The 69,499-nt window shown below is 53.2% G+C and overlaps 3 protein-coding genes across 4 annotated transcripts; 1 reads left to right on the top strand and 2 right to left on the bottom strand.

Moving 5' to 3' along the window:
* Positions 1–7,218: 7,218 nt before the first annotated feature.
* LOC121271593 (tubby protein homolog) lies at positions 7,219–32,381 on the bottom strand. Its single transcript, XM_041177627.1, has 14 exons — positions 32,334–32,381; positions 31,297–31,447; positions 29,949–30,092; positions 28,583–28,729; positions 27,384–27,500; positions 24,816–24,920; positions 18,965–19,114; positions 17,215–17,363; positions 15,563–15,739; positions 11,579–11,691; positions 10,698–10,812; positions 8,977–9,075; positions 7,760–7,931; positions 7,219–7,352 (listed from the first exon to the last, which is right to left on the bottom strand). Exons 1-14 carry the CDS (start codon positions 32,379–32,381, stop codon positions 7,219–7,221), a joined length of 1,821 nt encoding a protein of 606 aa, XP_041033561.1.
* Positions 32,382–37,560: 5,179 nt separating this feature from the next.
* LOC121271698 (nucleobindin-2-like) lies at positions 37,561–59,523 on the top strand. Of its 2 annotated transcripts, XM_041177861.1 has the most exons (13): positions 37,561–37,641; positions 39,686–39,813; positions 43,311–43,418; positions 43,705–43,837; positions 44,099–44,202; positions 44,960–45,145; positions 45,844–45,934; positions 46,510–46,568; positions 47,244–47,336; positions 47,882–47,971; positions 48,318–48,488; positions 50,441–50,543; positions 58,687–59,523. In XM_041177861.1, exons 2-13 carry the CDS (start codon positions 39,706–39,708, stop codon positions 58,839–58,841), a joined length of 1,401 nt encoding a protein of 466 aa, XP_041033795.1. In that variant the 5' UTR covers positions 37,561–37,641; positions 39,686–39,705; the 3' UTR covers positions 58,842–59,523. The 2 variants fall into 2 exon arrangements, with proteins under 2 accessions (XP_041033795.1, XP_041033796.1); XM_041177862.1 differs by lacking the exon at positions 47,882–47,971.
* A 189-nt stretch (positions 59,524–59,712) lies between these two features.
* On the bottom strand, positions 59,713–62,325 carry LOC121271699 (protein phosphatase 1 regulatory subunit 15B-like). The gene is made up of 3 exons (XM_041177863.1): positions 62,054–62,325; positions 60,923–61,903; positions 59,713–60,238 (listed from the first exon to the last, which is right to left on the bottom strand). Exons 2-3 carry the CDS (start codon positions 61,838–61,840, stop codon positions 59,981–59,983), a joined length of 1,176 nt encoding a protein of 391 aa, XP_041033797.1. The 5' UTR covers positions 61,841–61,903; positions 62,054–62,325; the 3' UTR covers positions 59,713–59,980.
* Positions 62,326–69,499: the final 7,174 nt, after the last annotated feature.

Raw genomic sequence — 69,499 nt, 5'->3', positions numbered from 1 at the left:
CAACTCCATCCCCCACCCCCATCCCCATCCCCATCCCCCCACAGCCCCAACTCCATCCCCCACCCCCATCCCCATCTCCCCACAGCCCTAACTCCATCCCCCATCCCCATTCCCCACAGCCCCAACTCCATCCCCCACCCCCATTCCCATCCCCATCTCCCCACAGCCCTAACTCCATCCCCCATCCCCATTCCCCACAGCCCCAACTCCATCCCCCACCCCCATTCCCATCTCCCCACAGCCCTAACTCCATCCCCCATCCCCATTCCCCACAACCCCAACTCCATCCCTCACCCCCATCCCCATCCCCATCCCCCCACAGCCCCAACTCCATCCCCCACCCCCATCCCCATCTCCCCACAGCCCTAACTCCATCCCCCATCCCCATTTCCCACAGCCCCAACTCCATCCCCCACCCCCATCCCCATCCCCATCTCCCCACAGCCCCAACTCCATCCCCCACCCCCATCCCCATCCCCATCTCCCCACAGCCCCAACTCCATCCCCCACCCCCATCCCCATCCCCATCTCCTCACAGCCCTAACTCCATCCCCCACCCCCATCCCCATCTCCCCACAGCCCTAACTCCATCCCCCATCCCCATCCCCCCATAGCCCTAACTCCATCCCCCATCCCCATCCCCATCCCCACAGCCCCAACTCTATCCCCCACCCCCATTCCCCACAGCCCCATTCCCCACAGCCCCAACTCCATCCCCCATCCCCATCCCCATCTCCCCACAGCCCTAACTCCATCCCCCATCCCCATCCCCATCTCCCCACAGCCCCAACTCCATCCCCCATCCCCATTTCCCACAGCCCCTACAATGGTTTAAACACAACACAAGTTCATTGTCTCTTCATAATAACTTGATTATTATTCTCAAATGCATTGATTAAAAGTGACATGTGCCCATGAACAACAGCTTATTGCTGCCTTTATGATGTCAAATCAAAAAACTAAATGGCAACAATCCAGGGAAAAGCAATTAAAATCCTGCAACACCATCCCTCTCTCCCTCTCCCCCCATTACCTCTCCCTCTCCCCCCTACCCCTCACCCCATTCCCCCTCTCACCCCCTTCCCCCTCTCACCCCTCACCCCCTTCCCCCTCTCACCCTCTCACCCCCTTCCCCCTCTCACCCCCTTCCCCCTCTCACCCTCTCACCCCCTTCCCCCTCTCACCCTCTCACCCCTTCCCCCTATCACCCTCTCACCCCCTTCCCCCTCTCACCCTCTCACCCCCTTCCCCCTATCACCCTCTCACCCCCTTCCCCCTCTCACCCCCTTCCCCCTCTCACCCTCTCACCCCCTTCCCCCTCTCACCCCCTTCCCCCTCTCACCCCCTCACCCCCCACCCCCTTCCCCCTCTCACCCCACACCCCCTTCCCCCCCTCACCCTTCACCCTCTCACCCCCTTCCTGCTCTCACCCCTCACCCCCTTCCCATGCAGCCCCTTCCCCCGCACCCACTTCCCCATCTCACCCCTCACCCCCTTCCTCCTCACCCCCTTGCCCATCTCCCCACCCCCACCCTCCTCCCTCTTCTCCTCCCCTCTTCTCTCACTCCCCTCACCCCTCCCACCCCCTCACTCTCTCCCTCCTCATGCCCTCCCTCCCCTTTACCCCCTACTGCCTCTCCCCTATCCCCTTCTCCCCACTCTCCCACCTCTCCCCTACATGGTCCTCCCTCTCCCCTCTCCCTTAGCCCCTCCTCCCTCACCCCCCTTTCCCCTACCCCCTCCACTCTCTCCCCTACCCCCTCCTCCCTCTCCCCTACCCCCTCCTCCCTCTCCCCCCATCCCCTACCCCCTCCTCCCTCTCCCCCCATCCCCCTACCCCTCCTCCCTCTCCCCCCTTCCCTCTCCCCCTCTGCCACCTTCCCTCTCCCCCCAACCCTCTCCCCCTTTCCCCTCTCCTCCTCTCCCCCTTTCCCCCTGTCCCCTTCCCTCTCCTCCTCTCCCCCTGTCCCCTTCCCTCTCCTCCTCTCCCCCTGTCTGCCTTCCCTCTCCCCCCCTTCCCTCTCCCCCCTTCCCCTCTCCCCCTTCCCCTCTCCCCCTTTCCCCTCTCCCCCCTTCCCCCTCTCCCCTCTTCCTTCTCCCCCTTTCCCCTCTCCCCTCTCCCCCTCTCCACCCCTCTCCCCCCTTCCCCTCTCCCCCTTTCCCCTCTCCCCCCTTCCCCCTCTCCCCTCTTCCTTCTCCCCCTTTCCCCTCTCCCCTCTCCCCTCTTCCTTCTCCCCCTTTCCCCTCTCCCCCCTTCCCCTCTCCCCCTTTCCCCTCTCCCCCCTTCCCCCTCTCCCCTCTTCCTTCTCCCCCTTTCCCCTCTCCCCCTTTCCCCTCTCCCCTCTCCCCCCTTCCGTCTCCCCCTTCCCCCTCTCCCCTCTTCCTTCTCCCCCTTCCCCTCTCCCCTCTCCCCCCTTCCCCCTCTCCCCCTTTCCCCTCTCCCCTCTTCCTTCTCCCCCTTCCCCTCTCCCCCTTTCCCCTCTCCCCCTCTCCCCTCTCCCCCCTTCCCTCTCCCCCTCTCCCACCTTCCCTCTCCCCCCCTTCCCCCTCTCCCCCTTTCCCCTCTCCCCTCTTCCTTCTCCCCCTTCCCCTCTCCCCCTTCCCCCTCTCCACCCCTCCCCCCCTTCCCCCTCTCCCCCTTTCCCCTCTCCCCTCTTCCTTCTCCCCCTTCCCCTCTCCCCCTTTCCCCTCTCCCCCCCTTCCCCCTCTCCCCCTTCCCCTCTCCCCCTCTTCCTTCTCCCCCTTCCCCTCTCCCCCTTTCCCCTCTCCCCCCCTTCCCCCTCTCCCCCTTTCCCCTCTCCCCTCTTCCTTCTCCCCCTTCCCCTCTCCCCCCTTCCCCCTCTCCCCTCTTCCTTCTCCCCCTTCCCCTCTCCCCCTTTCCCCTCTCCCCTCTCCCCCCTTCCCTCTCCCTCTCCCCCCCTTCCCCCTCTCCCCCTTTCCCCTCTCCCCTCTCCCCCCTTCCCTCTCCCCCTCTCCCACCTTCCCTCTCCCCTCTCCCCTCTCCCCCCTTCCCCCTCTCCCCTCTTCCCCCCTTCCCCCTCTCCCCCTTTCCCCTCTCCCCTCTTCCTTCTCCCCCTTCCCCTCTCCCCTCTCCCCCCCTTCCCCCTCTCCCCCTTTCCCCTCTCCCCTCTTCCTTCCCCCCCTTCCCCTCTCCCCCTTTCCCCTCTCCCCCTCTCCCCCTTTCCCCTCTCCCCCTCTCCCCTCTCCCCCCTTCCCTCTCCCCCTCTCCCACCTTCCCTCTCCCCCCCTTCCCCCTCTCCCCCTTTCCCCTCTCCCCTCTTCCTTCTCCCCCTTCCCCTCTCCCCCTTTCCCCCCTCCCCCCCTTCCCCCTCTCCCCCTTTCCCCTCTCCCCTCTTCCTTCTCCCCCTTCCCCTCTCCCCCTTTCCCCTCTCCCCTCTCCCCCCTTCCCTCTCCCCCTCTCCCACCTTCCCTCTCCCCTCTCCCCTCTCCCCCCTTCCCCCTCTCCCCTCTTCCCCCTCTCCCCTCTTCCTTCTCCCCCTTCCCCTCTCCCCTCTCCCCCCCTTCCCCCTCTCCCCCTTTCCCCTCTCCCCTCTTCCTTCTCCCCCTTCCCCTCTCCCCCTTTCCCCTCTCCCCCTTTCCCCTCTCCCCCCTTCCCTCTCCCCTTCTCCCACCTTCCCTCTCCCCCCCTTCCCCCTCTCCCCCTTTCCCCTCTCCCCTCTTCCTTCTCCCCCTTCCCCTCTCCCCCTTCCCCCTCTCCCCCCTTCCCCCCCTTCCCCCTCTCCCCCTTTCCCCTCTCCCCTCTTCCTTCTCCCCCTTCCCCTCTCCCCCTTCCCCCTCTCCCCCCTTCCCCTCTCCCCTCTCTCCTCTCCCCCCTTCCCTCTCCCCCCTTCCCTCTCCCCCCTTCCCCCTCTCCCCTCTTCCTTCTCCCCCTTTCCCCTCTCCCCTCTCCCCTCTCCCCCCTTCCCCCTCTCCCCTCTTCCTTCTCCCCCCTTCCCCTCTCCCCTCTTCCCCCCTTCCCCCCTTCCCCCTCTCCCCTCTTCCTTCTCCCCCTTTCCCCTCTCCCCTCTCCCCCCTTCCCTCTCCCCCCTTCCCCCTCTCCCCTCTCCACCCTTCCCTCTCCCCCTCTCCCACCTTCCCTCTCCCCCTCTCCCCCCTTCCCCCTCTCCCCTCTTCCTTCTCCCCCTTCCCCTCTCCCCCTCTCCCCTCTCCCCTCTCCCCCCTTCCCCCTCTCCCCCCTTCCCCCTCTCCCCTCTTCCCCCTCTCCCCTCTTCCCCCTCTCCCCTCTTCCTTCTCCCCCTTCCCCTCTCCCCCTTCCCCCTCTCCCCCTTTCCCCTCTCCCCCTTTCCCCTCTCCCCTCTTCCCCCTCTCCCCTCTTCCTTCTCCCCCTTCCCCTCTCCCCCTTCCCCCTCTCCCCCTTTCCCCTCTCCCCTCTCCCCTCTCCCCCCCTTCCCTCTCCCCCTCTCCCACCTTCCCTCTCCCCCTCCCCTCTCCCCTCTCCCCCTTCCCCTCTCCCCCTTTCCCCTCTCCCCTCTCCCCTCTCCCCCCTTCCCTCTCCCCCTCCCCCCCTCTTCTCCCCTCTCCCCCTCACTCCCTTCCTTCCTCCCTCCCTCTCTTCCCGCCTCCCTCCCTCCCTCTCCCTCCTCCTCCCTCTCCCTTTCCCCCCTCCCTCACTCTCCCTTCCCACCTCCCTTCCCCCCCCACCCTCTCTCTCCCTTCCCAGCTCTTCCTTCCCCCTTCCCCCCTTTCACTTCCCCCTCTCTCCCTCTCCCTTCCTCCCTCTCTCTCTCCCTCCTCCCTCCCTCCTCCCTCTTCCTCCCTCCTTCATCCTCCCTCCCTCCTCCCTCCCTCCTCCTCTCTCCCTCCTCCCTTCCTTTCTCCCTCCCTCTCTCCCTCCCGTCCTCTCTCCCTCCTCCCTTCCTTTCTCCCTCCCTCTCTCCCTCCCTCCCTCCTCTCTCCCTCCTCCTCCCTTCCTCTCTCCCTCCCTTCCTCTCTCCCTCCTTCCCACCATCCCTCCCCCCTTCCCCGTCCCTTCCTCTCTCCCTCCTTCCCACCCTCCCTCCCCCCTTCCCCGTCCCCTCCTCTCTCCCTCCCTCCTCTCTCCCTCCCTTCCTCCTCCTTCCCTCCCTCTCCTCCTCCTTCCCTCCCTCTCCTTCCCTCCTCCCTCCCTCTCCTCCTTCCCTCCCTCTCCTTCCCTCCTCCCTCCCTCTCCTCCTTCCCTCCTCCCTCTCCTTCCCTCCTCCCTCCCTCTCCTCCTTCCCTCCTCCCTCCCTCTCCTCCTCCTTCCCTCCTCCCTCCCTCTCCTCCTTCCCTGCTCCCTCCCTCTCCTCCTCCCTCCCTCTCCTCCTCCTCCTCCCTCCCTCCCTCCTCCTCTCTCCCTCCCTCCTCCCTTCCTTTCTCCCTCCCTCTCTCCCTCCCTCCTCTCTCCCTCCTCCTCCCTTCCTCTCTCCCTCCCCCCTTCCCCGTCCCTTCGTCTCTCCCTCCTTCCCACCCTCCCTCCCCCTTCCCCCTCCCTTCCTCTCTCCCTCCCTCCTCTCTCCCTCCCTTCCACTCTCCCTCCTCCTCCCTCTCTCTCTCCTCCACCCTCCTCCTCCTCCCTTGCTCTCTCCCTCCCTCTCTCCTCCATGCCTCCGTCCCTTCCTCTCTCCCTCACTCCTCCTTCCTCTCTCCCTCCCTTCCTCCTTCTTCCCTCCTCCCTCCCTCTTCCCTCCCTCCTCCCTCTCTCATCCTTTCCTCCTCCCTCCTTCTTCCCTCCCTTCCTCCTCCCTTCCCCCTCCCTCCCTTCCTCTCTCCCTCCCTTCCCTCCTCCCCTCCCTTCCTCTCTCCCTCCCTTCCCTCCCTTCCTCTCTCCCTCCCTTCCCTTCTCCCTCCCTCCCCCTCTCTCCCTCCCTCCTCCTTCCTCCCTCCTCCTTCCTCCCTCCCTCCCTCCACCATCCCTCCTTCCCTCCCTCCACTGTCCCTCCTCCTTCCTCCTCCCTCCTTTCCCCCTCTCTCCTCCTTCCTCCCTCCCTCCTCCTTCCTCCCTCCCTCCCTCCTCCTTCCTTCCTCCCTCTCCCTCCTTCCTTCCTCCCTCTCCCTCCTTCTTCCTTCCTCCCTCCCTCTCCCTCCTTCCTCCCTCCTTCTTCCTTCCTCCCTCCCTCTCCCTCCTTCCTCCTCCCTCCCTCTCCCCCTTCCTCCCTCCTTTCCCCCTCCTCCCTCCTTCCTCCTTTCCCCCCTCCTCCCTCCTTCCTCCCTCCCTCCTCCTTCCTCTCTACCTCCCTTCCTCTCTCCTCCTTCCTCCCTCCTTACTCCCTCCCCCTCCTCCCTCCCTCTCCTCCTTTCCCCCCTCCCTCCTTCCTCCTCCCTCCTTTCCCCCCTCCTCCCTCCTTTCCCCCCTCCTCCCTCCTTTCCCCCTCCTCTATCCTTCCTCCTTCCCCCTCTCCTCCTCCCTCCCTCTCCTCCTCCCTCCCTCCTTCCTCCCTTCCCCCTCCCTCCTTCTCCCTCCTCCTCCCTCCCTCCTTCCTTCCTTCTCCCTCCCCCTCCTCCCTTCTCCCTTCCCCCTCCCCCTCCTCCCTTCCTTCCTCCTCCCTCCTCCCTCCCCCTCCTCCCTTCTCCCTCCCCCTCCTCCCTTCCTTCCTCCTCCCTCCCCTCCTCCCTTCCTTCCTCCCTCCCCCCTCCCCCCTCCTCCTTCCTTCCTTCCTCCCCCCTCCCCCCTCCTCCTTCCTTCCTTCCTCCCCCCTCCCCCCTCCTCCTCCCTCCTCCCTCCTTCCCCCTCCCTCCTTCCCCCTCCCTCCTTCCCCCTCCCTCCCTTCCTCCTCCCTCCTCCCTCCTCCCTCCTCCCTCCTCCCTCCTCCCTCCTTCCTCCTTCCTCCTTCCTCCTCCCTCCTCCCTTCCTCCCTCCTTCCTCCCCTCCATCCCATTTTGACCCTATCATTTTGTAAATCCAAGGATTTACAATCTTTCAGTTGTGCTGTGTGGTAGAAAATCCGAGTGATACTAGATCATGAGCAAATGGATAATGCCATAGACAAGATACACAGGCTTTTTCTGTACAAGCTTTTAACATGAAACATTCATTAAATTTTCCCCTATTTCTGACACGTTCTTCAAAAACATTGTTTCAAGTTTAAGATCAGATATCCTGATAAATCTTGCAGAGTATTCCTGGATTTCTCTATTAAATAGCTGTTGTTGCTTGTATCTTCTCCCACTTTGCTGGGCTTATGAAAATTTGAGGATTGACTTTGTTCTGCCCCTGTCCTCTGGCAGTACATCGAGGTTCTATTCGCAGGCCAGCTTGCTGGCAAAACTGGACAGTGAGACTGCGAAGGCCTGAATGGGGCATATGGGGTAATTATAATCCATTGTGAAGACATCATCAGCAACACGGCCAAACTGCATGATGATGTAATTGGCTGGAAGACAGAGAGAGAAGAGTTATTGGGTTCAATGATCACAGACTGATCCAGAAGTTCTCACCACATTCTATTCAAACTGTTTCTCACCATCTGAACCCTCCTCTCCCAAACTCCCACCCCCATCTCCAACTCCAACTCTAACTGATTCTCTGTGGGATCAGAGCCCCATCAAACTGCTTTCCCTCCCTTCCATCTTTCAGCAATTGACACCAAGTTTGGTGGAAGCGAACTACCTTCTCCAAAATAAATCTTTTTGGCCTCAGAGTTGCCCTGATCCAGAGCCTTGACCCTTCACTGGGGCTTCACTGTTAAAGAAAAATGTTACAGGAAGTCCAGCCTGGTGTGAGGTAATGCCACATTGCTGACCCTTGAACCCAGCCTTGACCCTTGAGCCCTTTACTTACGGTCATTGGAATGGATGATTTGGAAATTCTTCACTGAGGCCTGGGTCACACGTCCATGAAAGTTCAGGACATAGGACTGAGTGTCTTCATTCCAGACTGGAGCCTTGTTATGCAGTTCGATGATATTCTCCATGTTTTTATTCTGCCATCGTGTCAGCAATGTCTCGTGTTCCTGGTGCCATAAACATACTCATCATACATCCTGTCAATAGCTCAGGTAACAATTCTGCTCCTGTGTGTAAGGCACATGGGCCTCCAACAGGACCAGCCGAGTGTGTAGGGAGTTAACTGCTCCTGAACACCTCCGGCAGCTCGGGGGCAAGGTCCTGACAGGAACACAGTGAAGACAGGACTGGGCTCAGCTGTGACAGGCACATGAGGAACTGATGTTTGTGAGACGATTGCGGTGCTTCGACTCAGGGGAAGAAATCTGTCCGGGCACGAGTGGAGAGAATCAACATGAATTCAATAATGGGACATGTTGAAAAGCGAAGACAAGCATAAGCTGTTTTTTGTGAAGTTGATTAAGGGAGAAATTAGTCAGGACACTGGGGAGAACTCCTCTGCTCTTCTTTGAATAATACCGTTGGAATTCTTTTACATTTATCTGAGGGGGCAGATGGGCCTTGTTTTAACGTCTCGTCTGACAGAAGCCATCTCATGCAGCGCAGTGCTCACTCAGTACTGCACTGGAGTGTCAGCCTGGATTCCTGAGGGACCTGGAGTTTGAAATCTGTGAATTCAAGGTGATGTTACTACCCACTGAACTGCAGCTGGCACATATCGGGTATAATTTTCAACAACTTCACCTCCCTCTGCACCCAATCCTCCCTTTCTGTTTACTCACTCAGGCATAGACTGCAGTTCAGTACTTGAAACAAACGCATGTGGCTTTAATGAAGTGGGAGGTTTGAAACTTTCCACAGGCTAGTCCCTCTCACTATCCATCGGAAACCAACAGGCAGTGCCCTAAAAGTCCTTGTCCCTGGCACAACCCTTGCTTTATTCCTCTTTATATTATCCGAAGGACTGGAATCTGAGTCATTACAAACCAGGTTAGTGATGAAAATGCACAGAAGGCTCCAAATTCCCAAGTGGGAGAATGGAATATGGGAGCAGGAGAGGGCCATTCAGCCCATCAAATGACTTCCCTTGGTGCACTGAGTTTATGAGAGGTTCGGATACTGTCCCACCCCACCTGAAGGGACTGGACTCACATTCTTGGGTCGAATGCAAACTCTCTCACCGTCCAGATTCATTCCTGGGATGATCACTGTCATTTTCCGTGGTCCCTTAAATCCAAGAATGTTGGTTTCCTAAAATGAAAGCAACAAGAAAAGAAAAATACATGGTTTGTTGAAGTTTTGTTCATGCTCCACATCTTTCTCTTCCAATCCCAATTATTTCTGCATCTGTGTCTGGAAATAAGAAATTTTGACTATTTAAGAAATGATTATTTACAATTACAATTCTCAAGCAGCCAAGAGTCCAGTCTTTGACCTTCATTCACCGTAACATTTCCAGTTTGCTTATCCCTCTCCAGTTCAAAACCACTTGGCCCTAGTAAAACCTTTACACTCCCCCACCTCGGTCCCTCCCTCGCCTTTACACTCCCCCACCTCGGTCCCTCCCTCGCGTTTACACTCCCCCACCTCGGTCCCTCCCTCGCGTTTACACTCCCCCACCTCGGTCCCTCCCTCGCCTTTACACTGCCCCACCTCGGTCCCTCCCTCGCGTTTACACTCCCCCACCTCGGTCCCTCCCTCGCCTTTACACTCCCCCACCTCGGTCCCTCCCTCGCCTTTACACTGCCCCACCTCGGTCCCTCCCTCGCCTTTACACTGCCCCACCTCGGTCCCTCCCTCGCATTTACACTCCCCCACCTCGGTCCCTCCCTCGCCTTTACACTCCCCCACCTCGGTCCCTCCCTCGCATTTACACTCCCCCACCTCGGTCCCTCCCTCGCCTTTACACTCCCCCACCTCGGTCCCTCCCTCCTTTACTCAAGTACAAAGGACACAGACCTGAACAAATCCACACTCCAAACGTTTGTGTTGCTAATGAATGTAACGCAGTGAATAATCTGAGTCACAAGATTCCAGGTTCAAATCCCACTCCAGGATGTGAGTACAAAAACCAAGGCTGACTCTCCACTGCAGCACTGAGGGAAGTGAGGAACTGTCAGAGGAACTGTCTTTCAAATTGCGGTGTTGTTTGGCCTCTCCGGTAGATAAATATAAGAGATCGCATAACATTCTTTCAAAGCTGAGCAGGGAGGAGTTCTCCCCAGTGTTCTGGGGCCAATATTTATCCCTCAACCAAGATCACATCATTATCACATTGCTGTTCGTGGGAGCTTGCTGTGCACAAATTGGCTGCTGTGTTTCCTACATTACAACAGTGGCTACACTTCAAAAGTACTTCATTGGCTGTGAATCGCTTTGGGATGTCTGATGGTCTCTTTTTTTGGGGGTTTCTTATACCCAAGTCCAGGTCATTTGTACCTATTGAGAAGAGCACTGATCCCAAAATTCTCTCTGCAGACACCACTGTTTACCTATCTCCACCCCAAAAACACCCATTCCACCTGTTCTGTACTTTCTGTCCAACCTCATAACCGGGTTTCCACATGCCATGTACACCAACATGTACCACACGTCCTTCAACAAAACACTGCTGTAGCTTCAAATAGACACAACTTAGCTTTTACAAATATGTGCTGTGTATTAATTTGCTTCTGTATTAAGCTTTCAGACTCCCGATATTAGGCTGAGTGAGCTGCACTAATCTGGTTTACTCTCTCTTTATGTACAAAATGTTACTTTGACAGCTCTCCAGTCTCTAGTACAACTTCCATAAGGATCTTTGAATGGTTGTGTTCTGAATCTCTCCTCTCTTATTCTCGACGCAGTCACATCAAACACAATGAATTACTTACATAATATACAGCAACTATCTCTTCCCGGAGAGTCATGCACTCTGGCACCATGGGTATTTTGTCTGGATTCACTCCATTATCAAATACAGTGAACTTGGTTCCAAGGACATTAGACCTGGCGTGAGGAATCGGAGACATTAGAGTTCTATCAGAGTTAGGGGCTGCTCGGTTTGGGATTAGGGTCCAATCTGTGGGATTTAAGGAAATGCATTCCAAGAGTCTTTGTTTGTACAGTATAATATGAAGCAATAAAAGGAAACATTTCAATCCAATAAATCCAAACAAACTAACAGCTGCACCAGATGTTGAGAAGCTGGTTTTCCACAGATTGCACCAGAGTCAGAGAGTCAGGGACTTGCTGCTCAGATTTTGTATTATTCTAGTGCAGCCGGGCACCGGGTACAGGGTACAGCCGGGCACCGGGTACAGGGTACAGCCGGGCACTGAGTACAGGGTACAGCCGGGCACCAATGTAAGGAGTCATTTCTTTAAGCAGTGAACTGTATGGAGGATCACTGTCATTCCCAATGAAGGGAGGTGGCTCCAAGGAAGATTCCCGAAACCCTCCCCTGCTCCTCACTGTACGAGAGTTTACAGCTCCCTGTCTGGGGGCGATCACTGCATCCAGAGCAGTTTCTTCTGCTTAAAATTGGCCTGAGACAAACAAACACATTTCAGATGGGATCATAATGAGAGAGAAGGCCTCAGCCTCTGGAGTGAAAGAATGGAGGATCTGAGTGATCCCAGCAGTTAATAACTGAAATGTGACCAATGACCTTCCTGGTGGGCTTTAGGGGAAGGGGAGCCCTGTCCAAAATTTCCCATCTCCACAAACTCAACCCATCTTCAGGCTTTGCAACTGAACAAAATGTCAAACTCACCTCAACTTCCCAATGAAGCTCTCTCCACCACGGGACAGGTTAGTTGGGTCAGTGGAGATCAGATAATTTGATGTTTTGCTCTTTTTGCGTTTGCGACCAGCCATCAAGAATATCTAAAAGTCATCACACAATTCAGACGTTTTACTATTTGCAGCTCCCACTTTGCATGGACTAAAAAATCAACTCTCCCCCTTACCCTCTACACCAACCCTCAACCTCCCCCTCACCCTCTACACCAACCCTCACCCTCCCCCTCACCCTCTACACCCACTCTACCCCCACCCTCTGTACCCACCCTCACCCTCTACAACCACCTTCACCCTCCCCCTCACCCTCCCCCTCGCCCTCTGCACCCGCCCTCACCCTCCCCCTCCTCCTCGCCCTCTGCACCCGCCCTCAACCTCCGCCTCCCCCTCGCCCTCTGCACCCGCCCTCAACCTCCCCCTCCCCCTCGCCCTCTGCACCTGCCCTCACCCTCCCCCTCCTCCTCGCCCTCTGCACCCGCCCTCACCCTCCCCTTCCTCCTCGCCCTCTCCACCCGCCCGCACCCTCCCCCTCCTCCTCGCCCTCTCCACCCGCCCTCAACCTCACCCTCCCCCTCGCCCTCTGCACCCGCCCTCACCCTCCCCCTCTGCACCCGCCCTCCACCTCCCCCTCCTCCTCTGCACCCGCCCTCCCCCTCACCCTCTGCACCCGCCCTCCCCCTCGCCCTCTGCACCCGCCCTCCCCCTCGCCCTCTGCACCCACCCTCCACCTCGCCCTCTGCACCCACCCTCCCCCTCGCCCTCTGCACCCACCCTCCCCCTCGCCCTCTGCACCCACCCTCCCCCTCGCCCTCTGCACCCACCCTCCCCCTCGCCCTCTGCACCCACCCTCCCCCTCGCCCTCTGCACCCACCCTCCCCCTCGCCCTCTGCACCCACCCTCCCCCTCTCCCTCTGCACCCACCCTCCCCCTACCCCTCTGCACCCACCCTCCACCTCCCCCTCGCCCTCTGCACCCACCCTCCCCCTCCCCCTCACCCTCTGCACCCACCCTCCCCCTCCCCCTCTGCACCCACCCTCCCCCTCGCCCTCTGCACCCACCCTCCACCTCCCCCTCGCCTTCTGCACCCACCCTCCCCCTCGCCCTCTGCACCCGCCCTCCCCCTCCCCCTCGCCCTCTGCACCCACCCTCCCCCTCACCCTCGCCCTCTGCACCCACCCTCCCCCTCCCCCTCGCCCTCTGCACCCACCCTCCCCCTTCCCCTCGCCCTCTGCACCCACTCTCCCCCTCGCCCTCTGCACCCACCCTCCCCCTTCCCCTCGCCCTCTGCACCCACTCGCCCCCTCGCCCTCTGCACCCACTCTCCCCCTCCCCCTCTGCACCCACTCTCCCCCTCGCCCTCTGCACCCACCCTCCCCCTCTGCACCCACCCTCCCCCTCCCCCTCGCCCTCTGCACCCACCCTCCCCCTTCCCCTCGCCCTCTGCACCCGCCCTCCCCCTCGCCCTCTGCATCCACCCGCCCCCTCCCCCTCGACGTCTGCACCCACCCTCCCCCTCCCCCTCTGCACCCACCCTCCCCCTCCCCCTCGCCCTCTGCACCCACCCTCCACCTCCCCCTCGCCCTCTGCACCCGCCCTCCCCCTCCCCCTCCCCCTCTGCACCCGCCCTCCCCCTCCCCCTCGCCCTCTGCACCCGCCCTCCCCCTCCCCCTCCCCCTCTGCACCCACCCTCCCCCTCCCCCTCGCCCTCTGCACCCGCCCTCCCCCTCCCCCTCGCCCTCTGCACCCGCCCTCCCCCTCCCCCTCGCCCTCTGCACCCGCCCTCCCCCTCCCCCTCGCCCTCTGCACCCGCCCTCCCCCTCCCCCTCGCCCTCTGCACCCGCCCTCCCCCTCACCCTCGCCCTCTGCACCCACCCTCCCCCTCGCCCTCGCCCTCTGCACCCGCCCTCCCCCTCGCCCTCTGCACCCACCCTCCCCCTCCCCCTCTGCACCCACCCTCCCCCTCCCCCTCTGCACCCACCCTCCCCCTCCCCCTCTGCACCCACCCTCGCCCTCCCCCTCTGCACCCACCCTCGCCCTCTGCACACGGCCTCACCCTCCCCCTCTGCACCCACCCTCCCCCTCGCCCTCTGCACCCACCCTCCCCCTCCCCCTCCCCCTCTGCACCCACCCTCCCTCTCGCCCTCAGCACCCGCCCTCCCCCCTCCCCCTCTGCGCCCACCCTCCCCCTCCCCCTCTGCACCCACCCTCCCCCTCGCCCTCCCCCTCTGCACCCACCCTCCCCCTCCCCCTCGCCCTCTGCACCCACCCTCCCCCTCCCCCTCGCCCTCTGCACCCACCCTCCCCCTCCCCCTCCGCACCCACCCTCCCCCTCCCCCTCCCCCTCGGCACCCACCCTCCCACCCCTCCCCCTCTGCACCCACCCTCCCCCTCCCCCTCCCCCTCGGCACCCACCCTCCCACCCCTCCCCCTCTGCACCCACCCTCCCCCTCCCCCTCCCCCTCTGCACCCACCCTCCCCCTCCCCCTCCCCCTCGGCACCCACCCTCCCACCCCTCCCCCTCTGCACCCACCCTCCCCCTCCCCCTCCCCCTCGGCACCCACCCTCCCACCCCTCCCCCTCTGCACCCACCCTCCCCCTCGCCCTCTGCACCCACCCTCCCCCTCCCCCTCGGCACCCACCCTCCCCCTCCCCCTCTGCACCCACCCTCCCCCTCGCCCTCTGCACCCACCCTCCCCCTCCCCCTCGGCACCCACCCTCCCACCCCTCCCCCTCTGCACCCACCCTCCCCCTTGCCCCCTGCACCCACCCTCCCCCTCGCCCTCTGCACCCCCCCTCCCCCTCGCCCTCTGCACCCACCCTCCCCCTCGCCCTCGCCCTCTGCACCCACCCTCCCCCTCCCCCTCGCCCTCTGCACCCACCCTCCCCCTCCCCCTCGCCCTCTGCACCCACCCTCCCCCTCCCCCTCCCCCTCTGCACCCACCCTCCCCCTCCCCCTCCCCCTCTGCACCCACCCTCCCCCTCCCCCTCTGCACCCACCCTCCCCCTCCCCCTCTGCACCCACCCTCCCCCTCCCCCTCTGCACCCACCCTCCCCCTCCCCCTCTGCACCCACCCTCCCCCTCCCCCTCTGCACCCACCCTCCCCCTCCCCCTCTGCACCCACCCTCCCCCTCCCCCTCTGCACCCACCCTCCCCCTCCCCCTCTGCACCCAGCCTCACCCTCGCCCTCTGCACCCAGCCTCACCCTCGCCCTCGCCCTCTGCACCCACCCTCAGCCTCTGCACCCACCCTCAGCCTCTGCACCCACCCTCCTCCCCATACCCACCCATCCTCTGCCCCCACCCTCACCCTCCTCCCCTCCCTCTTCCCCTCCCCCACGGACAGCAGGGAGGCATTCCATAAGGATATTCCTCCAATTTTCGCCTCACTGGGTGACTGGAGTCAGGAACTCACCCAGCAGGATTTGGAAGCACAAATCGGAGTCAGAGTCCCTTTAGAGGTGGATTTGGCTGGGCTGGGAAAGGGTGTTAGACCTCCCTCGCCTTCCCGCCCACCACCCACCACCTAGTCAGCCTATCACACCCAGGCTGTACAGGACTCCTGCCTGTCACAGTGAAGTCAGGGTTTAAAAGTCACTTCAGGCAAGACACAGACACCCCAGCAGCCAAACTGTGACACCCCTGGACAAGTCGCCTGTCTGATCTTTCAAGGGTTTGAGTGGGAGGCACAGGGACAGATACAACACCTAAAGGGAATTTGAAATAAAAATCAAAAGTTGGCCACAATTTAGCTAAGTAAAGAAAATTGCTTTATAGAACCAACAAAACCTTTAGCCATGGGGTTGAATGATGTTGGAGTTTGGGGAACTCACTCTGCTGGGAACCTTCTCCTGGACCCCAGGTAAAGTCCAGTCTGGTGTTCCTCACGAGAGGATCTGGACAGATGTTGATTCATCAGAACCTCCTGCCTGAACATCTGGATCTAAAATCTAACAGGTACCTTTTTCCCATCGTCTCTCTCCATGTGTAGGTAGTAAGTCGGAAACATTCCCTTATCCATTCCCTTCTTGTCCCTGGTAATCCGACACTTAACAACTGTCCCTTGTGGTGCAGGTTTGAAGGCAAATTCCTCAAGTTTACCCACTTTAACCGAGACACTCTCACATCTGGGACTTTCCTAAATAACAAAGGATGAGATGACATCAGCCGATCAGGAACGTGGAATGTCCGAGTAAAATTAATGAAGAATTTGCCCTAAAGCATCACATTAATAAAGTGTCAAATAAACTGCGAGTCTGTTCATGGATTTAAAAAATTCACATTTCGCAAATCTTCCATTGGAGCCTCCCCCCCCACACTTGCCTCCCACCCCCCACACTCCCCTCCCCAACACCCACACCCTCCCCCACCCCCTCCCCTCCCCCCCACACTCCACCCGCCCCCCACATCCCCCCCGTCCCACACTCCCCCCCACCCCACACTCCCCCCGTCCCATACTCCCCCCAAACCCCGTCCCACACTACCCCCCTCACACTCCACCCCCCATCCCACACTACCCCCCTCCACACTTGCCTCCTGCCCCCCACACTCCCCTCCCCAACACCCACACCCTCCCCCACCCACTCCCCTCCCCCCACCCACACTCCCCCCACCCCCCACACACTCCACCCCCCCCCCCCCACATCCCCCCCGCCCCACACTCCCCCCGTCCCATACTCCCCCCAAACCCGGTCCCACACTACCCCCCTCACACTCCACCCCCCATCCCACACTTCCCCCCCCATCCCTCCGTCCCACACTACCCCCCAACACTCCCCTCATACCCCCCACCTCCCCAATTCTGGTCCCCCAATTCCCCTCCCAAACTTCCCCATTCCCATCCCCCAATTCCCCCCAACACTCCCCCATTCCCGTCCCCCACTCCCCCTACCCACCCCCACTGCCCCCCTCCCCAGCCCCACTCCCCCACTCCCCCCCCTCCCCAACTCCCCCCACTCCCATCCACCACCCACCTCCGCCCCCACCACCCCCACACCCCCATCCCCCAATTCCCCCCCACACTCCCCCCGTCCCCCAATTCCCACCCCCACACTCCGCGCTTGTCCCACACTCCCCCCGACTCCCCCCCCCACTCCCTCCCACTACCCCCCAACTCCCCCCCCTACTCCCTCCCACTACCCCCCAACTCCCCCATCCCCCAATTCCCCCCCACACTTCCCCCCGCCTCGTCCCACACTCCCCCATCCCCACTCCCCATACCCCCACCCCTCATCCCACACCCTCCCCACTCCCCCCCACCCCATTTCCCACATTTCTCCACCTCCACCCCGCTCCCAGACTCCTCCCCGCCCGTCCCACTCTCCCCCCACCCTCCCACCACCACCCCCCACGTCCCACCCCCCAACGTCCCACACTCCCCCCACTCCCTACCTCCCCCACGTCCCACCCTTCTCCCCCTCCACCCCTCCACCCCGGTCCCAGACTCCTCCCCCCCATCCCACACTCCCCAACCCCCCACATTATCCCCCCCTCTCCATTTGCTCCTTGCCCCCACTCCAGTTTATGCATCGTGTTTGTCACCCGAGTTACAGATGATTCCAAAAAAGAAGCAGAACAAAGAGTTGAAAGAGGGCAGGTGATTGGCTCACTCACATTAGGGGATGTTTTGCCAGAAGCTGAGTCCAGCTCTTCACAGCTGTGGATCTGCTGACAGATGTTTTCCTCCTCCTCTGTCTCTTTCTCCTCATCTCCCAGATCCTGTTCATCCTCAGTCTCATCCTCAATGAGCTTCTGTGAATGAGCTGAACAGGGAGTCAAACTAACAACTGACATTTATTCAATTCCAATATTCACAAACACGAGCAACATTTTTATTGCTCCAGTATTGGCGACTGTGCCTCTCGCTGCCTGAGCCCTAAGCTCTGGAATTCCCTCCCTAAACCTCGGCATCTCTCTATCTCACTCTCTCTATCCTCCCATTGGATGCTCCTTAAAACATTTCACATTGACCAAGCTAACATTTCCTTTATGTGACTGGGTATCAAAGTTGGCTTCATAAACCTCCAGTGAAGCACCTCGGGATGATTTATTGCATTTAATGGCGCTGTATAAATCCATGCTGTTAAAACCTCTGACTCACGTTTGTTGAGCAGAAGCTGGGTAAATTTCTGCTGAGAGTTTCTGACAGCCGGTTGGGCAGTTCCAAGTAAACCTTGGAGCAACTTTGAAAAGATAAATCGAACAATAAAAATGTTCGTATTAAATTGAAATTGCCTAGACTCAGGGGCCTGTTCCTGTTCTGTCTTGGTAGGGTGCTGGTGCTCATGAGAATTAGCATTGAATCTGAGACATGCACAGGACAAGATCAGGCCAGGGTGCAGTTCCCTTCTGATTCTACAACCACTGCGATGCAGGTTAATGAGACAGGCCACCAATATGTGACTAAAACAGCTGCATGATTCAATCAGATTATATTCTCACCGCAAACCTCACTCAGTCAGTATTATCCAATTTGCTCCTTGTTGTAACAGCATCATGATGGGCTGAGACCAACTTCCCCAAATCGGGGAGCTGGGGGTCTCAGGCTGTTGAAGAATCCTCTCACTTCCCCCTCCCAGTGTACAGAAACCATCCCCCCACCACCACCAATCCCCGACCACAATCATTTTTACCGCATTGTTATGTTCTTTGTGGGGCACAGGTTTCAGTGTCACAGACACCCCCACCCCTCCCTCACCCATTGGCCGACATGAGTTGTTCAACTGTGGGGGCTGCACAGCCAGTGTTCAGCTGATGCTCCTGCACTGAGAATAATGCTGCTGAGGTCAGGGTGAGACAGAGACCATGCTGCAGTAACATAGTAAATCTGTGCAAAATCCACTCGGACAGATTGCAAAACACACACCAAAATCAGGGGACCGATGAACTGTATCCCAAACACCAGATTGAACCACTGAGGATTCAACAGCCTCAGGACCAGCACAGAAGGTGTCAGGCTGAATGACTGGCGCTCGAGCAGCAGGATCCCACATGACCAACTGCTCAAGGTGAAAACAGAGTTAGAATCCTAGCCATACAGTCTCACATAGTAACCCCCTCTGTGAAGCTGGTAGGGTGAGCGGAGGGACACCCTTTACAGGGGGTGGGGTGGGGGGGTGGTGGTGGGTGAAGAATCATCACCCTGGAGGGGGTGGGGGTGGATGAATGTTCGTGATGATTGGCTTGAAATTATCCAGAACAGTTTTGACATCAAGATCTTTGGAAGAGTTCCGTGTCCAGGCAGGGTTTGGCGGAAGCCTGGGTGCTGAAGACAGGTTTGATTTGGATAGGGGTGGGAGTGGGGGTATCGCGGGGTGGGGGAGTGGGGAATGTCACTGCTGTACATGGACAGAAACCTCTGCACCTTTTATCTTCATTCCCCTGTTCCTTTTGGCCACGACTGTCACAGTACTGACTTCCTCCTCCTGTTCCTCACTCGATTCCTCCACTGTGAAGACCTCAACCTTTTCCTCAATTTCCTGCAGCTGCTCCTGGATGGCACCATCATTGCCTCCTGGAATTAGACAAGGCAACGGTTAACTCCAATTCCACCACAAGACAAGCCAAACCCCAAGTGTCCTGGTGTTCACAATCCCACTCTGTCCTGACATCGCACCAATTGATTCACAAGAAGAGATGGTCAGAGATAGAGAAAACTGACCATCAATCGCTGAGGATTTTATCCGACTTCACTCAAAACTCATACAAACATACGAATTAGGAGCAGGAGTAGGCCACTCAGCCCCTCGAACCTGCTCTGCCATTCAATAAGACCATGGCTGATCGGGATGTAACCTCAACCCACAATCCCGCCTACCCCCGATAACCTTTCACCCCCTTAACCCCGAATCTATCCACCCCTGCCTTAAAAATATTCAAAGATTCTGCTTCTACTGCCTTTTCAGGAAGAGAGTTCCAAAGACTGACAACCATCTGAGAGAAAGGGATTCTCCTCATCTCTGTTTTAAATGGGTGACCCCTTATTTTTAAACAGTGACCCCTAGTCTAGATTGTTCCATGAGAGGAAACACCGTCTCCACATCCATCCTGTCAAGACCCCTCAGGATCTTATATGTTTCAATCAAGTTGCCTTTTACTCTTCTAAACTCCAGTGGATACAAGCCTAGTCTGTCCAATCTTTCCTTATAAGACAACCCGTCCATTCCAGGTATTAGTCTGATAAACCTTCTCTGAACTGCTTCCAACGCGTTTACATCCTTCCTTAAATAAGGAGACCAAGGGTGGAATTGTCCCAGATTTGCGCCAAGGGCTGTCACAGGTGGGTCCTGCCTCATTAATAATCCACCCACGGGAAACACTCTGGCGAGCGGGCGAGCAAATAAACTCGGATTTTCCCACTGTGACCTCAGTGCTTCCTCGCTCCGGGCACCATATTTAAATCACTCCAGAGCACAGCCGACTTCATGTCTACAGACCAGGACTGCTTCAGGTGACAGATGGTCCCAAACACAAAGACAGCAGCCCCAAGTTTGGTGAGGTCTCTCTGGAGCGCCTGCTGGACACAGTGGAAGCCGTCACAATGTCCTCGACCCCCACTCTGGCCGCAGGAGGTCTACCAGAGTCACCAATCCAGCCTGGGAGGTGGTGGTCACCCAGAGGAGATCAGCCACCCAGTGCCGGAAGAAGGTGAATGGTCTCATCCGTTCCACCAGGTAAGTCAACTACCTCATCCCTCCCAACCCACACACACTCACAAGCCCATCACACATCCACAGGGATCTCACACATCAAGGGACAACACCACTAACTCTCACACACACCCTCACATCCCCATCAGGCTCATACCCTCTGGAGCTCACGTCCCCATCCCGTCCATGGCTCCGCTCACCACACAAGCATTCCCCTCAGTGCCATGTGTCTTGCTCACACTCTCTCCATCTGTTTTCATGCAGGAGAAGCTGACTCACAACAGCAGGGAGAGGTCCCAGACCTGGGGGTGGAGTGGCCCACATTAGGCCCCTCACTCACTTTGAGGAGTGAGACATCACGCTGACTGGTGAGGGCGTGGACCCTGCCTGCGGTGAGGGGAGGTCAGCGGTGAACACCCACCTGAGGATCCTGCACCACATCATCCCTCTCTCAATACAAATGTGAGTGCTGTCTCTACTGCTTGGAGGCTTGGTTTACTGGGAGCTCTGCCAAGTGACTGACACCCTCAGCCAGCCAGTCCTTCAGCTCCATCCACCTTCTCACCTCCAGCCATTGAAGAGCTGGAAATAAGCAGCCTGGAAGACCCATCACAGCACTTACCCACACCCTCCACCAGCGCAGAGACACACACCTCGGTGGGACCTAGATCTAGAGCAGGCTCGGGTTCACAATCTGGTGGTCACCGCACGGACACGTGTCCGCAGCAGGAGGAGGCAGGTTCAGCCGAGCTCCCCGGCACTTGGACGGCTGCTAGGGAAGAGGCATCTGTGAGGTCCGAGTCAGATAACAAGCCTCTGGATTCAACCTTCCAACTCATCCTGAAGAGTCAGCAGAAGGTGGGGGAACATCACACAGAGCTGTTGGGAGCCCTCAACAGAGTGGCATGCGAGTGGGAGGGGTGCGTCCGCTTGCTCTTTGATACAGTGGTGCCCACATGTGCACACGTGGCAGTCTCCACGGGGAGGATGGTGGACGCCATGGAGACCCTGGTCCAGCAGAATGTGGAGATGTGAGCAGACCTGCACTCCATCGCGGGAGCCATGGGTGAGTTCCTGCAGGGCTGACGTGAGAGGGAAGCAGGGCACCTCAAGGTGCTCCTTCCCCTCAAGGAGTCAGGCCAGGGCCTTCAGGCACCCAAAGAGAGGAGGAGCAGCAGCTGGACAGACCAGGGGCATCCACTCAGGAATCTCAGCAGCTGCCCTCTCCCTCAGAGTTCCCTTTTCCTTTGATCCCCTCAACCTCATCCTCTGTCACCATAGAGGGAGCAGCCGGCCCACAGGAGGACTGCCAAAGCAAGCTGGGGACCTTAAGGCATTGGCTCTCCAGAAGACCCACTCCGAAGTTATCAGAGGGAACAGGGCCAACCATTGCACAGGCTGTCTCCACCCCTGCTGCAGATGTCGGGGTAACACCTACAAGTGTTAGGCCTAGAAAAGTTAAGAATTTCTGATCACAAGTGGTTGTACGAGTGATCACATTTTGTCACTTTATAATCTGAAAATATATTCTCTTTCACTGAACAATACATAATGGTGTCTTTCAGCTTCAGTTACAGGCTTTGCAAGTCCTCCCACTGCATCCCCACCCCCACTAGTAGTTCAGCTGCACACAGCCGTCCCCACGAGTGATTCTGGAAGGAGGTATATGTGTGTATGGCAGGGCCTTTCAGAGCTTCATGCAAGCACTCGCCCATGCACACATGGGTCCTTCCTCCATCAGACTCATCTCAATACCCAGAGCATTTTCAATGCTGCCTACTGGGGTTCCCTTTCAGTTGTCCATCTGAGCTGACCTGCATCTCCGCTCACCCGCTGAGCACACTCCCATGCAGCACCTGTTCCCACCCACCACGAGTCTCCTTTCACCTTCGGATTTAGAAGCACAGTGCACGTAACATTCTCCTTTAGTTCCCCCGTCCTTTCCCCTCCCTCAGTCACTCATGTCCTTTCCCCCATCATTGTCAACATCCCTGAAAACCACCTTCCACCTCCGCACCATCACCTACCAGCTACAGCCCTTACCCCTTGGGGATGTCCAGGTGAACGTGCACGTTCCCTACCTTCCCGAAAATTCCACCCTCATCCACCTTAACCTCCGTGACCTCCTCCTTGCCACCCCCAGGGTCTGTGTCTGCCTCTGAGTCCCCATCAACCATCCCTCGCCGTCCCTCCCGCTGCTACCGACACAACCTCACCCTCTCACCTTCCAACTCACTTTGCCCCCTCTCACACTCATCATTCCCTCCTACCACACCCACATTCACTTCACTCCCCAGGAGGGAGTCATTGACTCCACAGACACATTCACCTTGCACATTCGTCTGGACATGCCCCAACCCCCCCACAACTTACTCCCTCCTCCCCCCAGACATCTTACACCCCCCAGGACACCTTTGTCCCCTTACACCTACCTCCCCACTTGCTGCATTGTCCCCTGTACTCCCCCCACTCCCAACCTCACACCCCCCCCAAAACATCTTCATCCCCCACCTCCCAACCTCACTGCCCCCCACCCACCCCCAGTACACCTTCCTCTCCCACTCATAGCTTGACATTCCTCTCACTCCCTGCGGCCAATCATCCTTAGCAGCCCAAGACCAAGACCATGATGTCCTGAAGCAGACCCAAGACCTCCCACCTTCTGTCAGCTGTTCTGTGGTGGAGCAGTGTCCATGAGGATCCAGCCAGTAGGCAATCACCCTGTTCCTCCATGCTCCGATATCTGTCAGCCTCCAGCGTCTTCTGATTAGGGGGATGCAAAGCGGGTTTACGCCAGCTTCGAGTGGGATTTACACTCCACCATGTCAGGCACCATCCGATTAAACCAATTTCTGGCCCTCCCACCGAAATGTACCCATCCCCTGCCAACGGTGCTGGACAATTCCACCCCAAAACTTTACGCAATACTCCAGGTTGGTCTCGTCAATGCCAAGTGGAACTGAATTGCCCTTGTAATAAGCAATAGTCTAACACTCTCTTCTCCCCCATTCTAACTCTCTCTTTCCTTGTCCTTTCTCGTCCTAAACGTGTGTTTCTTCTCTCAGCCTCCCTGTCTGGACCTCCGTTTTTGTTGGGGGCAGTGAGAACTAAGCTTCCTTTTCTTGGGATTAGAGAAAAATTACAGCACAGGAAAAGGCCATTCAGCCCATCATGTCTGCACCGGCCAAAATAAAAATTAAAAACTAGCCGCTCATTTTAATCCCACTTTCCAGCCCCTGGTCTGTAGCCTTGCAGGTTACAGTGCTTCAGATGCAGATCCAGGTACCTTTTAAATGAGTTGAGTGTTTCAGCCTCAACCACTAATTCAGACAGTGAATTTCCGATGCCCATCACCCTCTGGGTGAAAAGGTTTTTCCGCATGTCCCCTCTAATCCTTCTGCCTTAAATCTACCTTAAATTGAGCCCTCAGCTAGGAGAAACAAGTATTTCCTGTCTACCCTATCTCAGCCCCTCATAATTTTGTACCCCTCAATTAGATCACCCCTCAGCTTCCTTTGTCCTAAGGAAAACAACCCTAGTCTATCCAATCTCTCCTCATAGCTGCAGTTTTTAAGCCCTGGCAACTTTCCTGTAAACCTCCTCTGCTCTGTCTCCAGAGGAATTATGTCCTTCCTGTAATGTGGTGATCAGGACTGTATACAAAATTCCAGCTGTGGCCTAACCAGCATTTTATACAGTTCCAACATTACATCCCTGCTTTTGTATTCAATACCTTGTCCATATGCTTTTATTATCACCTTCGACACATACTCTTCTTCTTCAATTAAACAGTTGAAGAATACTGTGTCACCTACACAGATCAGGAATTCAATCTCCGATCTCTGCTCATTACCAGAGTAAAGGCTGCCAAGTAGCTACACTCACAGAAAGAGAATCAGCCTGGGTGGTGCTCCTCCTCACTGAACAATAAATGCTGCAGAGTTCCTGTGTGGATATGGAATGGGGGCAGGATCAGCCTGCACCTTCAGAAATGTATCTGTATATAGAATTATTTTACAGTGAGAGTCAGCGTGTGGGGGTCTGGGGCCCGTACCCCAGTGAGAGTCAGCATATGTGGGTCTGGGGCCCGTACCCCAGTGAGAGTCAGTGTGTGTGGGACCCGTACCCCAGTGAGAGTCAGTGTGTGTATGGGACCCGTACCCCAGTGAGAGTCAGTGTGTGCGGGACCCGTACCCAAGTGAGAGTCAGTGTGTGCGGGACCCGTACCCCAGTGAGAGTCAGTGTGTGTGGATCGTATCCCAGTGAGAGTCAGTGTGTGCGGGACCCATACCCCAGTGAGAGTCAGTGTGTGTGGATCATACCCCAGTGAGAGTCAGTGTGTGCGGGACCCGTACCCCAGTGAGAGTCAGTGTGTGCGGGACCCGTACCCCAGTGAGAGTCAGTGTGTGTGGGACCCGTACCCCAGTGAGAGTCAGTGTGTGCGGGACCCGTACCCCAGTGAGAGTCAGTAGCTTCAGAGACGCAGTATGGGGAAAGTGCTGATGTTTGTCTGGGGTAACAGGAAGTGTGATGAAGGTGGTGAGTGACCGGCTGTTGGGTACAGACCTGTCCTCTTCGGTTTCTTTTTCTTCAGTGTTTGAGCAGCACTGGATGATGAGGAGTCTGTGCCCGACTTTGGATCGGGAATCGGAGTTTCAGACACTGAGAATGCTGATCCACAGGAGCCATGTGAAAGACATGGAGATAAAATTAAATAAAGAAAGATTGGATTTAGTTTTGGCTAAATGACTAATGTAGAATAGAGGGCAGTGGGATTCATGGGAAATAGGACACAATGAGACACACAAGCCAAACATTGCAAATCTGAAACAAAAACAGAAAATGCTGGAGATATTCAACAGGTCCGGCAGCATCCACAGTGGGAGAAACAGAGTTAATCTTTCAGGTCAATGTTCCTTTCATCAGAGCTGAGAAACTTTAGAGATGTAACAGGTTTAAAGCAAGTATACAGGCAGAGAATGGTGATGAGAGGAGGATAAAATGAAGAGAGGGTGTGGTGTTCTACACCTGATATCCAGGTGGTGAAGGATGGAACTGGAGCCAATCTTTACACACTTTTATAAGCATTTATTCCCAGAGATACACATTAATATGTACCTGCTAACCCACCAACCACAGCTTAGTCAGTTCTCATTCATAGGGGCACAACTGAATGCTCAGTTTATGTCCACCACCTGCATATAATTAAATACAATGAATAGTAAATTAAAGTGGTGGGGAGCAAGCCAGAGGGGAGTAAACGACAAAAGGAATGATGATGCAAGACAAAAGGGGTTGATAATGGGACAAGAAACAATAAATGTTTCTAGGAGAGATGCGAATGTAAAAAAAACAGAATCATTATGAATAATTACCATCCAAAAAACAAACATAGAAAAGGGAGTAGGGGTGACGATGAGTCTGGAGGCAGTAAAATGCCTATTCGAAAAAACATTGGCTTGAGCCAATGTTAAGTTTCATCAGAACAGGAGTAGGTCTAGGACAGGGAGGTCAGAGTGGGAGCGGAATGAGAGGCTATCAGAAGCACAGGGCCATGCTTGCGGATAGAGTGGAGGCGCTGCACAAAGTGGTCACCCAGTCCATGTTTGGACTCCCCAGTGTAGGGGGGGACTGCATTGTGTGCAGTGAACACTGTACAGTAATCTGAAAAAATACAAGTAATCCCACTGCTTCACTTGGAAGGGTTGTTTGGAGCCTTGGACGCTGAAGCGAGGAGGTGAAAGGGCAAGTGTTACATCTGTTGCACTTGTATGGAAGAATGCTGGTAGGAAAGGGAGGGTTTGTTGGGTGTGACTTAGGAGTGGGTATTGCGAAGGGTACAGTGCCTTTGGGCTGCTGAAAGGGCGGGGGGAGAGGCTGGGAGGGTGTTTTTGGTGGTGGCATCATGCTGGAGTTGATGGAAATGGCAGACGATGATCCAATGAATATGGAGGCTGATGGTGTGGAAGGGGAACCCTATTGTGGGCTTGGGAGGGAGGGGAAGGGGTGGGAGAGATGGAACTGACTTGGTCAGGGGTGCCAGAATCCTCAGGTGAGGAAAAAGGAACAGTTTGATGGCAAACTGGGAATGTACATCATGGAGTATGGGATGAGTAAAGGGCCGGAGGGTAATCAAGTTGCAGTTTATGATGTGGAATGCCTAATTCTGAAAGGCAGAAAAGCAGTTCGCGATGTTCACAGCAAAACAAGTTCAGCAAGTTCAACCTAACACATCGAATGACAAATAAAAGCAGCAAGCTACAGAAGGACTTTGTAGCTAGATCTATCATTTATTCATGTGATTGCTTTTTGCCTCAGTCACAATATTTTCATTGAAAAATTCAGACTCTTTATACCAGGTGTAGAGTAACTGCTTCATTCTCTAGATAACCACGTATCTTTCTCTCCAGAGTAGGTTTCATACCTTGAAGCGATCATTGCTAATGGCTCAGCAATCAGACAACATCAATCTAGCCCTGTCTGTACAGGTGACGGTCTGACATGGGCTCCTCCTCTCTGGTCCCCAAACTCTCCCAGTTGGTAACCACGCTGACTCTGAGCTGTTGCAGTGACTGAGCTGATCTTTACTGACACTGAGCACTGGTCAGTAAATCCTTGCATGGACTGCTGCACACAGAGTGACACCTTTCATCACCACCTCACAAGCTAATTCATGAAATGAAGGGTTTGTCTTTTGAGGAAAGTTTGAGCAGGTTGGGCCTGTACATGTTGGAGTTTAGAATAATGAGAGATTCTCTTACTGAAGCATTTAAGATGCTGAGGGGTCCTGACAGGGTGGATGCTGAGAGAATGTTTCTCCTTGTAGGGAATCGAAACTTTTTTTCTCTCATTAATGTTTCAAAATCTCTCCCCAGCCAGGGGAGGAGGCTGGATCATGGAAGATATTCACGGCTGAGTTAGACAGATTTCTGATCTAGGGGGGGGAGTCAAGGAAAGTGGAGTTAAGGCCACAATCAGATCAGCCATGATCTTACTGAATGATGGAGCAGGTTTGATGGGCTGAATGGCCTCCTCCTGCTCCTATTTATCTTCTTCATGTAGAATTGATTCAGTCATTGGTGAGAACGTTGCAAATTTTCCTTTAGCTCTATCAGTGATCAGGAATTCCCTCACCTTCTTTCCGTCTCTGCCTTTTCTCTCGGTTTGTTCCTCTTTGCGACTTCACTTTGAAAGGAGTTTGGAGTTTGACGGCCAAATCCGGCACCATCACCTTCCAGTCAGTGTTCAGGTCTTCTGCACAAGGTGGAAAACAGCGTCAACAGAAACAGAGAGAGACAGGGAGGGAGAGGGGGCCGGGGGAGGTGGGGAGGGGGGGCCGGGGGAGGTGGGGGGGTGGGGGCCGGGGGAGGTGGGGAGGGGGGGGTTGGGGGAGGGGGGGTCGGGGGAGGTGGGGAGGGGGGGGAGAGAGGCGGAGGGATGGGGAGGGACAGGCGGAGGGAGGGGGGAGAGAGGCGGAGGGAGGGGAGGGACAGGCGGAGGGATGGGGAGGGACAGGAGGAGGGATGGGGAGGGACAGGCGGAGGGATGGGAGGGACAGGCGGAGGGATGGGAGGGACAGGCGGAGGGATGGGGAGGGACAGGCGGAGGGATGGGGAGGGACAGGCGGAGGGATGGGGAGGGACAGGCGGAGGGATGGGGAGGGACAGGCGGAGGGATGGGGAGGGACAGGCGGAGGGATGGGGAGGGACAGGCGGAGGGATGGGGAGGGACAGGCGGAGGGATGGGGAGGGACAGGCGGAGGGATGGGGAGGGACAGGCGGAGGGATGGGGAGGGACAGGCGGAGGGATGGGGAGGGAGGGGGAGAGACAGGGAAAGAGTGACAGAGATAAAGAGGGTGATTCGTCACTCTCGGACTGGGTCACACCAGGAGTTGCTCACTCAGGGTCTCTCTCTCTCTCTCTCTCTCTCTACCCCCCCCCACCCACCCCCCCGCAGTGTTTATTCCTTTGTCCAGAATTCACAGAGAGATGTCAACGAGTGACATGTCGGAACTCCTGTATTTGAACCCAAAGCCAATGTAAGGAAAGGGTTAATCAAACTGCCCCGAGGTCTCTTTAATTTATTACATTTAACTTTCAACTTTTGGATTTTGAAGATTTGAACAACTGAACTGGGGATTGTAAGGGGGTTTTGAATTTCCACCTGAAACACATGAGGCTTTCTCACAATCTTGTGATATATTAAATCAACAATAAATTATTATTTAATGCATAAAAATCCATGACCATTTAATTCGACAGTGTGAACCTGATTAATTTGAGGAGTAATTTATCATCCCTCCCTGTGAAAATCCAGGATCAAGCTGCTGTTTATCTCAGTTGCTCCTTGCCTGGCCGACCTTTGCCCGGACTCTGTACTCTCTCTGTCCTTGCCACCGTCGACTCTCTCAGTTCAAAAGGGCAGTTCAGATTTCCTGCTCCATTCTCCACGAGTTCCTCCACAGCCACTTCCAGTACATCTGTGAACAGCAGCGTCAGATCAGCAAAGGGCGACAGAAAACACACAGAGTCAATTTGGGCTGGGAACTGGGTGAGTTTGGGGGGGCAGGGAGGGGTGGAAATGGGGAGAGGGTCACAACCACTTCTATTTCTTAAAGTGCTGCTGCTGTTGCTAAGACTGAACAATGCCCCCACCCCAAACCCAGGAGATATCCCACTCCGCGCTCACAGTCCCGGTTACTCCAGCCTGATCCTGTATGTTTGGTTTGATTCCTATTGATATTCAGCAGCTCTCCGATAGGGGTTAATAACAACTTGTTCTGGACTATTCACATCGGCTTTGGAACTAAAATCTAAAGTGACCACACTGGGCACCGTCACTCGGTGACCCAACCTCGCTGGGCACTGTCACTCGGTGACCCAACCTCGCCGGGCACCGTCACTCGGTGACCCAACCTCGCCGGGCACCGTCACTCGGTGACCCAACCTCGCCGGGCACTGTCACTCGGTGACCCAACCTCGCCGGGCACCGTCACTCGGTGACCCAACCTCGCCGGGCACCGCCACTCGGTGACCCAACCTCGCCGGGCACCGCCACTCGGTGACCCAACCTCGCCGGGCACCGTCACTCGGTGACCCAACCTCGCCGGGCACCGTCACTCGGTGACCCAACCTCGCTGGGCACCGTCACTCGGTGACCCAACCTCGCTGGGCACTGTCCCAATGAGACTCAGACCCTACAGACACAACACTAATTTCTTAATCAAGCCCCTGGAAATGACCCTTACCCTGTCTAAATCCCACCTAATGTGACACTTGCTGAGTCATAGAATCATAGAGGTCTACAGCACAGAAAAAGGCCCTTCGGCCAACTGAGTCTGTGCCAGTCAAATGAGTATCTAACCATTCTAATCCCATTTTCCAGCACCAGGCCTATGGCCTTGTATGCCATGGCATCGTAAGTGCACATCCAAATACTTCTTAAATGTTATGAGGGTTTCTGCCTCTACCACCCTTTCAGGCAGAGATTTGCAGATTCCCACCACCCTCTGAGTGTAAACATTCTTCCTCACATCCCCTCTAAACCTCCTGCCCCTTATCTTAAATCTATGCCCCCGGTTATTGATCCCCCCACCAAGGGGAAAAGTTCCTCAGTACAAGACTGTCACCCTCCACATCTAGCTCCCAAACAGCAGTCACTGCCATATTCTGACTCTCCGTGACCCAATCCCACGTTACCTTTTCCCAGATTCCACACTTGTTCCTTGTTGATAGCCACATTGCGAATATCTAGGTCAACAAACGAGCCGTCACCATTGTCAAGTGACTCTAACTGGAGCTGAGTGCTCGGAATCTCTTCCACTGGAACCTTGCAGGAAAAGTCTTTGTGATGAGAGAATGAAATGGAGAACTGTCAGAGAGAGAGAGGTGTAGCAGTTCTGAGCATCCCACCCCACCTCCCTCCCAACCTCCCATCTTCCCACCTCACCCTTCCTCCCACCCCCTCCCCCCCAACCTCCCCTCCTCCCACCCCCCCCGAGGGGGCATATCAGAGTGCACCTGGGATTACCCAGGCTTGGCCAAGGTGCAGGTTATAGGTTTTATGTGTTTGCAGTTTAGGAAAAAAAAATGGAATATGTATGACGTTTTTTCCCGGCCTGGAAGCTGATGATGGGCCTATGGGTCAGTCCATGATAAAGCTAAAGAAATGTGCCCTTTGGGTCATGTTAAGAGCTGGAGGTAGTTTAAGTAAGTTGTATTTGTGGGTGTTAGGAACAAGATATAGCTTTAAGTTTAATGTATATTTTTTATTTGTGGGTTAAAAAGGTGAAACCTGGGTCTAGTTTCATTTTAGAGTGGAGCCAGCAGCTCTGGAGCTGTTTGTTTACATGCATTTTAATGAGGTTTTGTGACCCTTGAACTGGGGAGCTGTGTTTTAGGGGGTTTAGTGGTTTAGGAAAGTTAAAACAAAGTAGAAATAAAAACTCGGCTGTTGCCTAGCAACAGAAGTCCCACACACACAGGGAGAAACAGAAAGCAGTTTTAGTTCAGTTGGAAGAAGGAGCCAGGAGGAACTGGACACAAAAGAGGGAACTGCAGGAAACAGGTTTCTCTAAAGAACAGGAGAAAGTCCCAGAACCCAGGGAGTGGGACAAAAAAAAAGTCAGAAGAAGACACCCAAGTCAAAGAACAAGAACAGGAATCTAAACAAGTCCTGTTCAGTGAAGTTAAGGCTCTGAATTAAAAAGAGAAAGATGCAGGGAGGAGAATCAAGACAAAGTGGGCTTGCAAGAAACCAGAAGATCTGAGCAGACAGCCAAGGGTTGGTGGCTCCTTGCTATGGGTATGTGAAGTCTGTTCCTGTGTGTGTGTTCCTGTGTGTGTGTGTGTGTGTTCCTGTGTGTGTGTGTGTGTGTTCCTGTGTGTGTGTGTGTGTTCCTGTGTGTGTGTGTTCCTGTGTGTGTGTGTGTTCCTGTGTGTGTGTGTGTGTTCCTGTGTGTGTGTGTGTGTTCCTGAGTGTGTTCCTGAGTGTGTTCCTGAGTGTGTTCCTGAGTGTGTTCCTGAGTGCATGTTTTGGATACTATACCTGAAAGCACGTTAATGCTGTGGGTGTTGAATGGTGATATCTGCTCATCAACTTTTCTTAGCTGTCTGGGCTTCACCTTGGCATCTGGGTTTGCCTGAACCATCAGGACATCCTGTCGCTTCCGTCTCTGTTTCTGTTTCAAGAGATTCCACTGGGAAAAGGGAACAAGCAAACAATTGTTCTGTGTTCTCAGCACCTGTGTTTCCACTCAACTCTCATCTACTCTTCCATCAAACTCTCCCAGGGCAGGTACAGCACGGGATTAGACACAGAGTAAAGCTCCCTCTACACTGTCCCCATCAAACACTCCCAGGACAGGTACAGCATGGGGTTAGATACAGAGTAAAGCTCCCTCTACACTGTCCCCATCAAACACTCCCAGGACAGGTACAGCACGAGGTTAGATACAGAGTAAAGCTCCCTCTACACTGTCTCCATCAAACACTCCCAGGACAGGTACAGCACAGAGTTAGATACAGAGTAAAGCCCCCTCTACACTGTCCCCATCAAACACTCCCAGGACAGGTACAGCACGAGGTTAGATACAGAGTAAAGCCCCCTCTACACTGTCCCCATCAAACACTCCCAGGACAGGTACAGCACAGGGTTAGATACAGAGTAAAGCTCCCTCTACACCGTCCCCATCAAACACTCCCAGGACAGATACAGCACGGGGTTAGATACAGAGTAAAGCTCCCTCTACACTGTCCCCATTAAATACTCCCAGGACAGGTACAGCACGGGGTTATATACAGAGTAAAGCTCCCTCTACACTGTCCCCATCAAACACTCCCAGGACAGGTACAGCACGAGGTTAGATACAGAGTAAAGTTCCCTCTACACTGTCCCCATCAAACACTCCCAGGACAGGTACAGCATGGGGTTAGATACAGAGTAAAGCTCCCTCTACACTGTGCCCATCAAACACTCCCAGGGCAGGTACAGCACGGGGTTAGATACAGAGTGAAGCTTGTTCTACACTGTTCCACATTGACTTCAATCTCCAAACACCCATTCAGTTTCTCCCTGGCTCTTACCTGATTGTCAAGCTTCTGCTTTCGCAGGTTCTGACCGTCTTCATCCATAACACTGTGAGTTTGGGGAGAAACGTGGGATATCAGTACACACATGACAATCAGTAGCTCAGAGCTCCACCCAGCACAAAATTGAGCTTGGGAGTCTGGAGAGGAACAGTCTCCTCCCCACCCCACCATTGGCAACTCAGGCTGCTGACACAAACTCCATCTAAAAAGAGGAAAAGGAACACCTAAAAGTTAAGATGGGAGAAAGGAAATGAAACTTTACCTCCCTGGGAGTGTTGTGGAATAAACTGAAGAATTCTCAGCCCTGGGATCCAATGCATAGTTGGAGCCAGAAAGAGAGAGAGAAAGAACATAGTTGTTATCACTAATATATACAACTCACACAAACCTTTAGATAAGAACAAAAAACCACGGATGCTGGAAATCCAAAACAGTAGTCTACTGCATTCGTTGCTCCCAATGTGGTCTCCTCTACATTGGAGAGACCGAACGTAAACTGGGCGACCGCTTTGCAGAACACCTGAGGTCTGTCCGTAAGAATGACCCAAATCTCCCTGTCGCTTGCCATTTTAACACTCCACCCTGCTTTCTTGCCCACATGTCTGTCCTTGGCTTGCTGCATTGTTCCAGTGAAGCCCAACACAAACTGGAGGAACAACACCTCATCTTCCGACTAGGCACTTTACAGCCTTCTGGACTGAATATTGAGTAAAGCAACTTCAGATCTTGACCTCCCTCCTCCATCCCCACCCCCTTTCTTTTCTTCCCCCTTCCTTTTGTTTTTTTCCAATAATTTATATAGGTTTTTCTTTTCCCACCTATTTCCATTATTTTTAAATCTTTTATGCCCCCCCACCCCCACTAGAGCTGTACCTTGAGTGCCCTACCATCCATTCTTAATTAGCACATTCGTTTAGATAATATCACCAACTTCAACACCTCTGTGTTCTTTTGTTCTTTTGTCTGTGACATCTTTTGATGATCTGCTCCTATCACTGCTTGCTTGTCCCTACAACCACACCCCCCCAACTTCTCTTCCCCACCCCCCCCCCCACCTTAAACCAGCTTATATTTCACCCCTCTCCTTAGATTCACTCAGTTCTGTTGAAGGGTCAAGAGGACTCGAAACGTCAACTCTTTTCTTCTCCACCGATGCTGCCAGACCTGCTGAGTTTTTCCTGGTAATTCTGTTTTTGTTTCACACAAACCCTTGTCTAGTTCGTACCACGACACCACTTCCTGTACCTGAGGCAGTGGATACCATCCCCCCATGGCCTTATAGGTGCAAATCAAGGGCACAAAAACAATAAGTGGAATTTTTATATATCACCTTTGACATAGTAAAATATCCCAAGGCACTTCACATAAAGCAGACAAAAATCTGACACTGAGCTAGATGAGATTTCAGGACAGGTGACTTATAGCTTGGTTAAAGGTTTGAAGGAGCATATTAAAGGAGGAGACAAAGGGGCAGAGAGGTTTCAGTTTCATTAATGGCTGAAGTAATGACGATCAACAGTGGAGCGATTAAAATTGAGGATGCTCAAGAGTCAGAACTGGAGGAGTGCAGAGATCCTGGAGGGTTGCGGGGCGGTGGGGGGGGGGGGGGCTGTGGGGTGAAGTCATGGGGGAGTTTAAAACAAAGATGAGTATTTTAAAATGAAGGCATTGCAATATTAGTGAGATATAGATCAGATGTAAATCAGTGATCACAGGTGTGATAAGTGAATGGGGACTGACAGTGGAATTAGGGATGAGTTGAAGTTTATAGAGGGTGAAAGTTGGGAGGTTGGACAACTTTGTATTCAGTGTAACAGCAATGACCAAATTTCAATGAACGCCCTCCATCAGATCAATACCCTTGAGTCACACCAGCCTGTCCTGGTGAGAGGAAGCTGAGGTTTATGTTCTCCCTGAGAAGCTGATAGATTGGAGCTGGCAGTTTAAAGCAGATTAGACGTTGCACTGGCTGTCAGGAGATTTTAAACCCAAGGAGAAGCTGCTAGGAACTCGTAAATGCAGCGGACTCCATGACTGAAATGTCAATGCTCCTTGTTGTGCTTCACTATCAAATATATCCCAGTGGCCCCTTCCAAAGGTCAGCTCTGAGCCCTTGCGTGAACGTAGACAGCTGCTCCCACTGTCTCCTTCCCTTAGGGCTGTCAGACAGGGATTGGGAATCTGGCTCATCAGAAATTACAGGCAGAGATGGCAAATATGTGCCCTTTAATGGAGGCACATTTAATAGGCATCTTATTCATTCAAAATCCTGCAAGAAGGAGTTCTTGTGATTGGTGGAGTGATGCCACAAGGATGATGTCACTGCCAGTTGAGTAACATTCACAACTGAGAATTTTATGTTTAAAGTTTAAACTCAAAACAAGAATTTAAAAAATTGATCATTCCTAGCAGATTTGGACTGAGCACTAAAACAGACAGGGACGGGATTCTACTACCTTGTTCCAACTCAAACTCCACCTCACACAGTTAATGGCATCGCAACACATCTCACATCACCTCTCCTCCTCCCCTCACCCTACTCTCCCCTCACCCTCACCCTCCCCTCACCCTCCTGCTCCCTCCCCATCCTCTCACCCTCCTCCTCCCTCCCCATCCTCTCACCCTCCTCTTCCCTCCCCTCACCTCCAACCCCTCGCCTCCAACCTCCCTCATCCTCTCCTCCCCCCTCCTGTCTCCCTCACCCTCCTCTTCCTCAGCCATCTCCCCCTCACCATCAACCTTCCCTACCCCTCCTCCTCCCACCTCTCCCTCACCCCTCCTCCTTCACCCACCCCTCAACTCCCCTTCCCCTCCCCATCCACCTCTCACCCTCCCCTCTACTCCCCTTCAACCACCATCCTCCCCCTCATCCACCTCCCTCCCCTGCTACTCCTCCTCTCCTCCCTCACGCTCACCCCCTCACGCTCCCCCACCTCATACCCACCTCCAGTTCCTCATACTTCCCCTCCCTACTCCCATTCCTTCAGCCTCCCCCAAAGCTCCCACCCTCGTCTCCCTCACACGCCCTCCCTCACATTCACACACCCGCCCTACCTCACACACCCCCTTATGCCCCTCCCTCACCCCACCCTCCCCTCCCTCACACCCATCCCCTCCCCTCCCCTCCATCACATCTTCCCTCTGGCCTCTCCCCCACACTCCTGCCTCCCCTCACTCATGCTCCCCAACCCTGTCCCTCCCACCCCTACCTCACCCTTCCTCATGGCCCCTCCCTCATTGTCCCCTCATTATCCTCCCCTCCCCCTCCTCATGCTCCAGCACCCTCCCTAACGCTCCCCAACCCATCCCTTCCCTCAAATTCCTCCATCCCATCATCATCCCCCTCCTGCCCCTCCCTAACCCTCCCTTCGCTCCCTCATGTTCCCTCACCCTCCCCTTCACTATCCTCCCCTCCCGCCCCTTTCCTCTCCAGATTTTTTCTGACAATTAACAGCTTTTCTTAATCTAAGTTTAGCGCCACTTTTCACTTCTGCCTGATTCCCCGCATCCTTTCCCGCAAATTCTGTCATCTTCAATTAGCCCTTTAAAATAAACATGCGAACAAAGAGCAGGAGTAGGCCATTCAGTCCCTCAAGCCTGCTCCACCATTTAATACGATCATGATTGAGCTGATAGTAACCTTAGATCTGCATCCTGCCTATCTCCGATAACCTATCACCCCCTTGCTTACCAAGAATCTATCCACCTCTGCCTTAAAAATATTCGAAGATTCTGCTTCCACCACCTTTTAGGGAAGAGAATTCCAAAGGTTCACGACTCTGAGTGAAAAAAATTCACCTCGTCTCAGTTTTAAATGGGCGACCCCTTATTTTTAAACAGTGACCCTGAGTTCTAGATTCTTCCACAAGAGAAAACATCCTCTCCACATCCACCCAGTCAAGACCCCTCAGAATCTTATACATTTCAATCAACAGCGCGAGGTGGGGGGAGGGTGAATGGAGTTTCCACACAGAAACATGTGGGGTTTCAGCAAGGCACATTCCAGACCCCAAGCCCACAGAGTCGCTCGGCCCATACTCACAGCTCAGTGCGGCACTGCATTCAAGAGGCATCCAACTCAAGCTGTATCTGGATAGGAGAATGGATGCATGGAGTGGATGGACAGAGACAGCAAGAGGCAGTTTGAGGGAATGAGCTGGTGAGAAAACTAATCTCCCAAATGCTGATAGCTAAACACAGGCTAATCGGATTAACCAGGGTTTAACACAGATAAACAGCTGGGGCTCCACTGACTGGTTAGGAACCGCTGCAAACAAACAGAGCAACACGATCACTCCCATCCCATCGCCCAGTGCCCTGCACTGTCTGACCCCCCCACCCACACCCCTGCCCCTGCCCCTCTGAGCACCCCCATATCCCCAGTCCCGTCCCCACTGACCCCGACCCCCACTGCCACCTTCCCCTTCCCCACTGACCCCGACCCCCACCTTCCCCATCCCCACTGACCCCGACTCCCACATCCCCCCCATCCTCATCCCCACCCCCACCCCCACCTTCCCCATCCCCACTGACCCCGATCCTCACATCCCCCCACCCCCACCTTCCCCTTCCCCTTCCCCTTCCCCAACCTTCCCCACTGACCCCGACCCCCACCTTCCCCATCCCCACTGACCCCAACCCCCACATTCCCCATCCCCACTGACCCCGACATCCCCCCTCATCCCCATCCCCATTCCCATTCCCATCCCCACTGACCCCGACCCCCACATCCCCCCACCCCCATCCTCATCCCCACTGACCCCAGCCCCCGCTACCTGGCCACGGGACTCAGGTAAGAGGCCGACATGCTGCTCAGCTGCTACTTCCGGCTTCACTCCGGCTCTGGCGCCGCCATAAACAGGTCCCCGCTCTCCCATTGGTCTCCCGTTTCCGCGGCAACGGCGCGTCACAATGGCGCTGGAACGCCCCCGTTATGACATCACAGCGGACTGCCCCCTCTTAAAGGTAAACCGACTCCGCCAGCCGCCTGACATTTCAGTTGTACACTCAAAAATACTGGGCCCCTGTCCGAGCGGGAAACGTAATTTCCTCGCAGTTTAGTAATAATTGAGCATTTTAAAATGAAGGAATCAGCAGTAAGGCCGACACAATCTGAATCTATACATAGGAAAGGAAATTGTATTCGTATAGCACCGCTCACAACCTCCGGATACTCAGCGGAAGCGGCCCCTTTAAAAGCAAGACAGCGGAGACGTCATCCCGTAGAGAACGTATGACGTCGTCGCGTCACCTCGAAGCCGTGAGCGTGAGAGAGCAAAAAGAGAAAAAGAAAAAAGAGAGGGTGAGAGGGGAAGAGGAAGGGGAAGGAATGAGGGAGGAGGGGGAGGGGAGGGGAGGGGGAGGAATGAGGAAGGAGGAATGAGTGGGGAGGGGGAGGAGGAATGAGGGGGGAGGAATGAGGGGGGAGGGGGAGGAATGAGGGGGGAGGAGGAGGGGGGAGGGAGAGGAATGCGGGAAATGAGGGGGGAGGGGGAGGGGGAGGAATGAGGGGGGAGGGGGAGGGGGGAGGGGGAGGAATGAGGGGGGAGGGGGAGGAATGAGGGGGAGGGGGGGAGGGGGAGGAATGAGGGGGGAGGGGAGGGAGGGGGAGGAATGAGGGGGGAGGGAGAGGGGGAGGAATGAGGGGGGGAGGGAGAGGGGGAGGAATGAGGGGGGGAGGGAGAGGGGGAGGAATGAGGGGGGAATGGGATGGGGAGGAATGAGGGCGGCTGGGAGGAAGGAATGAGTGGGAGGGAGGAATGAGGGAGATGGGGAATGAAGGAGGGAATGAGGGAGGATAGGAAGGAATAAGGGGGAGGGAGGAAGGTGGGAAGAATGAGGGGGAGGGGGAGGAATGAGGGGAAGGGGAGGGAGGAATGTAGGGAGGAGGGGAGGGAGGAATGTAGGGAGCAGGGGGTAGGGAGGAATATGGGGAGGGAGGGAGAAATGTAGGGAGGAATAAGGGAGGAGAGGAGGGGGAGGGAGGAAGAAATGAGTGAGATGGGGAGGGAGGTAGGAATGAGGGAGGGTGGATGAATGAGGGAGGGAGGAATGAGGGAGGGGAGGGTGGGGGAATGAGGGGGAGGAGGGAGGAGAAGGGAGGGGAGAGTGGGGGGGAATGAGGGGGAGGAATGAGGAGGAGGAGGGGGAGGATTGATGGGAGGGCAGGAGGGAGGAATGAGGGCTGATGTGAGGGAGGAATGAGGGCTGATGTGAGGGAGGAATGAGGGGGAAGGGAGGGAGGAATGAGGGCAGCTGGGAGGGAGTAATGAGGGGGACCGAGGAATGAGGGAGATGGGGAATGAAGGAGGGAATGTGGGAGGATAGGAAGGGAATAAGGGGGAGGGAGGAATGTGGGGGAGGGGAGGGTGGGAAGAATGAGGGGGGACGGGAGGGAGGGAAGAATGATGGGGAGGGGTGAGGAATGAGGGAGAGGGAGGAATGAGGGGGAGGGGAGGGAGGAATAAGGAAGGAGAGGAGGCGGAGAGGGAGGAAGGAATGAGGGAGATGGGAAGGGAGGTAGGAATGAGGGAGGGAGGAATGAGCGGGGAGGAGGGAGGGGAGGGTGAGTGAATGAGGGAGGGGGAATGAGGGAGGAGAGGGAGATGGACGGAGGGCAGAAGGGGGCTACGGAGGGAGGGAGAGGGGGAGGGAGTCGGAGAGAGGGAGAGTGTGGAGGGGAGACAGAGGGAGGCGGGGGAGAGGTATTGGGGACAGAGGAGGGGAATAGAGGGAGAGGGGACAGATGGAAGGAGGGAGCAAGGGAGGGGGGCATAGGTTGGTTGACGGAGGGAGGGGTAACGGTGGGAGAGCTGGAGGGAGCGAGAGGGAGACGGGGGTTTGGGAGGGGGAGGGGGATGGGGGAGGGGATGGAGGGAGGTGGAGCGAGAGAACGGAGGGAGGGAAGGGCGAAATGGAGGGGGGAATGAAGGTAGGATCGGAGTGGCGAATAGGGGAAGGAGGGTGGAATGGAGAGGAAGGGGGGGCTTCGAGATTTTGTGGTCAAATGTCTGGAGTCGGACTTGATCCCACAACCTTCTAAGTCAGAGGGAAGAACGATCCTCACTGACACTTGTGCTGAGCTTCCTGACTGATGGGGTTGGGGGGAATGATTGTGGATTTGTGTTTGGATTGTTGTGGAAAAGTTTCCGGCGTTTTGTTTTACAGGGACAATAAACAGTAATCGAGTCATTGACCGGGAATGCAGTTAATCAGGACAAGAAATCCATGTATCGGGCAGGGGGGGTGACCCAAAGGAATGAAAGTCTGTATATTTTACCGTGTGTGTTTGGTATGGTTTTATTGGCCACACCTTCTTGTAACCAGACCCAATCTTTCTCTTACAGGTCAGGTACTAGTGAACTAGATGGAGCTGTGCTGGTGTCTCCTTGCCAGTGTCCTGGTATCGGCCTTGGCAGTGCCTATTGACAGATCAAAGCAAAAGGATGAAAAGCAAATGAAACCAGATACACCTGTGAGTGCCGAGCATGCGGGTCAGCGTGTCTGGGTCAGGCTCGGGCTCGGTCAGGGTGTCTGGGTCGGGCTGGGTCAGGGTGTCTGGGTCGGGCTGGGTCTGAGTCAGGGTGTCTGGGTCGGGCTGGGTCAGGGTGTCTGGGTCGGGCTGGGTCAGGGTGTCTGGGTCGGGCTGGGTCAGGGTGTCTGGGTCGGGCTGGGTCAGGGTGTCTGGGTCGGGCTGGGTCAGGGTGTCTGGGTCGGGCTGGGTGAGGGTGTCTGGGTCGGGCTGGGTGAGGGTGTCTGGGTCGGGCTGGGTGAGGGTGTCTGGGTCGGGCTGGGTGAGGGTGTCTGGGTCGGGCTGGGTGAGGGTGTCTGGGTCGGGCTGGGTGAGGGTGTCTGGGTCGGGCTGGGTGAGGGTGTCTGGGTCGGGCTGGGTGAGGGTGTCTGGGTCGGGCTCGGTCAGGGTGTCTGTGTCGGGCTCGGTCAGGGTGTCTGGGTCGGGCTGGGTGAGGGTGTCTGTGTCGGGCTGGGTGAGGGTGTCTGTGTCGGGCTGGGTCAGGGTGTCTGGGTCGGGCTGGGTGAGGGTGTCTGGGTCGGACTGGATGAGGGTGTCTGGGTCGGGCTGGGTCAGGGTGTCTGGGTCAGGCTGGGTCAGGGTGTCTGTGTCGGGCTGGGTCAGGGTGTCTGTGTCGGGCTGGGTCAGGGTGTCTGGGTCGGGCTGGGTCAGGGTGTCTGGGTCGGGCTGGGTGAGGGTGTCTGGGTCGGGCTGGGTGAGGGTGTCTGGGTCGGGCTGGGTCAGGGTGTCTGGGTCGGGCTGGGTCAGGGTGTCTGGGTCGGGCTGGGTGAGGGTGTCTGGGTCGGGCTGGGTGAGGGTGTCTGGGTCGGGCTGGGTGAGGGTGTCTGGGTCGGGCTGGGTGAGGGTGTCTGGGTCGGGCTGGGTGAGGGTGTCTGGGTCGGGCTGGGTGAGGGTGTCTGGGTCGGGCTGGGTGAGGGTGTCTGGGTCGGGCTGGGTGAGGGTGTCTGGGTCGGGCTGGGTGAGGGTGTCTGGGTCGGGCTGGGTGAGGGTGTCTGGGTCGGGCTGGGTGAGGGTGTCTGGGTCGGGCTGGGTCAGGGTGTCTGGGTCGGGCTGGGTCAGGGTGTCTGGGTCGGGCTGGGTCAGGGTGTCTGGGTCGGGCTGGGTGAGGGTGTCTGGGTCAGGGTGTCTGGGTCAGGGTGTCTGTGTCAGGGTGTCTGGGTCGGGCTGGGTCAGGGTGTCTGGGTCGGGCTGGGTCAGGGTGTCTGGGTCAGGGTGTCTGGGTCGGGCTGGGTCAGGGTGTCTGTGTCGGGCTTGGTCAGGGTGTCTGTGTCGGGCTGGGTCAGGGTGTCTGGGTCAGGGTGTCTGGGTTGGGCTCGGTCAGGGTGTCTGGGTCGGGCTGGGTCAGGGTGTCTGGGTCGGGCTGGGTCAGGGTGTCTGTGTCGGGCTGGGTCAGGGTGTCTGGGTCAGGGTGTCTGGGTCGGGCTGGGTCAGGGTGTCTGTGTCGGGCTGGGTCAGGGTGTCTGGGTCGGGCTGGGTCAGGGTGTCTGGGTCAGGGTGTCTGGGTCGGGCTGGGTCAGGGTGTCTGGGTCGGGCTGGGTCAGGGTGTCTGGGTCGGGCTGGGTGAGGGTGTCTGGGTCGGGCTGGGTGAGGGTGTCTGGGTCGGGCTGGGTCAGGGTGTCTGGGTCGGGCTGGGTCAGGGTGTCTGGGTCGGGCTGGGTGAGGGTGTCTGGGTCGGGCTGGGTGAGGGTGTCTGTGTCAGGGTGTCTGGGTCAGGGTGTCTGTGTCAGGGTGTCTGGGTCAGGGTGTCTGGGTCGGGCTGGGTCAGGGTGTCTGGGTCAGGGTGTCTGGGTCGGGCTGGGTCAGGGTGTCTGTGTCGGGCTTGGTCAGGGTGTCTGTGTCGGGCTGGGTCAGGGTGTCTGGGTCAGGGTGTCTGGGTTGGGCTCGGTCAGGGTGTCTGGGTCAGGGTGTCTGGGTCGGGCTGGGTCAGGGTGTCTGGGTCGGGCTGGGTCAGGGTGTCTGTGTCGGGCTGGGTCAGGGTGTCTGGGTCGGGCTGGGTCAGGGTGTCTGGGTCAGGGTGTCTGGGTCGGGCTGGGTCAGGGTGTCTGGGTCGGGCTGGGTCAGGGTGTCTGGGTCGGGCTGGGTCAGGGTGTCTGGGTCAGGATGTCTGGGTCAGGATGTCTGGGTCGGGCTGGGTCAGGGTGTTTGGGTCGGGCTGGGTCAGGGTGTCTGGGTCAGGGTGTCTGGGTCGGGCTGGGTCAGGGTGTCTGGGTCAGGGTGTCTGGGTCGGGCTGGATCAGGGTGTCTGGGTCGGGCTGGGTGAGGGTGTCTGGGTCAGGGTGTCTGTGTCGGGCTCGGTCAGGGTGGCTGGGTCAGGGTGTCTGTGTCGGGTTGGGTCAGGGTGTCTGGGTCGGGCTGGGTCAGGGTGTCTGGGTCGGGCTGGGTCAGGGTGTCTGGGTCAGGGTGTCTGGGTCGGGCTGGGTCAGGGTGTCTGGGTCAGGGTGTCTGGGTCAGGGTGTCTGGGTCAGGGTGTCTGGGTCGGGCTGGGTGAGGGTGTCTGGGTCAGGGTGTCTGGGTCGGGCTGGGTCAGGGTGTCTGGGTCAGGGTGTCTGGGTCGGGCTGGGTCAGGGTGTCTGGGTCGGGCTGGGTCAGGGTGTCTGGGTCGGGCTGGGTCAGGGTGTCTGGGTCGGGCTGGGTCAGGGTGTCTGGGTCAGGGTGTCTGGGTCGGGCTGGGTCAGGGTGTCTGGGCCCTCCTGCACCAGCTGTAACACTGAGTGGGAACACTGACTGTTACTGACAGTCAATGAGAATTTTTTATTTCTAATTGACAAGAGACTAAGAATCGTGGAGGAGCATGTATCCATATATTTGGGAACAGGAGGATGTTCACCTCTAGCCTGTTTCACCTTTCATTTAGATCTCTCAATTTAATCACGGTTTAGTTGCTTTTTGCACTTTAAATGCCTTCCTGATGTCACCCCTGAACGGCCTGGCTCCAATTTTAAGGTTCTGTCCCCTCATCTTTCCACCCAGAAAAAAACCCATTTATGCCTACTCTCTGCTTCCTAACAGATGTTAGGCAAGTGGCCTGTAGTTTCCTGCTCTCTGTCTCCGTCCCTTTTTGAATAAAGGAGTACCATTTGCGATTTTCCAATCTCCCCTGAATCTAGGGAACTTTGAAAAATTAAAACCAATGGATCACTAGCCACTTCTTTCAAGACCCTATGATGAAGTCCATCAGGACCTGGGGATTTGTCAGCCGCAGCTCCAGCTGTTTGCTCAGTACCACTTCCCTGGTGAAGCCCCCCCACGCACCCCCCCGCCGCCACTGCCGAGTCCCTTCCATTTCCTGATTTTTAGGTGATTTCCGGGACATTTATTGGGTTAGTGCACAATCCAAATTGACACGTAGAAACTAAAAGCTGTTCCTCTCAATGGGCCCTTGCTGCGGGTTGTCTATCACTTTACCATGTGTTCTGAATTGGTTGTTTGCTGTTGTGCAGGACACAGGTTTGTATTACGACCGGTATCTCCGTGAAGTGATCGATGTCCTGGAGACCGACACCCACTTTCGTGAGAAGCTGCAGACAGCTGATGTGGAAGATATTAAGGTCAGTGTGTAGCCTGCAGTGGGTCGGTCCACAAGGAGTTGACCGGTATGGGGTCAGCCGGCGTGGGGTCAGCACAATGTCAGCCGGCGTGGGGTCAGCACAATGTCAGCCGGTCAGTGAGGTGCTGGAACCCTGACAAGCGGCTCATGCTCTGACTTTATGGGTTTGTACAGTGACATAGAGGGTGGAATGGAGAGTGGGATTTCTGGGCTCTTGAGGGTGGGGTGGGATGGGAATCCCAGGTCGTGATCATGCTTAACGTTGACGCTGCTGATTTTTGTTTCAGAGTGGGAAGCTGAGCACTGAGCTGGATTTAGTGAGTCACCATATCCGCACCAGACTGGATGAGCTGAAACGACAGGAGGTGTCCAGGCTACGGATGCTCATCAAGGCCAAGATGGACACTGAGCAGGGAGAGAGTAAATGATGTTCCTTTGTATGTGTTGGGGGGAGCAATGTGAGGGTGAGATGGTGTTAGCACAGAGACACAGACTGTTTGTTTGAAGTAAATTCAGGGACCTGCGTGTTTCCATGTTTGTTTTAACTTTCTCCTTAAAGCGCCAATAGTTTAATATTCAGCAGAAATGTCCTGTGCCTTTTATATCTCAGCCTTACCATTGGCAGTTTGATGAAGCTCTGAGTCCAATTTTGTTAACTCTTTTCCCCCCCCCTCCCCCCAGATGTGCAGATTGATCACCTGAACCTGCTGAAGCAGATTGAACATCTGGACCCAAAGAACTCCCACACGTTTGAGGCTCGAGACCTGGAGCTGCTGATTCGAGCGGTGAGTCCAGAATGTTCTGTGTGGAAGTCTCCATCAGGAAAGTACCTCCTAATCCTCTGAGCCCTTAGTGAGGGTGTAAGGAGGTCATGGGGGGGAATAGTGGGATGGGGTGAATGTGTCAGAGTGGGGGTGAGGAGTAGGAATGGGTTTGAGGGATGGGGCAAGGTGGTAGGTGGGGCGCGCAGGGGCTGGTGTTTGGGGAGTGAGGGTGAAGGGGGTTGAAGGGTAGGGGGTGAGGGTGGAGGTAAAGGGGATCAGTGGGTAAGGGCAGGGGTCAAAGGTTGGGGGTTTGGAGAGTGGAGGCAGGCGAGGGTTGGAGGTTTGGGGAAGGGGGCGAGTGGGGGTTGAAGGGTGGGGGTGAGGGGGCGATGGTGGAGGGAAAGGGATATGGAGGGCAAGAGTGGGTGGGGGAGCGAAGGGGGCGGGCGGCAGTTGGGTGGGCGTGAGGGGCTTGAAGGTAGGGGTGAGGGAGCAAGGGTCAAGGCAAAGGGGGTCGAAGGGTAGGGGGACGAAGGGGGCAGGTGGGGATCAGAGGGGTGGGGTGGGGAGGGCAAAGAGGGTGGGGTTTGGAGGCAGGGGACGAAGGGGCAGGTGGGAGCAGGCGGTGGTCAGAGGGTTAGGGGAGCGGAGGTGGTTGGAGGGTGGGGGTTGGGGGGGGGTGAGACCAGGTTGCAGGGGGTGTGGGGAGAGTGTCCGGCCCCATGCACTCTGGCCGTCTGCTCAGGACTGAGGCTTTGCTTCTGCTCTTGGTTTCCAGGCTACCAAGGATCTGGAGAACTATGACCAGGCCCATCATGAGGAGTTTAAGCGTTATGAGATGTTGAAGGAACACGAGAGGAGAGAATATCTGAAGTCTCTGAATGAGGAGAAGCGGCAGATGGAAGAAGCTCGCTTTAATGAGATGAAACAAAAGCACAGGGAGCACCCGAAAGTGAATGTGCCGGTGAGGGCAGAGCTTGTGCGGTTACAGCCTGGAGCAGGATTTGTGGACAGGGGGTAATTTCTGCCTGAGTGAGTAATTGGTGTTAAACCAAGAGTGCTGAAGCCTGGGCTGCTTCAGCAGGTGAGATTCACCATCTCCCAGCCCAACACCGGTGCTCATGCCATCAGTGAAAGCCCGTTATGAACTTTGCTTTCCAAATCATAAATTGGCTGAATTGTTTTATTTCACCCACTGGCTCGAAGTAATCCTGTATTATCCCATTAAAAGGGATTGCTCTCTCTCTCTCTGGATGGTTGGGTGTGGCTCCCATGGTCACCAGACAAGAACAGTCTCAGCTTTGATCTGCTGTCAGTGCAGTGTCAGCTGTTCGTGGTCAGATCAGTTTTCAAGCTGGAGAGGAAAATCAGTCTGGCTTCCAGTTCCTCCTCATTAACAAGTGATTGTGTTTAGCTGTGTGGGTGCATGTGGATACGTCCACACATGTGGGAGTGTACGTGTATATTGCAGTCTTGAATCTGATGTTCTGGTGTCGCACTGACATACTTGCTGCATCTATTTCAGCTGGATTAAATTTTCATCTTCATCCCTGATCAGGGCTTGTGTTTAATGCTGTGGGAAAGTTTCTTCTTTATCTCATTCTGCATAATTTCCATTGGGATTCAGGAAGGATTCATCTGATCTTTGCTTGTTTGTGACAGGGGAGCCGCGATCAGCTGAAGGAAGTGTGGGAGGAAACAGACGGACTGGACCCTAGCGAGTTCAATCCAAAAACCTTCTTCAAGTTACACGGTAAACAGCTCAACTCAACGCCCATGGGCCACAGTAACCAGCACCCACCTGCGGAGCCTCACTGACCGACCGACTCTCCCCGCGGAGCCTCACTGACCGACTGACTCTCCCCGTGGAGCCTCACTGACCGACCGACTCTCCCCGCGGAGCCTCACTGACCGACCGACTCTCCCCGCGGAGCCTCACTGACCGACCGACTCTCCCCGCGGAGCCTCACTGACCGACCGACTCTCCCCGCGGAGCCTCACTGACCGACCGACTCTCCCCGCGGAGCCTCACTGACCGACCGACTCTCCCCGCGGAGCCTCACTGACCGACCGACTCTCCCCGCGGAGCCTCACTGACCGACCGACTCTCCCCGCGGAACCTCACTGACCGACCGACTCTCCCCGCGGAACCTCACTGACCGACTGACTCTCTCCACGGAGCGTCCGCCTGTGAGGATTCGCTGACCGACTGGCTCACCCCGCCCACGTCCTCTGAGTGTGAACGCAGTGACATCACTGCTGGGTTAACTGTATAAAATGCATTAGGAATCTCCCTGATCCCCTCATTCAAACTCTGTTCTTTTGCAGATACTAACAATGATGGTGTGTTGGATGAACAGGAACTTGAAGCTTTGTTTACCAAAGAGGTGAGTGCGAGCTTTTGAGTTTAGCCACAGTAATCCAGGGTTTGCAGTGCTGACCTCAGTGACCCCCGCGGGAGTGTGACAATTCGCTGAGGGCACGAGCGGGGCTGCTATGTGACTTCCACAGTTGAACAAGCAAACACATTCTCTGGGCTCCTGGTGACTTGGTGTCAGGCCCATTAGACTTGCCCCTGGGGTCAGTGCCTTTGGGAGAGTGTTAGGAAGTGGAGGAGCAGATCAGTTTCCATGCCACCCCTCCACACACCCCCCCCCCCGACCCCCCCACAACTTTCTCCAGCTCCTAACCTTACCCCCCACACAATATATCTCCCTAATCCAATAGGGTCAGGTCTATCACTGCACAGACTGGAAGGTACTAAAGCTTCGAAGTGTTGATTCTGTATCTCTTGCGCAAGTGCTGCTGTTAGATTGGTCAGATATTGGCAGTAACACAGTGAACGCTTCTCACCCAGTTTGTCAACTGATAACAGAATATGCCCTGTATAATGGGTGAACTTTACTCCTCACTCAGTCAGCAAAGACTTGGAGGTACCAGGAGGAGCAAATTGTGAGATACATTTCTTACTGTTGGACTCGGAGCATGAAGGACAATGTCATATAAATAATAATTTGAGTTATGCCTCTCTCTCTCTCTCTTCCCCAAAACCACCCACCAAGTTGGAGAAAGTTTATGATCCCAAAAATGAGGAGGATGACATGGTGGAGATGGAGGAGGAACGATTGAGAATGAGGGAGCATGTGATGAACGAGGTGAGCAATTCAGGGAAGGAGAAAGCGGAAAATCCTGCTTCTGCATCCGGAACATTTAACAAGGACATTATGTTGTGTAAGACATGATTTTCACTTTGCCAAAGCGCAGATATAGGACCCTTTAAGGGTATAATGTCTAGTTAGTAATGAATACTGGTGAGCTCAGTCAAAGTTAAATTGAGGTGCAGACATTGGCTGTGGAATCTCCTCTTCCTACAGAATTTAAGAATATAAATTGGAGTTTGATCACTCACAAGCTGCTCCATCATTCTGTGTCTCATGGTTGATTTGACTTTGATTCCAGTTTCTCAAACTATCCCCATTCTCATTATTCCCTTTGCAATTAAAAATATTTTTCAGTCTCTGTTGTAAAAGCTATTATAGTTTCTGCTTCCACCACAACTTCTGATGGACAATTTCAGGTCTTAATTTGGAGTGCACCAGAGAGTCACAGTGTCAGACTGTGTGGTGACGGCAGGCAGATCAACGAGGCAATAATTCCTTTGCTTTCTGATTATTTGATAATCCTTCCTGTTGTTTGACAGGTTGATATGAACAAGGATCGATTGGTCAGCCTTGAGGAGTTTTTGAAATCGACAGAGAAGAAGGAATTCTTGGAGCCAGAGGAGTGGGAGGTGGGCGTCTGGCCGGTTGGGGGTGCGGGAGGTGGGCGTCTGGCCGGTTGGGGGTGCGGGAGGTGGGCGTCTGGCCGGTTGGGGTTGCGGGAGGTGGGCATCTGGCCGGTTGGGGGCGCGGGAGGTGGGCATCTGGCCGGTTGGGGGCACGGGAGGTGGGCGTCTGGCCGGTTGGGGGCGCGGGAGGTGGGCGTCTGGCCGGTTGGGGGCGTGGGAGGATTCAAGGCGTCAGTGATTGGGTTGAGGTTTGGGAGTTTAGTTATTGGCTTCAGTGGGTTGTGGGAATGTGTTTTCATTTGTCACCTTTCTGCCTAGTGATTGTCCTTCTGTTTTGTGATGGGCACAGACACTCGATGAGACTCAGGTTTACACAGAGGAGGAGCTGCGACAGTACGAGCGGGAGCTGACTGAGCAGGAGGCAGAACTCAACCAGAAAGTTGAGCAGCTGAGGCGGGAACATGAAGATTTGCAGCGAAGACAAAATGAACTGGATGCTCAGAAAAAGGAATATCAACAGGTGATGGGAGAGTCCGCAGCGTGGGGGTGGTGCATTGAAACAAACTGTTTCCTCTATCTGTTAGTGGCTTCCCCTCGTCCCAGCCCCTCGCTCCACCTCCCCACTCTCCCTCCCCTCGCTGCACCCCCTCCCCTCGCTCCACCTTCCCACTCCATCCTTGCTCCACTTCTTCACTCTCCCTCCCCTCACTCTACCCCCTTGCTCCACCTCCCCATTCTCCCCCCATCGCTCCACCTCCCCACTGCCCCCCTCACTCCACCTCCCCACTACCTCCCTTCACTCCACCTCCCCACTCCACCCCCTCACTCCCCCTCCCCCCACTATATGCTGCTTCATGCACTGAACTCGAGAACCTGGGCTGTGTGACAATGATTTGCAGCTGACCATAAGACGTAAAAGCAGAAGTAGGCCATTCAGCCCATCGAGTCTGTTCCGTCATTCAATGAGATCATGGCTGATCTGATAATCCTCAGCTCTACTTTCTTGCCTTTTCCCCATAACCCTCGATTTCCTTACTGATTAAAAATCTGTCTATCTCAGCCTTGAATATACTTAACAACCCAGCCTCTACAGCCCTCGGCGGTAAAGAATTCCACAGATTAACTACCCTCTGAGAGAAGAAATTCCTCCTCATCTCTGTCTTAAATGGGCACCCCCTTACTCTGAGGTTATGCCCTCTGGTCCTAGACTCTCCCACAAGGGGAAATAACCTCTCAGCATCTACCCTGTCAAGCCCCCTAAGAATCTTATATATTTCAATAAGGTTGCCTCTCATTCTTCCAAACTCCAATGAGTACAGGCCCAACCTATTCAACCTCTCCTCATAAGAAAATCCCTACATACCCAGGCTCAACCTAGTGAACCTTCTCTGGACTGCCTCTAATGCCAGTATATCTTTCCTTAGATAAGGGGACCAAAACTGTTCATTTATTTTAAGTGTGGTCTAATTAATGTCTTGTATAGTTTTAGCAAGACTTCCCTATTTTTATACTCCATTCCCTTTGAAATAAAGGCCAACATTCCATTTGCCTTCCCTATTACCTGCTGAACTTGTATGCTAGCTTTTTGGGATTAATGCACAAGGACTCCCTCTGTGCTGCAGCTTTCTGCAGTCTTTCTCCATTTAAATAATATTCAGCTCCTCTATTCTTCCTGCCAAAGTGCATGACCTCACACTTTCCCACGTTATATTCCATCTCCCACGTTTTTGCCCACTCACTTAACCTGTCTATATCCCTCTGTAGACTCTGTGTTATCCTCATCACTTGCTTTCCCACCTATTTTTGTGACAACTGCAAACTTGGCGATAGTACATTCACTTCCCTCATCCAAGTCATTAATATATCTTGTAAATAATTGTGGCCCCAGCACTGATCCTTGTGGCACTCCACTAGTTACAGGTTGCTATCCTGTAAATGCCCCCCTTATCCCAACTCTCTGTCTTCATTTAGTTAGCTAATCTTTTACCCATGCTAATATCCTACCCCCAACACCATGGCCTCTTATCTTATTACGTAACTTTAAGTGCGATACCTTACTGAAAGCCTTTTGGAAATCCAAATATATTACATCAACTGGTTCCCCTTTATCTATCCTGCTTGTTGCCTCCTCAAAGAATTCTAATAAATTTGTCAGGTATGATTTCCCCTTCATGAAGCCATACTGACTCTACTTGATTATGTTATGTGTTTCTAAATGCTCTGCTGTTACATCCTTTCTAACATTTTCCCAGTGACAGATGTTAAGCTAACTGGCCTATGGTTACCTGTTATTTTTGTCTCCCTCCCTTTTTGAATAATTGGAATTCCTATTGGATTTCCAATAGGAAAACAGTTCAGAACTGAACTGTCCTGCTGTGCTGGAAGCAGTGACAGCATTGAATCTATTACACCTGATTGGTTTTACTGATGACTAGTTCACACCTGACTGCTCTCCACTGCTTGTGACCCTAGGCCTTGTTACAGATGGAACAGAAGAAATCCCAGCAGAAAGTAGAAGCCCCACCATCCGGCCCTGGAGGAAAATTGAAATTCCAGCCCCCGGAAGCACCTGCAGGTAAGAGAGGGTGAGGGGGGGAGGTGAGGGAACCCTGGGCATTTGCAGGAAAACTGTCCAAGCAAGGGCGAGGATGAGGGAAACCAGTACACCTGCAGAGAATGAGGTTACAAGAGCATTGGTGGAATAACCTCTGTCCAAAACCAGTCCTCCGATTTAAAGCAAAATACTGCAGATGCTGGAAATCTGAAATTAAAACAAAAAATGCTGTAAAAACTCAACAGGTCTGGCAGCATCTGTGGAGAGAGAGAAACAGAGTTACCGTTTCAAGTCCGGATGATTCTTCAGAGCTAAAGAGAAGTAGAAATATGAAGATTTTGTACTGTTTAAGATGGGGTAGAGCAATATAGAAGGTATGGGATAGGTGGGAACTCAGGAGAGATTGACAAAGATTTCATGGACAGAGGACAAAGGGAGCGTTAATGGTAGTGTTAAAGACTAAAATAGGTGCTGATAGTGGCAGAAAGGTAAGATAGCAAAATGTTTTAATAGCAGAACGCTCTGTGAAAGCAAAACATAGAAACAAATTACAGGTGGCCCTGGGTGTGTTTGGGGGTGGGGGGGGGTGGGTTTGGGGAAAAAGGGTAGGACAAATTTTAAAAATAAAAGAATAAGTAAATAAAAATTGGATAACAATGGAGGAGAGAGTTCATGGTCTGAAGTTGTTGAACTCAATGGTAATTCCGGAAGACTGTAAAGTGCCTAGTAGGAAGATGAGGTGCTGTTCCTCCAGTTTGTGTTGGGCTTCACTGGAACAATGTAGCAGGCCAAGGACGGACATGTGGGCATGAGAGCAGGGTGGTATGTGGAACATCCCATGTTCCGGTGCTACTCAGGCCCCCTCCCACAACTCTTTTTTTCGGTACATCGAAGATCAGTACCAGGCGTGAGAGTGTGTTGAAATGGCAAACAACAGGGAGGTCTGGGTCATGCTTGCGGACAGACTAAAGGTGTTCTGCAAAGTGGTCACCCAGTCTATGTTTGGTCTCCCCGGTGTAGAGGAGACGACATTGGGAGCAGCGAATGCAGTAGACCAAGTTGGAGGAGGTGCAAGTGAAGCTCTGCTTCACTTGAAAGGAGTGTTTGGGCTGTTGGACGGTGAGGAGGGAGGAGATAAAGGTGCAGGTGTTGCACCTTCTGCAGTTGCATGGAAAGGTGATGTGGGAAGGGGATGAGGAGTTGGGCGTGATGGAGAAGTGGACCAGAGTGTCCCGGAGTGAATGGTCGCTATGGAATGCTGTCAGGGAGAGTGAGAGTAAGATGTGTTTGGTGGTGGCATCATGCTGGAGATGGCGGAGTATGGTTCTTTGAATGCGGAGGCTGGTGGGGTGAAAAGTGAGGACAAGGGGGACCCTATCATGTTTCTGGGAGGGAGGGGAAGATGTGAGGGCAGAGGCGTGGGAGATGGGCCGAACACGGTTGAGGGCCCTGTCAACCACCGTGGGGATGGAGCCTCGGTTAAGGAAGAAGGAAGACATGTCAGAAGTGCCATTTTGGAAAGTGATATCATCAGAACAGATCAACAGAGGCGAAGAAACTGAGAGAATGGGATGGAGTCCTTACAGGAAGCGGGTGTGAGGAGCTGTAGTTGAGGTAGCTGTGGGAGTCGGTAGGCTTGTAATGGATATTGGTGGACAGTCTATCACCAGAAATGGAGACAGAGAGGTCAAGGAAGGGAAGTGTCAGAGAGGGACCATGTGAAGATGACAGAGGAGTGAAAATTGGAAGCAAAATCGATAAATTTTTTCAGATGAGAGCATGAAGCAGTCATCGATGTATCGGAGAAAGAGTTGTGGGAAGGCGCCAGAGTAGGACTGAAACAAAGAATGTTCCATATACCCCACAAAAAGACAGGCATAACTGGGACCCATGTGGGTGCCCTTAGCCACACCTTTTATTTGGAGGAAGTGAGACAAGTTTAGGGAGAAATTGTTCAGTGAGAGATAAGTTCAGACAGAGGAGAGTAGTGATGGATGGGGATTGTTCGGGCCTCTGTTCGAGGAAGAAATGGAGAGCGATCAGACCATCCCGATGGGGGATGGAGATGTAGAGGGATTGGACGTCCATGGTGAAGAGGAGGCGGTTGGAGCCAGAGAACTGGAAATTGTTGATATGATGTAGGGTGTCAGAGGAATCACGGATGTAGGTGGAAAGAGACTGGACAAGGGGAGAGAAAACAGAGCCAAGATAGAAAGAAATGAGTTCCATGGAGCAGGAACAGGCTGATACAATTGGCCTACCAGGATAGTCCTGTTTGTGGATTTTGGGTAGGAGGTAGAAGCGGGCTGTGCGGGGTTTGGAGACTGAGGTTGGAAGCTGTGGAGGGAAGATCTCCAGAGGAGGTGAGGTCAGTGACAGTTCTGGAAACAGTGGCTTGATGTTTGGTGTTGGGGTCATAGTCCAGGAGGAGCTAGAAAGAAGTGTCTGACTTGGCGCTCAGCCTCTGTGAGATAGAGGTCAGTACACCAGAGAACAACAGCACCACCCGTGAGGTGAGAGTGACTGCCCTTGACATCAAGGCAGCATTTGACCGAGTGTAGCATCAAGGAGCCCGAACAAAACTGGAGTCAATGGGAATCAGGGGATAACTCTCTGCTTGTTGGAGTCATACCCTGCACAAAGGAAGATCATTGTGGTTGTTGGAGGTCAATCACCTCAGTTCCAGGACATCACTGCAGGAGTTTCTCAGGGTAGTGCCCTCGGCCCAACCATCTTCAGCTGCTTCATCAATGACCTTCCTTCCATCACAAGGTCAGAAGTGGGGATGTTCGCTGATGATTGCACAATGTTCAGCACCATTCACAACTCCAGACACTGAAGCAGAACATGTCCAAATGCAGCAAGACCTGGACAATATCCAGGCTTGGGCTGACAAGTGGCAAGTAACATTCATGCCACACAAATGTCAGGCAATGACTATCTCCAACAAGAGAGAATCCAACCATCGCCCCTTGATGTTCAATGGAATTATCATCACTGAATCCCCCACTATCAACGTGCTGGGGGTTTCCATTGACCAAAAACTGAACTAGACTAGCCATAAAAATACTGTGGCTACAAGAGCAGGTCAGAAGCTAGGAACGGTGCAATGAATAACTCACCTCCTGACTCTCCAAAGCCTGTCCACCATCTACAAGGCACAAGTCAGGAGTGTGATGGAATACTCCCCACTTGCCTGGATGAATGCAGCTGAAGAAGCTCGACACTGTCCAGGACAAAGCAGCCCGTTTGATTAGCACCCTATCCACAAACATTCACTCCCTCCGATGCACAGTAGCTGCAGTGTGTATCATCTACAAGATGCACTGCAGGAATTCACCAAGGCTTCTTAGACAGCACCTTCCAAACCCACGACCACTGCCATCTAGAAGGACAATGGCAGCAGACACACGGGAACACCACCAGCTGGAAGTTCCCCTCCAAGTCACTCACCATCCTGACTTGGAAATATATCGGCCGTTCCTTCACTGTCGCTGGGTCAAAATCCTGGAACTTCCTCCCTAAAAGCACAGTGGGTGTACCTACACCACATGGACTGCAGCAGTTCAAGAAGGCAGCTCACCACCACCTTCTCAAAGGCAACTAGGGATGGGCAATAAATGCTGGCCCAGCCAGCGAAGCCCACATCCCATGAATGAATTTTTAAAAATTCACCATACCCTCTAACCTTCTCCTCTCTGCTGAACGTTCTGTACTCAGCAAAGGACTCAGTTTCATCCCTTTACGCCCTCACCTCAATGAGTTTCGGGCTCAGCACAATGCTGAACTCCTCTTCCGTTGCCTTTGTCTCCGTGCTCACTTCTTTGAGTAGGAGTCCTCCACCCTTCCCTCCCTCCCACTGATCCATTCACCCACCTCCAGTATTCTCCCTCCACCTAGAACCCTCCCTCTGACCTCTCCCCTGCTCTTGATTTTTACATTGAGAACTGTCAGCGTGACATCAGCTGCCTCAATTTCTCTGCTCCTCTCACCCACTCTAACCCGTCTGCTTCTGAACTTGCTGCGCTCCGTTCTCTCAGGTCCAACCTTGACCTTATCGAACCTGCCGACAAGAGTGGTGCTGTTACCAGTCCTCCAAGGATGCATTCCAACCTCTGATACTGTGGAGTTCTGTACCACATGAAAACCTCTTAAATATCAACAGAGTTTACAGTACATACACAGGCTGTTCGAGCTGCTCCATGCTGGTGTTTATGCTCCACATGTTCCTCCCACCCCTCTTCATCTCACCTTATCTACGTATCCTTCCTTTCTCGTGTTTCCCCAGCTTCCTCTTAAATGGATCTATTCTATTTTGTTTTTATCTCTGTGTTTAATTGACTGCCACTGCTCTTCAAGAAATGCCTACCTCCTTGAAGAAGTTCTGTTCTTTTCTGCGACAAGATTTCCGTTCCTCTCTTTTGCCTTGCTCCCCCCCCCACACACCTTAAACCAGCTTATATTTCAACTCTTTCTTGGACTCGAACTCAAGTTCTGTCGAAGGGTCATGAGGACTCGAAACGTCAACTCTTTTCTTCTCCGCCGATGCTGCCAGACCTGCTGAGTTTTTCCAGGTAATTCTGTTTTTGTTTTGGATTTCCAGCATCTGCAGTTTTTTTTTTTTACTTTTGTTTCTATTCTATTTGTCTCAAGCACTCCCTGTGGGAGCGAGTTCCACATTCTCACCACTCTCTGCATATAGAAGTTTCTCCCAAATTCCCCTGATTTTGGTGCCATCTGCAAGTGGGAACATTTTATCTAAGTTTACGCTATAAAACTCTTTTGTATTTTTAAAGACCTCTATCAGGTCACCCCTCAACCTCCTCTTTCCAAGAAGAGACCCAGCTGTTTCAATCTTTCCCGCAAGCTGGTACCCTCTCAGTTCTAGATTCATCCCTGTGAATCATTTTTGCACCTTTTCTGGGGTTTCTATATCCTGTTTGTAATGTTGGAAATGAAGCTCTGCTCAGTGTCCCAAGTGTGGTCTAGCTAAAGTTCTATACAAGTTTAATATAAACTTCTTCAACCAATAGAGGTCAGTGTGTGCTGTTTCTCTTCCCCACACCCCCAGAGTCCCTGGGACATTTTATGTTTTCTCAGGATGTAGACATCACTGATACTTATTGTCCTGAAGCTATGAAGCTCTCTGGGCCACTTCAGAGGGACAGTTAGAATCAGTCCCCTTGGTGTGGGACTGGAGTCACATATAAGCCCAGAGCAGGAAAGGATTCCTTCTGTACAGGGTAACACTGTGCCAGTGCGTACAAACAGAATATAACTTGTGATTTAGGTAAATAGTGGGTTCAGAGTATTAGTATTGGCATCACAAGTGGGGTAGTTCTGGAGGCTCTACAATAATGTCGGTAGCAAGTAAGGCAGTCCAACAGCAGCGTCCTCTCCCAAGCTAACTTGCCCAGCATCAAATGAAGATACGAAATAGGAGCAGATGTCGGCCATTCAGCCCCTCGAGCCTACTCCACCATTTAATAGATCATGGCTGATCAGTTTGTTTTGAATTCCACATTCCCATCTACCCCTCATAACCTTTGATTCCCTTGTCTAACAAGAATATCTACCTCTGGCTTAAAAATATTCAGTGACCCCACCTCTACCACCACCTGAGGCTGAGTTCCAAAGTCACACAACCATCTGAGAAAAAAAAGTTTCTCTTCATCTCTGTCTTAAAAGGGCAACCCCTAATTTTAAAACAGTGCCCCTTAGTTCTGGACTCACCCACGAGGAAATATCCTTTCCACACCCACCTTTCTGAGACCATTCAGGATCTTATATACTTCAATTAAGTCACCCATCACTGTGGAAACAAAGCCCAGTCTGTCCAACCTTTCCTCATATGGACAACCTGGTCAATCTAGTAAAACTTCTTCAACCGCCTCCAATGCACTTACATCCTTCCTTAAATAAGGAGAACAAAACTGTACACAGTATTTGAGATGTGGTTAAATTCCTCTTGTAATAAAGAATAGCATTCCATTAACCTTCTTAATTACTTGCTGTACCTGCATACTAACACTTCATGACTCATGCACTAGAACACCTAGATCCCTCTGCATCTCAGAATTCTGCAGTCATTCTCTGTTTAAGTAATACTTTTTTCTTAATCTTCCTGCCAAAGTGAACATCTTCACGTTTTCCCACATTAAACTCCATCTGTAAGATTTTTGCCCACTCACAACCTATCCATATCCTTCTGCAACCTCATGTCCTCTTCACAACATATTTTCCTACATATTTTTGTGTCATCTGCAAATTTAGCTACCATGTCATTGCTCCCCTCATCTAAGTCATTGATGTAAATCGTAAAAAGCTGAGGCCCCAACACAGTCCCCTGTGGGTCTCCACTCTCACATCCTGTCAATCAGAAAATGACCCATTTATGCATACTCTGTTTTCTCCCAGGCAGCCAATCTTCTATCCATGCTAATATGTTCACCCACCCCCCCCACACCATGAGCTTTTATTTTCCGCAATAATCTTTGATGTGGCACCTTTTCAAATGCCTTCTGGAAATCCAAGTACAGCACGTCTACAGGCTCCCCTTTATCAACAGTTAATCCTTCAAAAAACTCCAGTAAGTTGGTTAATCATGATTTCCCTTTCATAAATCCATGCTGACTCTTCCCGATTACCTTGAGTTTTTGTAAGTGCCTAGTATAACCTCTTTGATGATTCCAATACCTTTCCCACACATCAAGCTAACTGGCCTGTAGTTTCCTGTTTTCTGCCTCCCTTCTTGAATAGAGGGGTTATATTTGCTACTTTCCGGTCTGATGGAACCTTTCCAGAATCTAGGGAATTTTGGAAAATTAACATCAACGTATCTACTACCTCATTAGCCATCTCTTTTAAGATCCTAGGATGAAGTCCATCAGGACCCAGAGACTTGTCAGTCAGTCCACAGCTCCTTCAGTTTACTCAGTAAGGCTTCCCCAGTGATTGTAATTTCACCAAGTTCCCCTCTCCCTTCCACTCCTGATTTACAGATATTACTGGAATGTTTTTTGTATCCTCTATAGTGAAGACAGAAGCAAAACATTTGTTCATTCCATCCGCCATTTCCTTATTATCTACTATTAACTCCCCATTCTCTCTCTCTCTCTCTTTCTAGAGGACCAACACTCTGTTTTCCTTTTCAAATACCTGAAGAGGTTCTTGACATCCATTTTTACATTTCTAGCTAGCTTCCTTTCATACTCTAATTTCTTACTCCTGATTAAACTTTAATCATTCTCTGCCGTTCTTTATATGACCAATCATCTGACCTGCCACTCATCTTTGCACAGTTATACGCTCTTTCCTTAGTTAACCACAGGTGGTGGGTCCTCCCCTTAGAATTTTTCTTTATAGTAGGAATATACTTTATTCTGAGTATTCTGAAATATTCCCTTAAATATCTGCCACTGCTTCTTGATTGATCTGTCCCCTAGCTTAGTAACCCTGCTCAGTTTTCATGCCCACATAGTTGTCCTTATTTAATTTTAAAACACTAGTCTTAGACCCACTCGTCTCCCTTTCAAACTGGATGTAAAATTCAATCATATTGTGGTCGCATCAAGGCACTAATCGCTCAAAACCAACTTGTCTGGGTGGGGCATGTCATTTGTATGCATAACGCAAAACTCCTGAAACAACTGCTCCACTTGAAACTGTCGTGATCAGAGACTCCCAGGAGGACTGCGGAAAGGGAATGTCCTCACAGCATCCCCGAAGAGATTGAACATCCCCGCAGAACCATGGGAGACCCTAGCTTGTGACTGACCAAAATGAAAAAGGTTCATTCAGGAAGGCACCATACACATCGAGTGATTTCGTTGGGGACGTGCAGAGGCGAAGCCAAAGCGTCGGAGTGAGTGCGGAAACCTGCCAATGCCTCATCTACCCAACTGTTCAAGTACCACCTGCCCTACATGTAACAGAGTCAGCAGATGTTGCATTGGAATTATCAGCCATCTCAACCTATTGAAGCACAGTGGAAACAAGTCATCCTTGATCCTGAGGGAACTGCCCAGGAGGAAGATGATAATCTTGGCACCTCTGGGCCTGGTTTTCTGCTCCTGATCTCTTCAATGGGAAAGATGACTGGTTTTCTGAGTGTTGAATGTTTTTTGCTGTGTCTTTGTTAAAATTATTTCTTTGGCTCTTTCAGATGTCCGAGCTCCAGTTAACGAACCAGCCCAGGTACAGCCTGAGGTAGAGACGCTTGACCGTTCACCCGGCCACCGAGCTGACCAACCGGCAGCACCCAGCCATGATGCAGACGCTGGAGTTAAACTGTCAGAAGCAGCTGCCCCTTCTCAATAACCACAAACTACTGTTAAACAGCAGGATAGTCTGATTAAGCAGGGTCTTCATCCTTTTTAAAAGGATTTAATTCAGTTTGTGAGCCAGTTGTATAATATATTGAGTCAGAGCTCCTTACACCATGAATGAGAATTTAGCCCTACAGACAGCCCAGTAAATACAATAGAATAGGGAGGGGATAGTAGTGGAGATGTGTCGATTGTCCTCCATCTTTGGCTTCTTGCCCAATTTACATCCGAACAAGGTGATCAGGGGTTGCTGTGATGCCTACCCTGGCTAAATTACCTGGGTGTCCTTGTTTAAATTGCATGTGAAGACTGTTTGAGCTGGAGCTAGATCACAGTGTAAACAGCTCTGACTCTGCTTTTGATTTTTGCCACTTTTGCTATGACTGTCAGCAATGACCAGGTTCCCATCTGCTTCTCTCAATGTTCTAGAATATTCTGTAATATTTTACAAACTAATTTAAAACTTGTACCCAATGATGGAAATTGCAGCGGTGGGAATTATGCTAAAGGGCCCTGACACCTCTCAACACCTTCTCCCTCTGGTGTAGAGAGGTCTGCCCTGCAGTATCTCAAATTTTTAAAAATGCACCTTACTTTAACATTTTAATGCAAGGCTGAGAATTGTGTATTTTGATTAATGAACATTTGTAAAATAAAGTGTGAAACTGGGGTTATCACTGATTACCTGTGGAATGTGGAACTAGTCAAACAGATCATGAGTTGTATCAACTCCTGAACAAGAAATAGCTAAAAACAGTGCAGCTAGCCTAGCTGCTCCCACCCTCTGTCCTAGACGCCAGGTACAGATTCCCACTCAGACACCCTTTCCTCTGTCAAACTTTTACTTAAGACAAGCATCTTCCTCAGGTATAAGAAAATTTATTATACAAATTACAAATCTAAATATACAAACGCCATTTAGTCCAAAGTGAACCAAACTAGGTAAGATTGGTGATTACCAGTAGAAACAGCTTCTGAATATACAAATCAAATAAAACCACAATTAGAGATTTATTTTGCATTGTGAAGGCTCTGTCCTTCACCACTCCAATAGCAGGTTAATAACTATTATATTTCTGTAGCCTGCTATACTGACTGGCTCTTGATCACACAAGGAAAAAAGATATCTTGTTAGTGTTTGTCTTTGGTACTTTCTTCCTGGTTTATACGTTCACACAGCTCTGTTGAAGGAGCAGAAAGTTTTGCCCACACAGCATTCCTATGGTCCTGTTCCAAACAGGAGGCAATCACACCCTCAGCCTCAGTAATGCGACGCTGGAATCTGCACCGGTCTCGTGCGTGCTGTTCCCATGGACCCTTGCGTGCAGCCCGATAGGCAAAATCCCACACAATCATTGGGTGTACTGTAACCACAGGAGAGAATCGCACCTGGAGGAAGAGGAGGATGATAAGTGGTCACTTTATGAACTGTATCAGTCGGTGCCTGCATTCTGACAATTTTGCTGCTTACACCCAAGCCCAGCCACAGGGGACTGAACTGCAGGCTCCAGCTGTGCTGGATGGGCAAGGAAGGAGTGTGAGGACACTTCTGGTGCTAATCAGAGCCTGGTTCCCAAAGCCCATGTAATTTTAACCAAGGTGGGAAAAAGTCAACAGAAGTGTTCAATGTGAAAATTACAGACGTTATTCACAAATCATGCTGTCTGAGTCACTAGCATTGAGGAGTCTGTATTAATACAACATTGCATCAGGTTCACTGAACAGCTGAGTCACTCATCCAACACCACCTAATGAGTCAGCCAAAAGACTTGCTGCAAATATTTCCCCCGGTATTACCCTCTGCACTTGAACATGGGATGGGGGGAGGGGGAACCTGTTTCACACAGGCACTCCTCTCAGCTGTCAATAGCAGAGGAGAGTTCCAGCAGGAAAGTGACGTCAGTGGTGGGTTTTTAGTGAATTGCCACAGAATTCACCCAGAGTTCCCACAACCTCCATAGAAACAGCTCACTCATACTGCAGCATCTCTTAAGTTAAGTCTTAAAGCATGGAAGATAACCCATTAGAACAGATGAGGGGGAATTAAAAGCCCATTTGATCACCAAAACCCACCTTTCTGATAGTTTTTCCCTCCAACTGACTGGCTTCTTGCTTCACAGTTGATGTTGAGCAGTTTTCACCTTCACAGAGATGTGTGAGGTGTTTCGGACCAGGACTGTCTGCTGTCACCTCCTCTGACAACTCAATGCTTCTGACTCCATCCTTTCTGTTGTCAGTGGATCCAATAGTCACAGTGCAAACAGAGAAATTCAGTGGGTTTAAATGATCAGTGCTTTGATAAACCGAGGGGTTGATTTTTTCATTTTCTGACGCTTCAGTTTCAAACTGATTTGAATCATCATTCTTCTCTTCAGCAGCCTTTTTATTCTGGCCCAGAGACTGGTGCCCAGTGGAGGCTGAAAAGTTCATGGGATTGTAGGGGTCATGGTCAAAAAATGAGTCCCAAAGGTCATTAGCTTCATTTTCACTCTCTTGTTCATCATTTGATGAATCATCTTCACCACTGATAGACCAGTCAATGGAGCCTACATCATCCTCCACGTCCTCCTCTACATCACTAAGCCAATCAGAAAAAGCTTGTTCATTCTCCTGATCCAATGACTGGCCAGTCTGGTCCAATGTCCAGTCAGTCTGATCCATGGCTGGCGAAATGATTGATAGAATGAATGGATTGGTGTAGGTGGAAGGTGTCTCTGTCTGATGGCCAGATTCGGTGTCCGTCTGACCTCCCTTGTTCATCCACCAGATATCTCCAGGTAGAATCAAGCGAAGGGAGGCACCCATCCCACCCCAGTTCAGGTGGTCAAGGTGATCCCTGGTGAGATGGAAGTCAGTCTCTCTGCTTCCCACAGCTGCCATGCCCTTGCTGCTCTGACTCGACTGTTGGTGACTGAAGCTGCTGATCCGCACCATCTCCATCAAATCCGGCTCTGGAAAGGAACCAGAAGATTGTTGCTCACAGCTGGGCATTCACATCCACAAAGCTGCTCTGGAACTATCCAAGTGACAGTGCCCAAGGAGCCTGATACTCAACTGGAAAGAAAAAGAAATAAATGATCTTTAATAATCAGTCCAGCAGCGGCGCTCAGAATCACAGCTCACAGGAAGAGGCCATTCGGCCCAGCCAGCCTGTGTCAGCCCAGCCCCGCGGGTCCCTCCCTCCCTCCACTCGGCCCCTGGTACCTGCCGCCGCCGCCGTCCAGCCAATTCCAAGAGTCTGTGCTGTCGGGATGCGGGCTCTCGGCCTGGGTCATCTCGGTCTCGGGGCCTGGGTCTCGGTGTCTGGGTCTCGATCTCTCGGTGTCTGGGTCTCGGCGTCTCGATCTCTCGGTGTGTGTGTCTCGGTGTCTGGGTCTCGATCTCGGTGTCTGTCTCGGTGTCTCGATCTCTCGGTGTCTGTGTCTGGGTCTCGGTGTCTCAATCTGTGTCTGTGTCTCTGTTTCTTCGGGAAATGTCGCCCCGGCCCCCGAGCCTCGGCTTTTATACTTACGCGCTGACGTCACTTTCAGCCAATCACGGACGAGTTCCGCCTCTTTTTTTAAACGTCACAGGGCGCGACGTCAGAGCCGACCTGACGGCTTGAAACAGAAGCAAAATGCTGCAGATGCTGCAAATGTGAAATTAAAACAGAAAATGCTGGAAAGACCCAGCAGCTCCTGTGGACAGTGACAGGGTTATTTGGAGTCCCAAAGAAGAGTCGTATTAGATTCGAAACATTAACTGTTTCTCTTTCCACGAATGCTGCCAGACCTGCTGAGATTTTCCAGCACTTTTTCTTTTAACTTCCACCAGTGGGAAGTTTCTCCCTCTCTACTCTGTCCAGACCCCTCATGATTTTGAACCCCTCTTTCAAATCTCCCCTCAACCTTCTCTTCTTCAAGGAAAACAGTCCCAGCTTCTCCAATCTATCTATATAACTCAACCACCTCATCTCTGGAACCATTCTCATTAGTATTTTCTGCACCTTCTCTAGTATCTTCACATCCTTCCTGAATTGGACACAATACTCCAGTTGAGACCAAGCCAGTGTTTTATAAAGGGTCATCACAACTTCCTTGCTTTTGTACTCTATCCCTCTATTTCTAAAGCTCAGTATCCCTATGCCTTACTAACTGCTTTCTCAAGCTGCCCTGCACTTATATCGCCAGGTCTCTCTGCTCCTGCATCCCATTTAGAATTGTACCCTTTAGTTGATACTGCCTCTCCTCATTCTTCCAACCAAAATATTTATTACATCTCATGTTTCTGACTATTCCACCAGCCTGTCTCTGTCTTCTCAAAGTCTATCACTATCCTCCTCACAGTTCACAATACTTCCAAGTTTTGTGTCATCAGCAAATATTGTAATTGTGGCTTGCACTCTCAAGTCACAGTCACTAATATAGATCAAGAAAAGCAGTGCAATTCTCCAGTTCTTTAACACTACGCCTATATCTAAGGACGATTGGAAGATTATGGCCAGTGCCTCCTCAATTTCCACTCATACTTCCTTCAGTACTTTCAGATGCATCTGACCCAGTCCTAATGACCTATTAACTTTAAGTAGAGTCCATCTTTTTAATACCTCCTCTTTACCAACTTACAGCCTATCCAATGTCGCAGCTTCCTCCTTTTTCACAACTTTGGCAGAGTCTTCTTGTTTGGTAACAATGGATGCAAAGTTTTTATTTAGTACCTCAGCCACGCCCTTTGCCCCCAAGTTTCCTTTGTTTCCTAATCACCCCCATATCTCCTATTACTATTTATACGCCAATCGAACATTGTTGGATTTTATGTTAGCTGCCAGTCTCCTCTCAGATTCTTTCTTTGCTGCTTTTCCCTCCCCTCTGACCTTTCTATGTTCACTCTGGTTCTCACTTGTGTTATCAACCTGACATCTGTTGAAAACACCCTTTTACTGCTTCATCCTATTCTCTGCCTCTTTCGACACCCGGGCAGTACTGTCCCTGTTTGTCCTACCTTTACCCTCCGGAAATGTACCTTCACTGCACCTCAACTATCTCCTTTTTAAACATATTTTCATTACAGATTTGGCTATTAGTTTTGAAGTTGAATTTACCCAGAGCAAAGTGAGAACTGGGGCCAGGCCTCGGGGTTCAGACCTTGGGGTCACTGAGGGGGGTGCCATGAAGGAATGATTCCCGACACAATGGCAGCTGGAACTTGGGAAATGCTGTGCAGGTGTCCAGCTGAGGGACTTCAAATACCCTGACGCCTGGCCCGGACTCTCATTATGTTTCCTCGACAAACCAATGCCCAGTTTACAGCTGAATTGTTTCTTGACCCCTCACAGACTATGTACGCCTTCCTCCTGTCCCTTCACTGAAAAGTGAGGGGGGGTAGTGTACTAATGCTGCATTACCAAGTCTCTCCTTGTCTTGGTCACATTTTTTTATTCATTCACGGGATCTTGGGATCAGAGGGTCCTAGTTACTGGTTTTGTTGTTTTCTCATTACTGAATGTGTTGCCCTTCGCTCTGACACGTATCTGATAAAATAACTTCTCCATCAGTTTTAGAATGAGAATGTTTCTGTGTAATCGCTTTCACTTTCAGTCAAATGGAAACCACACAGCCGACCGCAAAGTCACAATTTGTACTTTCAAATCCGGTGTTTATTGTGCCTGTATTCTTGTTACTCGTCACACCTTAGTTCTCTCCTTTTTTTGTGCATCTCTGTCAATTCCCTTTTGTCATCTTCAGTTCCAGTGCGTTCACATCCTCAAGCAGAGAACTATTACCCCCAACCCTGAAACCACCACCCCCACCCCCCCGAACTGTACTCCTTACCCACTCCCATGCAGCCAATGCTCGGCACTCCCGCTGTCTTTGCAGACCCCCACCCCGGTCCCCGGACGCCCCCGCCGTGCCTCTGTCTGTTAGCTGGGCTGTTGTGAGCTGTGTCACCATCTGAACACGAGATGTCAGTACGATGCTGCAGCTCAGACACGAGCGTCCTCCAGAGCAGACATCCCGGGACCAGCACCTGCTCCTGCGGCTTCAAATCAGCAACGTTACAGGTTGTCTACAGCTCAGCCTCTCCCACTGCACCATTCTCTCGATGCATTCACCTCAGTCACTCCGGCAGCGTCCCGCACGAACACAGACTCCTTACCACACATTCATCAAACGGCAAATCACCAACAGATAAAAGCAAAATACTGCGGATGCTGGAAATCCAAAACAAAAACAAAAATACCTGGAAAAACTCAGCAGGTCTGACAGCATCTGCGGAGAGCACAGTTAACGTTTCGAGTCCGTATGACTCTTCAACAGAACTAAGTAAAAATAGAAGAGAGGTGAATTATAAGCTGGTTTAAGGGAGTGGGACAGGTAGAGCTGGATAGAGGGCCAGTGATGGGTGGAGATTGCCAAAAGATGTCACAGACAAAAGGACAAAGAGGTGTTGAAGGTGGTAATATTATCTAAGGAATGTGCTAATTAAGGGTAGAAAGCAGGACAAGCAAGGTACAGATAGCCCTAGTTGGGGTGGGGTGCAGTGAAGGAATCAAAAAAATGCTAAAAGGTAGAGATAAAACAATGGATGGAAATACATTTAAAAATAATGGAAATAGGTAGGAAAGAAAAATCTATATAAATTATTGGAAAAAACGGGGATCGGAAAGGAGGTGGGGATGGAGGAGAGAGTTCGTGATCTAAAATTGTTGAACTCAATATTCAGTACCGAAGGCTGTAAAGTGCCTAGTCGGAAGATGAGGTGCTGATCCTCCAGTTTGCGTTGAGCTTCACTGGAACAATGCAACAGGCCAAGGACGGACATGTGGGCATGAGAGCAGGGTGGTGTGTTGAAATGGCAAGCGACAGGAAGGTCTGGGTAATGCTTGCAGACAGACCGAAGGTGTTCTGCAAAGCAGTCACCCAGTCTGCGTTTGGTCTCTCCAATGTAGAGGAAACCGCATTGGGAGCAACGAATGCAGTAGATTTAATTGAGGGAACTGCAAGTGAAATGCTGCTTCACTTGAAAGGAGTGTTTGGGCCCTGGGACAATGAGGAGAGTGGAAGTGAAGGGGCAGGTGTTGCACCTTCTGTGGTTGCATGGGAAGGTGCTGTGGGAGGGGGTTGAGGTGTAAGGGGTGATGGAGGAGTGGACTAGGGTGTCCCGGAGGGAACGATCCCTGCGGAATGGCACCAGGGGAGATGTAGGGAAGATGTGTTTGGTGGTGGCATCATGCTGGAGTTGGCAGAAATGGCGGAGGATGATCCTTTGAATGTGGAGGCTGGTGGGGTGATAAGTGAGGACAAGGGGGCCTATCATGTTTCTGGGAGGGAGGAGAAGGCGTGAGGGCGGATGCATGGGAGATGGGCTGGACACGGTTGAGGACCCTGTCAACCACCATGGGTGGAAAACCTCAGTTAAGGAAGAAGGAAGACATGTCAGAGGAACTGTTTTTGAAAGTGGCATCATCAGAATAGATGTGACAGAGGCGAAGAAACTGAGAGAATGGAATGGAGTCCTTACAGGAAGCAGGGTGTAAGGAGCTGTAGTCGAGGTAGCTATGGGAGTCAGAAGGCTTGGATATTGGTGGACAGTCTATCACCAGAAATTGAGACAGAGAGGTCAAGGAAGGGAAGGGAAGTGTCAGAGATGGACCACGTGAAAATGATGGAGGGGTGGAGATTGGAAGCAAAATTAATACATTTTTCCAGGTCCAGACAAGAGCATGAAACAGCACCGCATTAATCATCGATGTACTGGAGAAAGAGTTGTGGGAGGGGGCCAGAGTAGGACTTGAACAAGAAATGTGCCACATACTCCATAAAGAGACAGGAATAGCTGGGGCCCATGCAGGTACCCATAGCCACACCTTTTATTTGGAGGAAGTGAGAGGAGTTTAAGGAGAAATTGTTCAGTAAGAGAACAAGTTCAGCCAGACGGAGGAGAGTAGTGGTGGATGGGGATTGTGTTCCGCCTCTGTTCGAGGAAGCAGCGGAGAGCCATCAGACCATGGGGATGGAGGTGTAGAGGGATTGGACATCCATGGTGAAGAGGAGGTGGTTGGGGCCAGGGAACTGGAAATTGTTGACATGATGTAGGGTGTCAGAGGAATCATGGGTGTAGGTGGGAAGGGACTGGACAAGGGGAGGGAGAATGGAGTCAAGATAGCAAGAAATGAGTTCTGTGGGGCAGGAACAGGCTGACATGATCAGTCTGCTGGGACAGTCCTGTTTGTGGATTTTGGGTAGGAGGTAGAAGCGGGCCGTCCGAGGTTGGGAGACTATCAGGTTGGAAGCTGTGGAAGGAAGATCTCCAGAGGCGATGAGGTCAGTAACAGTCCTGGAAACAATGGCTTGATGTTCGGTGGTGGGGTCATGATCCAGGGGGAGGTAGGAGGAAGTGTCTGCAAGTTGACACTCAGCCTCTGCGAGGTAGAGGTCAGTGCGCCAGACAACAACAGCACAACCCTTGTCAGTGGGTTTGATGACAATGTCAGAGTTGGACCTGAGAGAACGGAGTGCAGCAAAGTCACAGAGAGACAGGTTAGAATGGGTGAGAGGAGCAGAGAAATTGAGACGACTAATGTCATGCCGACAGTTCTCAATGAAAAGATCAAGAGAAGGTAAGAATCCAGAGGGAGGAGTCCAGGTGGAGGGAGAATATTGGAGGTGGGTAAAAGGATCCGTTGAATGGGGAGAGGACTCCTGCCCAAAGATGTGAGCACGGAGACGAAGGCAGCGGAAGAATAGTTCAGCATCATGCCGAGCCCGAAATTCATTGAGCTGAGGGCGTAAGGGTATGAAACTAAGTCCTTTGCTGAGCATTGAACATTCAGCATCGGAGAGGGGAAGGGGAAGGTTTGGGCCCTTGGACAATGAGGAGAGGGGAAGTGAAGGGGCAGGTGTTGCACCTTCTGTGGTTGCATGGGAAGGTGCTGTGGGAGGGGGTTGAGGTGTAAGGGGTGATGGAGGAGTGGACTAGGGTGTCCCGGAGGGAACGATCCCTGCGGAATGGCACCAGGGGAGATGTCAGGTCAGGGGGTATGGTGAGTACACGGTTGGAGCTGGGATTGGAAGACGGGATGGGGACAGAAGAACAGGCAGGGGTGGAGGGTCCTGCTTGGGTGTTGGTGTCGATGAGTTGTTGGGGCTTGCATTCCTTTGCACCTGAAAGAAAGAGACAAAGTTTCTTGTTGAGGCGTCAGATGAGACGAAGAATAAAATGAAACTGGGGGCACGCGCAGCTTTGAAAAAGGGTACGGTGGTGCTGCTGGAGGGAGAGGTCGAGTGTGTTCATATGGCAGCGCATGGCACTGAGTGTGGATTTCAGAATGCGATGAGAACAGCAGTCCGAGGAGTGTTGTATGTCCCGGAGATACCTGTAATCCTGGGTGGGTTTGAAACATGAGGGATGGAATTTCAGTTGAAATCCACGTGGGGTAAGTCGGAGACGGAGACAGTCACTGAGGAAGGAAATATGACTGTGAAAGCGGGTTTTAGTAAACACCTTGTCAAACACCAGGACAGAAATGGAAAGCAATGAAAGTGAACAAGGCAAAAGAGAGATACAAAAATCCTGACGGAGAGAAGAGCAATACTTCTTCATGGTAGGCATTCCTTGAAGAGAAGTGGCAGTCAATAAAACACTAAGATAAAAGCAAAAAACTGCGGATGTTGGAAATCCAAAACAAAAACAAAAATACTTGGAAAAACTCAGCAGGTCTGGCAGCATCTGCGGAGAGGAACACAGTTAACGTTTCGAGTCCAAATGACCCTTCAACAGAACTAAGTAAAAATAGAAATCACCAACAGAGATCGGGAATCCATCAGGCAGCTGGAGTGTGTAACAGAGAAAATTGGGGCTGTTTTGTTGGAACCGATTTGATACAGTTTAGAGGGAGCTATATTCTGTATCTAACCCTGTGCTGTAGCTGTCCTGGGAGTGTTTGATGGGGACAGTGTAGAGGGAGCTTTATTCTGTATCTAACCCCGTGCTGTACCTGTCCTGGGAGTGTTTGATGGGGACAGTGTAGAGGGAGCTTTATTCTGTATCTAACCCCGTGCTGTACCTGTCCTGGGAGGGTTTGAAGGGGACAGTATGGAGGAAGCTTTACTCTGTATCTAACCCCATGCTGTACCTGTCCTGGGAGTGTTTGATGGGGACAGTGTAGAGGGAGCTTTACTCTGTATCTAACCCCGTGCTGTACCTGTCCTGGCAGTGTTTGATGTGGACGGTGTAGAGGGAGCTTTACCCTGTATCTAAACCCGTGCTGTACCTGTCCTGGGAGTGTTTGATGGGGACAGTGTAGAGGGAGCATTACTCTGTATCTAACCCCGTGCTGTACCTGTCCTGGGAGTGTTTGATGGGGACAGTATGGAAGAAGCTTTACTCTGTATCTAACCCCGTGCTGTACCTGTCCTGGGAGTGTTTGATGGGGACAGTGTAGAGGGAGCTTTACTCTGTATCTAACCCCGTGCTGTACCTGTCCTGGGAGTGTTTGATGGGGACAGTATGGAAGAAGCTTTACTCTGTATCTAACCCCGTGCTGTACCTGTCCTGGTTGATAATGATTTTTCAGCATCACCCTCTCACTTTGTGTGCAATTTGATAACAGATAACCATGTAGTTGTGTTGTTTGTTGTCAGATTGAAGATATGAATTTAGGACCAGCTG

The sequence above is a fragment of the Carcharodon carcharias genome, chromosome 31 (genome assembly GCF_017639515.1).
Source record: "Carcharodon carcharias isolate sCarCar2 chromosome 31, sCarCar2.pri, whole genome shotgun sequence".
Taxonomy (NCBI): domain Eukaryota; kingdom Metazoa; phylum Chordata; class Chondrichthyes; order Lamniformes; family Lamnidae; genus Carcharodon; species Carcharodon carcharias.
Note: the sequence above shows the minus strand (reverse complement) of the source record. Positions and strands in the feature narration are given on the sequence as shown.

Bases quoted from the DNA above. Each gene is read 5' to 3' on its own strand.
- LOC121271593 (XM_041177627.1), bottom strand. From the start codon at position 32,381: ATGGATGAAGACGGTCAGAACCTGCGAAAGCAGAAGCTTGACAATCAG. The intron at 31,448-32,333 runs GTAAGAGCCAGG...CCCTTTTCCCAG, and splicing joins AGCAGAAGCTTGACAATCAG to TGGAATCTCTTGAAACAGAA. The intron at 10,813-11,578 runs GTGAGTTTGACA...TCCTCACGCCAG, and splicing joins AGCTTCATTGGGAAGTTGAG to GTCTAATGTCCTTGGAACCA.
- LOC121271698 (XM_041177861.1), top strand. From the start codon at position 39,706: ATGGAGCTGTGCTGGTGTCTCCTTGCCAGTGTCCTGGTATCGGCCTTG. The intron at 46,569-47,243 runs GTGAGTGCGAGC...CCACCCACCAAG, and splicing joins AAGCTTTGTTTACCAAAGAG to TTGGAGAAAGTTTATGATCC. The intron at 48,489-50,440 runs GTGATGGGAGAG...TTGTGACCCTAG, and splicing joins AGAAAAAGGAATATCAACAG to GCCTTGTTACAGATGGAACA.
- LOC121271699 (XM_041177863.1), bottom strand. From the start codon at position 61,840: ATGCCCAGCTGTGAGCAACAATCTTCTGGTTCCTTTCCAGAGCCGGAT. The intron at 60,239-60,922 runs GTGGGTTTTGGT...CTCTTCCTCCAG, and splicing joins AGGGAAAAACTATCAGAAAG to GTGCGATTCTCTCCTGTGGT.